This window comes from Hordeum vulgare, chromosome 7H (genome assembly GCF_904849725.1).
Source record: "Hordeum vulgare subsp. vulgare chromosome 7H, MorexV3_pseudomolecules_assembly, whole genome shotgun sequence".
Lineage (NCBI taxonomy): Eukaryota > Viridiplantae > Streptophyta > Magnoliopsida > Poales > Poaceae > Hordeum > Hordeum vulgare.
Window position 1 is genome coordinate 498596025 of NC_058524.1, and position 72089 is coordinate 498668113.

Here is a 72089-nt window from a genome sequence, read left to right on the forward strand (position 1 = left end):
AACTTAGCCCACACTAAAGCTCAAAAGATGGGGCTATACATGATTAACTAGTGCAACTTTCACACCTTAAAGCACACACTCACAAGAAGCAAAACAACTAGCACCAACTCCTATCAAGGGTAGCTTCACATCACAAAGGTGAAATCACCATAAGCTTCACAAGGCTAGCAACATCATCTATCACACACTAGTGTGCAAAACACACACACAATTAAATCTGCCCTAACTATACTAGCAGAAACAGAACTGAAACACCACTATTTCTAAGAGTTAGCTAAACAGAAGAATTAGCAGAACTAAAAAAGCCACTTTGTATAAGAGTTAGAAAAACAGAATTAAAATAGGCAGAAAAGAAAAGACAACAAAAAAAAGAAACAGAGGCTCCTGGGAATCGAACCCAGAACCTCTGGTTCCAGCAATAGCAACAAACCACCACACCACTGTCATCTAGTCGACAGGATAGAGGAAAGAAACAGAGTAAACTGTCTCACTGGTCACTGTGCAATAAAAACTCCAGAACAAAAGAGGGCCGAGGGGGGGATCGAACCCGCGCCCTCTCATCAGGCACAAACACGCCCTACCACTGCACTACGGATCGATGTCTGAACATATACACGCTATAAATCAGAAGAGGACACCCCCTGCTCGTCTGCTACCGACGACTGGCCGGAACAAGGGAGGTGCCTCGCCGGTGCTGCGAGTCGAATTCATCTCCGGCTCGTGGAGGGAGGAAGCCCTCATCCACATGGATCCATCCCCGCAATTAACTATGCCCAAGGGGCTCTACTGCGATGTGGCCATGGCGACTTGCGGCTCCGGTGACAGAAACATCTCGCCGACGAACTCTACTGCTACGGCGCCCGATCTAAGGCAGGGAGGAAGAAGGGGGGTGCACTACCTCGTGTACGAGTCAAGGAGGGAGCGACCATAGAGGAAGTAGCGGGAAGAAGAGCGCGGTGCGGCGGAGCTCGTCGGAGAAGAAGGGGCTCCGGGAGGAAGAGGATGAAGTGTCGGGGACGTCGATCTAGCGGCGGGAACGAGCCCGTGGTGAGGCTCGCGTGCTCCTGGACCCCTCGACGTGGAGGAGAAGGTACCACGGCGACGACGGTGATCTTCATCCGTCGGCCATGGCGGAACCGGCGGCTTACCTCACCGCGACGAGAGAGAAAGGAGGGAGAAGGGATCTGGTGGAGCGGCGGCGGCAGGGAAACCCTAGCCGAGGCACGGACGCCAAGGGCTTTTATAGGGCGAGAGGGGAACGAGGGACGCGTCGCGGTGCCATGTGCGGGGAGCTTCAGCTCGTGGAGGGGGCGAGGTGAGAGACTGACTAGTGGGGCCGCCTGCCTCGCTCGAAAGAGGAGGATGACGACGCCCGTGCGCGTGACTGGGGAAGAAGTGGGTTGGGCCGCGAGGGTTGATTGCCACAGGCATCAGATAGAGGAAAAGACTGAGAGGGATTTGAATTCTTTTAAAAATAAACTCAGCTAGGATTTAAATCCACTAGCAGTTCTGATGGGGTAAAAATCAAAGCAAAAATGCCCCTAGCCATAAGGAATTATGGCCTATTAGAATAAAATAGGAAAACAATATTTGGAGCCATTTGGAATAAATGCAAAACAGTAATTAATTTACTGTTTTGGGTTTATTTGCACCTTTAAAATCAAAGAACAAAACAACAAATTCACACATTATCATAACCACAATTTACTCTAACCACACGACATTTTAGAATAACTTTTGGGAAGATAGAATTTTGACATGAGACAATAGGAGGGAAAAGGATTATAAATAGCAGAGAGCTTTGAAATTACCTAGCACTCACTCCTACCCATCACACACTAACATCACATGCATCACACAAGATAATACAATACCACAACATCACACCTAGCAAGATCACATGCAATCATAACATGACATAGAATCATAAGGTATGGCAAGGATGGCATGGCACGGATGCATGCATGCAAAAGCAAAATAGAAGGTGGCACATGAATTCATACATGCATAGAAACTCTCATGACAAAGTCAAGGTGGTCCCACATGGAAGGTTACAAAAAGGGAAAGACCTACACTTGGGGCATTACAAACTCTCCCACACCACAAAGAAGATCTCGACCTCGAGATCTAAGACTGAAAGAAATCGGGAAATTCGGAACGGAGGTGATCCTCGCGTTCCCATGTAGCCTCTTTATCGGAATGGTGTGACCACTGCACTTTGAGAAACTTGATAGACTTGTTACGGGTCTTGCGCTCAGTCGCCTCGAGAACCGCAACTGGATGCTCACGATAAGAAATATCAGGCTGAAGGTCGATATCTTGAAGATGCACAGTGCGCTCGGGGTTCTTGAAACACCTCCAAAGCTGAGAAACATGGAACACATCATGGACATTTGCAAAGGTTGACGGAAGCTCGAGCTGGTACGCGAGGTCGCCCCTCTTGCCAACCACTCTGAACGGACCAACAAAACGAGGCGCAAGCTTGCCTTTGATGCCAAAACCCTGCATACCCTTCATAGGCGACACCTTGAGATAGACAAAATCATCAAGCTCATACGACATGTCACGGTGCTTGCTATCATAATAGCTCTTCTGACGGGACTGAGCTGCTCTGAGGTTGTCGCGAATGATCTGACACATCTCCTCAGCTTCTTCTATCATATCATTGCCAAGGATCCGACGCTCGCCTGTCTGGGACCAGTTGAGCGGAGTACAACACTTCCTGCCATAGAGAATTTCAAACGGAGCCTTTCCAGAATTAGCTTGATAACTGTTGTTATACGAGAACTCCGCGAAAGGCAGACAATCCTCCCACTTCATGCCAAAAGAGATAACACAGGCTCTCAGCATGTCCTCAAGAACTTGATTCACTCTCTCCACTTGACCACTAGTCTGAGGATGGAACGCTGTGCTGAAGCGGATCTTCGTGCCCATAGCAGACTGAAAGGAGTCCCGGAACTTGGAAGTGAAGATACTCCCGCGATCTGATGAAATCAACATAGGTACACCGTGCAACGAGACAATCCTCGAGGTGTACAACTCTGCCAGCTGAGCTGCTGAAATGGACTCCTTGACTGGAAGGAAATGCGCCACTTTACTCAATTTGTCGATGACGACGAAGATAGCGTCATTGCCCTTCTTGGACTTCGGAAACCCTGTGACGAAGTCCATCTCAATGTGATCGAACTTCCACTCGGGAATCGGCAAAGGCTGCAAGAGGCCCGCTGGTCTTTGATGTTCTGCTTTCACCCTTCGACATACATCACACTCATTAACGAATTGCGCAATTTCCCTCTTCATACGGGTCCACCAGAAAGTCTACTTCAAGTCATGGTACATCTTGGAACTTCCAGGATGAATAGAAAGCAGAGAATTATGAGCTTCTTCCATGATCACCTTCCTGAGATCACCTTTCGGGACGACAAGACGGTCCTCGAAAAACAAAGTGTCCCTGGCATCAACAGTGAAACACTTATACTTGGGAAGACTCTTTCCCACGCCAATCTTGACCTTCTTCACCATAGTATCAAGTAGCTGAGATGCTCTGACCTGATCTTCCAAGGTAGGAGAGATCTGAAGGTTCGCAAGAAAACCCTGAGGAACCAGCTGAAGATTGAGCTTCCTGAAAGACTCAGAAAGACCCGGCTGGAGAGGTTGCAGAATCAGACTGTTGCAATATGCTTTCCTGCTCAATGCATCTGCCACAACATTTCCCTTGCCTGGCGTGTACTCAACACTCGGATTAAAATCCTGGAGCATTTCCACCCAACGTGTTTGCCGAAGATTCAAGTTAGGCTGAGTGAAGATATACTTGAGGCTCTTGTGATCGGTGAAAACTTCAACCTTACGTTCCAACAAGAGATGTCTCCAAGTCATCAAGGCGTGCACCACAGCTGCTAGCTCGAGATCGTGCACAGGATAGTTCTTCTCCGCAGGCTTCAGCTGCCTGGAGGTATAAGCAACCACCTTCCTATCTTGCATCAAGACTGCACCGAAACCCTGGAGAGAAGCATCGCAAAAGACCTGGTACGGCTTGGAATCATCCGGAGGAGCCAATACCGGAGTGGAGGTAAGCTTCTCTTTGAGTGTATCGAAAGCCAGTTGACACTCTGGAGACCAAACATACTTGACACCCTTCTGAAGAAGACTAGAGAGCGACTTGGCGATTTTGGAGAAGTTCTCAACGAATCTTCTGCAATATCCGGCAAGACCGAGAAAGCTTCGAAGCTGCTTCACATTCTGCGGAGGTTCCCATTCAACAATGGCTTGAACCTTGGACGGGTCAACCTTAATGCCCTCGGCAGAGATAATATGCCCAAGATAAGCCACTTCTTTCAGCCAGAACTCGCATTTGGATAACTTGGCATACACCTTGTATTCTCTCAGTTTATCAAGCACCAACCTAAGATGTTTCTCATGTTCTTCCTCATCCCTAGAAAAGACCAGAATGTCGTCGAGATAGAGCAAGACAAACTCATTCTTGAATGGCGAGAAAATATAGTTCATCAATCGGCAAAAAGTCGGAGGAGCATTAGCCAGACCAAAAAACATGACCGTATACTCATACGAGCCAAAACTGGTCCGGAATGCCGTCTTCGGTATGTCTTCCTCGCGAATGCGAATCTGATGATAGCCCATTCTGAGATCAAGCTTAGAGAATACTTTAGCACCTTTCAGCTGCTCGAACAACTCATTTATGTTCGGAAGTGGGTATTTGTTCTTGATTGTCTTCTTGTTCAATGGGCGGTAATCGACACACAGTCGGTCCGTACCATCCTTCTTCTTGACAAACAGAACACCACATCCCCATGGAGACGAGCTTGGTCTGATCAAACCCAAACGCTCCTGCTCATCGAGTTGCTTCTTGAGTTCCTTCAACTCTTCTGGACCCAGCTTTTACGGCCGCTTGCACACTGGCTCTGTGCCTGGCTCAAGCTCAATGACGAACTCCACTTCTCGGTGCGGAGGCATCCCTGGCAGCTCTTCAGGAAACACATCTTGATATTCGCAGACTACTGGAACTTGCTCAATGGGATTGATCTCACCCTTTTCATTCAAGGAGAACAAGCGGATTGTGTCATCGTGCGCCGCGAATATAATCACATCCTCCGAAGAGTGGGTAAGTTTCACTTCTTTAGCTTCACAATCAATTGATGCCTTGTTCATGGCCAACCAGTCCATACCAAGGATCAAATCAATGTCGGACTTGCCCAAAACAATAGGAGACGCCAGGAAAGCATAATTGTCCATTTTGATAGAAACATCCGGAACCCTCATGAACGAACTCATGCGCATGCCCGGAGAAACCACACGGAAGGGACTATCCAAATGAATTGCAGGAATATCATGCTTAGCTAGGAAAGGCTTGGAGATGAAGCAATGCGAAGCACCATAATCAAACAAGACTTTAGCAGGAAAATCATTGACTAGGAGATTACCCATGATCACATCTGATGAATTTTCTGCCTCAGCTGCATTCACCATGTTGACTCAAGCTGATCTGGGATTGAACTTCACAAGAGTGTTGCTAGGAGGTTTGCCTGGAGGAGGAGGCGGCAGACGGAACTGAGAAGTGCATTTGTTGGCATAGTGACCCTTCTGCCCTCATTTGTGACAAGTGACATCTGCTGGCTGCCGGAACTGAATCTGAGGAGGCCCTTGCTTCTGATGCTGATATCTCTGCTGGAAGCCAGGGTTGGGTGGGTGGGAAGAACCACGTCCACCTGAGTGCTTCGGCTGCTGAGAGTGCCGAGGAGGAGGAGGAGAAACCCAAAACCTTTGTTGCTTCTGAACCACCTGAGTCGAGGAAGAGCTGGAATCTCTGAAACGTTTCTTGGAGTTCTCCACCCTGAGCAAGGCTGCCTCTGCTCTGAGAGCTAAGTTATAGAATTTGTCAAACTCCTCAGGATCGTGCAAAGCGAGTGCTAACTGCAAATCCTCCTTCAAGCCACCTCTGAACTGGTATATCTTGCTCTTCTGATCCGGAACATCCTGCAATGCGTAACGGGCCAGCTCGTGGAACTCAACATTGTACTTGTAGACAGAATTGCTGCCCTGCTTCAAGCGCCTGAACTTCTCACGCATCTCCTCAACAAAGCTGGAAGGGATGTAGTGGGACCTGAAGTCACGACAAAACTCGTCCCAAGTCATCACCCTGCCACCTCTGGAGTCCTTAAGCTGCTGCCACCAAATAGAAGCCTGCCCCTTCAACTAGAATGTTGCAAACTTGACATAATCCTCTGGACGCACATTGCTACACTCAAAATGCTTGTTCATATCACAGATCCAATCTTCCGCATCAAACGGCTGGTCGCAAGAAGTGAACGTCTTAGGCTGGTTTGACAGGAACTGACTCAGACTGGCGAAGTAATTGCCACCCTGCTGGAAATTGCCCTGCTGATGATTGGCTCTCTCCTGGATCAACTGCAACAGCATCTGCGTGTTTGCATTGGTAGCTGCCATCATCGCCTGCCAGGCCTCTGCAGGAGGAGGCGGCGGCGGAGGAGGAGGAGGTGGAGGCGGCATAACCTCACGCGCTGGGGTCTAACGAGTTGGTGGAGCCATCCTGAAGACGGACAACATATTAGTCCACAGAATAATTGAAGATATTGCTGAATCAAAAGACAGAATATCTGAATAGAATTTAGCATAGCACTCGAACAACATAGCAAGAGTGCATCCTCAAAGTAACAGTCGACAAAATTCCGATAAGGGCCACTGCAAACAAGTGTGAGCTAGAACTGCTCGGAACAAACATATGACCGAGATTTCCCAAACCTCAATCAAGCGTCTGTAGGAAGATAGTCCTATAAGATACTACTAGATACCCCACCTATGAATTCCCGAAATAACTGGTCATGCAATCAGGCACACGGATACAAGGAGTATTTCACACAACTCCTACACTAACCCGTCACCTGTATCACATCCTTCAACACACAACCAGCATCTCGGACCTTCGTCTACAATAGATCCTCATGATCACAACGATACACAGTGTGGTAGTACCCCCGAACAATCTACACCAGTACTGGGGACGTCGGGGTTATCTCACCACTACCCGTATTGAAGCAATAACGAACACCCTCCGTTCTTAGATACCTAGAAATCTGAATGATGGCGATGTGCGCGATAATCCCTAGAGCTCAACTCCCGTGATACTTAGAGCAGATAGGAGGCACCAGGACATGATTCCGTCACATCGAAATCATATAGATTTCACAAATACCCGCGTGATCCTAAAAAAATTTGAGCGAGAAAAGGAGTAGAGTTAAAGATTTCCTAAGACGGGAACCTCACCAGAGCATAGAAGAGGAGAAAAAGGAAACCTACTCTCCCATATAACTAAGACTCAAAACATTTTCTAGACTCGACTCGGCCAGATACAATCACACAAAGGCTCCTATGGTCGTAAGGCTCTGATTACCAACTTGTAACGACCAAGATGCGGTCCTTTCCGATCTGGGGGTCGAGGCCCCGAATAGGAAAGAAGCGCATCTAAGCGTTTCGCAAGCAAGTAACATAGCACAAAATAGTAATACAAGTAGACAATTCGGGATTCAACTGTCTTCTTATTAATAACTCAGAGTACAACACAGATACAAACAAGGTAGTTCCAGTACGGACTACAAAACATGGAAAATGCTATGCTACCCTGCTGCAGGCCCACGATCACAACCACGGCTCAGTCCTCTGGATAGTTCACATAAAGGCGGTGTGTCTCCTCGTCGTACTGCCACACCAGCTGGGTGCCGTCGGGATCATCTGCCTCTGGGGTACCTGTACCTGCTGGGAGTTTCGGAGGAATCCGTGAGCCACGGGGACTCAGCAATCTAAGACCTTGGTGCCAGAACTAGTCATGTTATTGGGTAAGGTAGGGGTGAAGTGTATCCGGCTGCAGCATCCTATGATTGAATAAGTGGCTAACTTACGCAACAGAGAGGTGAAGGTGGTCTATGCTAACGGTCGGATTTACTTGATCACTAAGTGATCCTGAACACCTACCTACGGCATTCATAACCCCACCGTGTTCCCGATCGGAGAGAGATCTTCGAAGGGACAGTCACGGTTACGCACACAGTTGGCAGTTTTATTAGTTTATGTTTCAGTTCTCTAAAACCGGATGTTAACAAAATATTCCAAGTTGCCACATAACCGCGGGCACGGCTTTCCGAAAGATTAAACCCTGCAGGGGTGCTCCAACTAGTCCATCACAAACGAACACAGGCCGCAAAGGCATCCTCTATCACGAATCTCGTGATCTCATCGGATTCCTTAGAGGAAAACCTCAACTCTGAGTGAAACCAAAGCTTCACTGGGATTCCTATATGCAAGATATACCGCTAAGGTAAGGCACGACTAGCAGGACCTCCCGACGTGTCGACGACCCTGATAAGAGCCGCGTATCTCAGTCTTAGGACACGCCGGATGAGCGATGGTTACCACGCCAAAACACCTAGTTGCCCCGGGGAGCGTAATAAGCTGCTCTGGTTTGGACCAACACTCATGAGGAGCACTGGCCCGGGTTGTTGATTAAATTCCTCGGGGTAGCTATTCCCTATGCAGTTTATTATTAAGTGATTAGCAAATAGTACCAATGTTGGGTCCTGCCGGACAAGCCTTAACACTACGCGATTTATCGAGGGGGTCCCCATAACAACCCCGAACGTTTTAGGAGCGATCATTATGGAATCAAACACCGGTAACCGGTAACTAAGGCGGCAATAACGGAACAAACCACCCGGCAAAAGGCTAGGCCTCCCGTCATTTACCAAGTATATAGGTGTATTAATTAAATAACAGAATTTAATATCATGATATCAAGCTCATGTCATCACATGAGTTTAAAACACCTGCAACTAACAATGCTAACATTAGTAGCTGAGCACGCCTACTTAGCCACACAAGTTTGCTAGGAAAGAGTACAAAATTTGGGCTCATGGCATATGAAGAGGCAATTTAATTTCAGTGGTAGGCAGCGAGCAATATGACATGGAATCGAAACTAACATAACAAGTCTAGAGATGGAATCAAGGTCATATCATCTTGCCTGTGATATCCTCAGCTCGGAATGGTTCTGGATCGTCCTGCACGTACTCTCCTGACTCCCCGTATTCGTTCTCCGCTCCCGGTGCTACCCAACATAAGAATAACAGCCAATGAACAGCAGCACCACAAGATGCAACAATCACATGATGCATGAGATGAAAATTGAGCATGCTCCACTATTTCTATCACTAGCACAAGCAAAATAAACTACAGCAAGTTTCTGGACAGAACTTTGCACTAAGCTATTTTTACATGCATGAGAATGTCATGAACAGATGCGGCTCATAAAAACGGTGCAAAAACATATAAAGAACATTGCAAACGGAGCTACGGATCAACGGGAATGAACGAAACAAGATATGAAGCTCTACGTGAAAGATTCAGCACCACGCTCCCAATTGGCACAATTCTGGTATTCCCAGGTAGCCAAGACATGTAATAACCCAACATGAATGAAATGGAGCAAGGTAGAACACTACAACATCAATTAAGCACAAACTTTGAACAAAATGGCAAAACTACATAATCTGCCAGTTTCTGCATCTTAGCTGTTTGGGAGCAACATGCAACATAGCTACAGGTCTTCAAACATGACAAATAATATATGTGGCTGTTGCCAACCAAGAACACTACAAGCCCAGCAAGAATCACAGCAAAAGGAATTAAACTCTAGGAGATACAAGGACACAAACTTTCCCAAAACCATCAGATCTCAGGGACTTAGTGAAAATTCCTGCACCTGAGTTTCTGTTTCTGTTCTGAAGCTTTTTGACAGCAATCAAAACACAAGCTACTGGACTCCAAATAACTTGAAAATTGACAGGAAGATTCACAAACATACCAGGTTCAAAATACTAGCACTGAACCAAGGCCAGTTCTCAACAGAATGACCAGCACATCCTCATCTACAGGGGAAGAAAATGTTCCCAGCATCCCAGACTTAGTGAAATTTTCAGAGTTCAAAAATCTGGAATTTTCCAGCCACATGCCCACTTTGTCTAGGCTTAGTTTGCACACACATGTCACCAAGAGGTAATTGACACCACTATGGTGTTGAGCACAAACCCCTACTATTAACACACAAAACCCCATGCCCTTGGGCTCCATCTATACCATGGAATCAAGGACCAAACTTTCAACAAAACTGCAAATGCAACTCCATAAGGTATTCTTCTAAGATGACAATTACATAGGTTGAGTTTCATGTGCACAATGACAAGGTGACATGGGGGTTTAAACCCCATGTTTGTGTCATGCACATCAACAACACCCACACATATATCACACTAACACTAGCATCAAGCACAACAAAATATAAATCATATGCTAACAAGAGAGTTTGCACACCCTCACATATGGGCATGTGATGGTACACACTCTCACATGCATCACTAGGATCACTCTAGGAATCATGTCATCCTCAAGGTGCAACCCCCACAACAATCTACCCTTGCTTAACTAGTAAGCTCCCCCTTCACATGCTATCATAGCTAGCCACCTAGTGCATCACATCACATCAAATACATGTGGTGAGGGGGAGGCATCCACACCCCACTAAACCTATACAAGCAATTCAAACTACAATAACAACTTAGCCCACACTAAAGCTCAAAAGATGGGGCTAAATATGATTAACTAGTGCAACTTTCACACCTTAAAGCACACACTCACAAGAAGCAAAACAACTAGCACCAACTCCTATCAAGGGTAGCTTCACATCACAAAGGTGCAATCACCATAAGCTTCACAAGGCTAGCAACATCATCTATCACACACTAGTGTGCAAAACACACACACAATTAAATCTGCCCTAACTATACTAGCAGAAACAGAACTGAAACACCACTATTTCTTAGAGTTAGCTAAACAGAAGAATTAGCAGAACTAAAAAAGCCACTTTGTATAAGAGTTAGAAAAACAGAATTAAAATAGGCAGAAAAGAAAAGACAACAAAAAAAAGAAACAAAGGCTCCTGGGAATCGAACCCAGAACCTCTGGTTCCAGCAACAGCAACAAACCACCACACCATTGTCATCTAGTCGACAGGATAGAGGAAAGAAACAGAGTAAACTGTCTCACTGGTCACTGTGCAATAAAAACTCCAGAACAAAAGAGGGCCGAGGGGGGGATCGAACCCGCGCCCTCTCATCAGGCACAAACACGCCCTACCACTGCACTACGGATCGATGTCTGAACATATACACGCTGCAAATCAGAAGAGGACACCCCCTGCTCGTCTGCTACCGACGACTGGCCGGAACAGGGGAGGTGCCTCGCCGGCGCTGCGAGTCGAATTCATCTCCGGCTCGTGGAGGGGAGGAAGCCCTCATCCACATGGATCCATCCCCGCAATTAACTATGCCCAAGGGGCTCTACTGCGATGTGGCAACGGCGACCTGCGGTTCCGGTGACAGAAACATCTCGCCGACGAACTCTACTGCTACGGCGCCCGATCTAAGGCAGGGAGGAAGGAGGGGGGTGCACTACCTCATGTACGAGTCAAGGAGGGAGCGACCGTAGAGGAAGTAGCGGGAAGAAGAGCGCGGTGCGGCGGAGCTCGTCGAAGAAGAAGGGGCTCCGGGAGGAAGAGGATGCAGTGTCTGTTCGGGAACGTCACATGGGAAACAAAAAATTTCCTACGCGCACGAAGACCTATCATGGCGATGTCCATCTACGAGAGGGGATGAGTGATCTACGTACCCTTGTAGACCGTACAGCAGAAGCGTTAGTGAACGCGGTTGATGTAGTGGAACGTCCTCACGTCCGTCGATCCGCCCCGCAAACAATCCCGCGATCAGTCCCACGATCTAGTACCGAACGGACGGCACCTCCGCGTTCAGCACACGTACAGCTCGACGATGATCTCGGCCTTCTTGATCCAGCAAGAGAGACGGAGAGGTAGAAGAGTTCTCCGGCAGCTTGACAGCGCTCCGGAGGTTGGTGATGACCTTGTCTCAGCAGGACTCCGCCCGAGCTCCGCAGAAACGCGATCTAGAGGAAAAACCGTGGAGGTATGTGGTCGGGCTGCCGTGGAAAAGTCGTCTCAAATCAGCCCTAAAACCTCCGTATATATAGGTGGGAGGGAGGGGACCTTGCCTTGGGGCTCAAGGAGCCCCAAGGGGGTCGGCCGAGTCCAAGGGGGAAGGCTCCCCCCCCCAAACCGAGTTGGACTTCGTTTGGTGGGTGGGAGTCCTTCCTTCCCTTCCCACCTCCTCCTTTTTTTCCTTTCTCTTTGATTTTCTTTCCTAGGCGCATAGGGCCCTTTTGGGCTGCCCCACCAGCCCACTAAGGGCTGGTGCGCCACCCTCAAGGCCTATGGGCTTCCCCGGGGTGGGTTGCCCCCCCGGTGAACTCCCGGAACCCATTCGTCATTCCCGGTACTTTCCCGGTAACTCCGAAAACCTTCCGGTAATCAAATGAGATCATCCTATATATCAATCTTCGTTTCCGGACCATTCCGGAAACCCTTGTGACGTCCGTGATCTCATCCGGGACTCCGAACAACATTTGGTAACCAACCATATAACTCAAATACGCATAAAACAACGTCAAACCTTAAGTGTGCAGACCCTGCGGGTTCGAGAACTATGTAGACATGACCCGAGAGACTCCTCGGTCAATATCCAATAGCGGGACCTGGATGCCCATATTGGATCCTACATATTCTACGAAGATCTTATCGTTTTAACCTCAGTGCCAAGGATTCATATAATCCCGTATGTCATTCCCTTTGTCCTTCGGTATGTTACTTGCCCGAGATTCGATCGTCAGTATCCGCATACCTATTTCAATCTCGTTTACCGGCAAGTCTCTTTACTCGTTCCGTAATACAAGATCCCGCAACTTACACTAAGTCACATTGCTTGCAAGGCTTGTGTGTGATGTTGTATTACCGAGTGGGCCCCGAGATACCTCTCCGTCACACGGAGTGACAAATCCCAGTCTTGATCCATACTAACTCAAATAACACCTTCGGAGATACCCGTAGAGCATCTTTATAGTCACCCAGTTACGTTGCGATGTTTGATACACACAAAGTATTCCTCCGGTGTCAGTGAGTTATATGATCTCATGGTCATAGGAACAAATACTTGACACACAGAAAACAGTAGCAACAAAATGACACGATCAACATGCTATGTCTATTAGTTTGGGTCTAGTCCATCACGTGATTCTCCTAATGACGTGATCCAGTTATCAAGCAACAACACCTTGTTTATAATCAGAAGACACTGACTATCTTTGATCAACTGGCTAGCCAACTAGAGGCTTGCTAGGGACAGTGTTTTGTCTATGTATCCACACATGTAAATGAGTCTTCATTCAATACAATTATAGCATGGATGATAAACGATTATCTTGATACAGGAATTATAATAATAACTGTATTTATTATTGCCTCTAGGGCATAATTCCAACAGTGTCGGGGACGTCGATCTAGCGGCGGGAACGAGCCCGTGGTGAGGCTCGCCTGCTCCTGGACCCCTCGACGTGGAGGAGAAGGTACCACGGCGACGACGGTGATCTCCTTCACCCGTCGGCCATGGCGGAACCGGCGGCTTACCTCACCGCGACGAGAGAGAAAGGAGGGAGAAGGGATCTGGTGGAGCGGCGGCGGCAGGGAAACCCTAGCCGAGGCACGGACGCCAAGGGCTTTTATAGGGCGAGAGGGGAACGAGGGACGCGCCGCGGTGCCATGTGCGGGGAGCTTCGGCTCGTGGAGGGGGCGAGGTGAGAGACTGACTAGTGGGGCCGCCTGCCTCGCTGGAAAGAGGAGGATGACGACGCCCGTGCGCGTGACTTGGGAAGAAGTGGGCTGGGCCGCGAGGGTTGATTGCCACAGGCGTCAGATAGAGGAAAAGACTGAGAGGGATTTGAATTCTTTTAAAAATAAACTCAGCTAGGATTTAAATCCACTAGCAGTTCTGATGGGGTAAAAATCAAAGCAAAAATGCCCCTGGCCATAAGGAATTATGGCCTATTAGAATAAAATAGGAAAACAATATTTGGAGCCATTTGGAATAAATGCAAAACTGTAATTAATTTACTGTTTTGGGTTTATTTGCACCTTTAAAATCAAAGAACAAAACAGCAAATTCACACATTATCATAACCACAATTTACTCTAACCACAAGACATTTTAGAATAACTTTTGGGAAGATAGAATTTTGACATGAGACAATAGGAGGCAAAAGGATTATAAATAGCAGAGAGCTTTGAAATTACCTAGCACTCACTCCTACCCATCACATACCAACATCACATGCATCACACAAGATAATACAATACCACAACATCACACCTAGCAAGATCACATGCAATCATAACATGACATAGAATCATAAGGTATGGCAAGGATGGTATGGCACGGATGCATGGATGCAAAAGCAAAATAGAAGGTGGCACATGAATTCGTACATGCATAGAAACTCTCGTGACAAAGTCAAGGTGGTCCCACATGGAAGGTTACAAAAAGGGAAAGACCTACACTTGGGGCATTACATGGGCCTTGCCAACCAAGGGGTTTCCCCCAATTCGAATCTCCTCCACCGGCTTCACCCGCAGGAAGGGCCCCGACAACCACGCCGACACCGTCAATCCGCAGGAGAGAGGCCCACAGATCAGGACCTGGGGGGCGTAGGTGGCGGTGCGGGCAGCGGCCGACGAAGGGGAACAACACACCTCCACAAAGACGCTTCCAAGAAAGATAGCGGCACCCGCGGGCGTCGCCGTCGCGACTCCGATGAAGACCGGAGCAAGGATTTCTCTCGGAGCTGCGCTGGATATCCACTGCCACCGACCGCTGAGCATGGCTGCCACGCACCATCACAACCCCCAGCCAAGGCCACTTCACCACGCGGCCTGGACACTACTCGTGCCCAACCGACCAGCGCAGTCGCACCCGGCTGCCGCTCCCTACCACCAAGGCCGAGTGCCCCGCCAGATCCGGCCATGGAGCCCCGGATCCGCCCTCCGCCGCCGCCGATTGGCGAGATCACACCGGATCCCGCAACCGTCGACGCGGGGCGCCGCCGTCAGAGCCCGAGGGCCGACGCAAGGGGCCCCGCCGCCGCCATCCCCGGGGCGCGCGCGGCTTCGCCGGCGTCCCCTCCGACGGCGGCGAAGCGGGAGTGGGGGCGGAGAGGGGGTCCGGTGACGACGCGGTGCGTGTCTCCAGATTCGTTGGATCCTGCTGCCGCGACACGACCCTCCCCTGACGGCGGCTAGGGTTTGGGCGGGGTGGCGCGGGGGCGCGGGTGGGCGAGCCACGAGATCCCAATGCCCGGCGCTGGACGGGAGGAGGAGGGGGCGGGCGAGCGGGCTCCCTCCGGCGTCGGGCGAGGTCTCCTGAAGCCGAGCAGGAGGGGGAGTCGTCTCTCAACAATATATGTGCCAATAAAATATTAATTAACTATACCATTGGCTTGGTATGTAAGTTAACATTTATGCCTTAAAAGGAGAGCGGCTTAGTAATATCTACTAATTGCAAGATATGCATCATTGATAGATCATCAATTGGTCGAGTAACTTAGCTTTCCCCCGGTAAGAGATTCTCCATAGGAGATAATAAGAAATTGAGAAAGAATGTGCCAATGCCGCATAAGTGTTTATTGGATATGTTTAAGTCCAGATGGAAGGCACATATCACATTAATAACATTATATGGTCTCAGACCGTCCTCATGTGTATTTCCACATATAGCTAATTAATTCAACTCTTCGATTGTGGTTGGGCTAGGTAATGGTAAATCTTCCTTGAGAAAACCATTAGTTGCTCCGTTTTGATTATTCTGATTTTAAATTATGACTTTTGTTTAGAATGTTTGAAGAGCTTAAGTTAGCGCCAGCGAAGGTACACAGTTCTACATCGACTATACATCGTACAAATATACAAAAAAGGGTATGGTTGCTCTGGTGCATGATTTAGGAAAGATATATGTGGTTGCTGCAGCTGTGAACTCTAAAGAAGAATGTGTGATGGAATCCGCCTTCAATTTGGAAGTTAATTTCTATCGTTCCATGGTAGTCTCTCCTTCTATACTATTAATAAAGGAGTAAACGAAAACTTTTCTAAGTACACACACCTATTAGACTCACAAAAAACAAACACCTATCACCATCACACAATTAATCAATAAATTGCAATCTAACGGTCTTTCACCATCCATGCACCACGACGGTGTGCAGTTACCAAATTTACCAAAGGCTGACCCTCCACCTTCACCATCCATCCTACAGCGAGCAAACAAAAATGGAAAATTATAAAGAGAAGCGCCGCATCACAGCTCTTCCATGCAGCAGCTTCCGCAGCTTCATGCGCATGCAAAAATCTTCCACCTCATGCTTACATCATCGCATTAAATGCTTTTTCAAATTTTAGAAATGATTTACCTCATAAATTAATAATTTTATTCAAGATTCGCTTTCACCGTTAGGTTCGTCTCGATGAGACCTTCAAAATAAGATCCCATGTTGATATGTTTCGTTGATTTTTTTTCGTCGTTCTAGTTGCCACATTTATGTCATCTTACGGATGTATAGTTGTCACAAAAGTTATACATAGTTATCAGGACAATATTTTTATACTTTTCTAGCATTGCAATGTTATGTGAAGCTAAAAAGTGGGTACTAAAATACTAATAACAAGCAAGTAAATGCATAAAGCAACACAAGTATAATGAATCAAGTTTTTTTAGTGGGGTATATCAACATTCATAAACCTGATAACCAAGTTGATTTAATGTGAGAACTATGTAACAAATAATATGACAAGTAAATGATAGTAATCTGGCAAGTAACGAAGAAAACGAAAGTTATCGAAACATATCGACATGGGAGCTAGTTTTGAAGATCTTGTCACGAAAAAGTCAGTGCTGAAAACGGATCATTAATTGAATTAACAGTTTTGTAGATAAAACTTTTTGAATTTCAAACATCGAAGGGAATCTTGATGACGTCATTGCATGCATGCATAATAAAAAAAAGGAGAATTTGCCGCTGCATGTCCGAGCTGTTTACAGTAATGAGTATGCATCTAGGGAGTACTAATTTTGCATGGGTACTAATGTTCCATTAGTTGGGCCGCCGCACCGAAATCCCCAAATACAGCGCTGCTCCGTTGCGTGTTCCAACAAAAATAGATCCAACGGTTGCACCTTCCTCGTAAAAAAGAAAATCAAACCAATCAACTACAGAAATTTAGCCAAACACGTCCTCCTCACACCATACGCGGCAGCCACCCGTCCTGTCCTGCACCATCGCCGTCGCCTCCGCCTCCCCCTCCCCGTCCGCCTCCGCCTTCGCCTCCGTCCCCGTCGTGAACTGTTGCCGCGAGCAGCGTCGCCATCGCCATGTAGAAGTATAGACAAGCACACCCTCCGCGCCGCCGGCCGCCGGCCGCCGTGTCCGTTTCAGCCTTCGAATCCCCCATCCCCCGTTGCCTCGCGTTCCAAAGCCACATGATATCCCCCAACCTCCCCCTCCGGCTCCACCACCTCCGCCGCCTTCTCGCCGCCGCGCACTTGTCCTCCCCCGCTGCCGCATACTACTCGCGCGCATATTCCCCGCCGTTAAACCGAGCTCAGGCCCCGCCCCCGCCCCCGCCTCCGCCCTCGCGCGCTATCTCCCGGACCTCCCGGCGCGACGGTTCTCCTCCGGGCACGTCCTCCTCCCCACCAACCTCCAGGAGGAGCACGTCGCGTCTCTGTCCGACAGGATCTACGACGCGGTGACAGAGACAGAGGAGGGCTCCAACGAGGGCACGGAGGCCGCCCTCGACGCGCTGGGCGCCGAGCTCACCACCCCGCTCGTGGCGGACGTGATGCATCGCCTGCGCTACGAGGAGAAGCTGGCCTTCCGCTTCTTCGCCTGGGCCTCCCAGCAGGACAACTACGAGCACGAGCACCGGACGTACTGTTGAAATTTGGAGGTGGGCCTTAGGCCCATTAGAGAATTTCAGAAAATCTACAAGGGCCCATGTAGGTGGTGGCATGGCAAGGTGGTGGGAGTTTAGTCCCACCCCGCTAGTGGAGGAGAGTTTGGACCCCTTTATAAGGGTCTCTCTTCCACATGCTATTGGAGAGTGAGAAGAGAAGGTGCCCTCGCGCACTCCTCCTCCGCCGCCCGCCTCGCCACGCCACGCCTCGCCTCGTCACGACGCGCCGCGGGTTGCGGGAATGAGCCGAGCCGAGCTCATACCTACGCGCTTATTTTTGCCGGTCAGGAACGGATCGTGATCGTTACCGACTCGGACTCTCCACCCAGCCGCCTTTATAAGCACGCGATCGCCTACCCTAGCCGTCACGAAATCAGATCACATCTGCCTCACGCGTTCGTTCCTTGAACTGCTGCTGCCGCCGGCGACTCCGTCCCGTTTACCGCGTACACGGTCGACGGGAGAGCAGGCCTCCGAAACCTCGCCTCTCCGGTTCCTGTACGGGAGAGGGGCGATTAGGTTTTTGGGGAGCGATCACGCGACTGCTCGCCTCCGTTCGTCTGCGTCGCCCTCGTCATCGCCATGTCTTCACCAAGAGAAGCTGATCGTCTCCGCGAGGAAGCCGAGAAGAAGACGGCAGAGGATACTGCCTCTGCCGCCGCTGCTGCTGCTACGGCCAACTGGCCGATTGGAGGGTATGACTCGTTTATCCTCTTGCTCGTATTTATTCTAGCAGTACTACTTGTTTGCATAGATGTATCCACTATATGCGTAGTATGTGCTAGGTTAGCTCAAGATCAGTATGTCATTAGTCTAGTCAATGCCATGCTAGTTATTATTTTGTGGATTAATCTACTCGGAAAATTGTATATTTACTCAACAATCCAAAAACCTAATGTCTGTAGGAATTTTTCGAGTAATGGTTTTGCTGCTGCACTGAAACCGGATAAGTTTACCGGTACTTTTTTCAAGCGTTGGCAAACGAGAACCACCTTATGGCTCACGGCTATGAACGTGTTCTGGGTAGCCGGTGTCACTCCTACGGAAACTATCACTCCTGAACAGGAGAAGATGTTTAAGGAGGCCACCGTCCTATTCCTTGGAGCAGTCATTAGCGTGATCGGAGATAAGCTGGTTGATGCATATTTACATATGCATGTTGCCAAGGACTTGTGGGAGGCGCTCGAATCTAAATTCGGGGCCACCGATGCTGGGAGTGAGATGTATGTTATGGAGCAGTTCCACGATTACAAGATGGTTGACAACCGTTCTGTATTGGAACAAGCTCATGAGATAATATGCATAGCTAAGGAACTTGAGGTTCTTAAGTGCAATTTGCCGGGCAAGTTTGTCGCGGGCTGTATAATTGCTAAGCTCCCTAATTCCTGGAGGAACTTTGCTACTACTCTGAAACATCAGAGGCGTGAGTTCTCAGTAGAGGACATCATCGGCCATCTGAGTGTTGAGCAGAACTCGAGAGCAAAGGACTCCAATGGAAAAGCGGTGGAAAGCTCTTCTGCTGCCAATATGGTACATCAGAGGAACTTCAATTCTCACAAGCCCAAGGGAAAGAACTCTGTCCAACAGAATACCGACTTCAAGAAGAAGGGGAAGAAGCCCTTCAAGAAGAATAAGAAGGGAGATGGCTGCTATACTTGTGGTTCAGAGGAACATTGGGCGAACAAATGTCCAAACAAGTACAAGAAGCCGGCGCAGGACTCCAAGTCTGCAAACATGATTGTGGGCAACAATGAAAGTGGTGCATCTGGGTACGGTAATTTACTTACTGTATTTACAGTTTGTCAGTCCACCGATTGGTGGGTGGACACGGGTGCAAATATTCATGTGTGTGCTGACTTGTCATTGTTCTCTTCTTATCAGGCCACCGGTCGCGGGTCCGTATTGATGGGGAATGGCGCGAGTGCTTCTGTTCTTGGTGTTGGCACGGTCGATCTGAAGTTTACTTCGGGAAGGATCGTGCAGCTGAAGAACGTGCAGCATGTCCCCGCCATCAAGAAGAATCTCGTTAGTGGCTCCCTTCTGTGTAGAGAAGGGTTTAAGTTGGTGTTCGAGTCTAATAAAGTAGTAGTTACGAAATATGGACTTTTCGTTGGAAAAGGTTATGAATGCGGAGGTCTGTTCCGCCTTTCTCTAGCAGATTTTTGTAATAAAGTCGTGAACAATATTCATTCGAGCGTTAATGAATCTGAAGTTTGGCATTCACGTCTTTGTCACATAAGTTTCGGTGTTATGTCGCGGCTAGCAAAACTGAATTTAATCCCAACTTTCACTTTAGCCAAAGGTTCTAAGTGCCACTCGTGTGTGCAAGCAAAGCAACCTCGCAAGCCTCACAAGGCTGCAGAGGAGAGACACTTGGCACCATTAGAACTCATACATTCTGATCTTTGTGAGATGAATGGTGTGTTGACTAAAGGTGGAAAGAAATACTTCATGACATTGATAGATGATTCCACTAGATTTTGCTATGTGTATCTGTTAAATACTAAAGATGAGGCTCTACACTACTTTAAAATCTATAAGGCAGAAGTTGAGAATCAACTTGAAAAGAAAATTAAACGAGTCCGGTCTGATCGTGGTGGAGAGTACTTCTCAAACGAATTTGATTCATTTTGTGCGGAACACGGCATTATTCATGAGAGGACGCCTCCCTATTCACCCCAGTCAAACGGGGTTGCCGAGCGGAAAAACCGTACTCTAACTGATTTGGTTAACGCCATGTTAGATACATCGGGTTTATCCAAGGCATGGTGGGGGGAGGCTATATTGACCGCGTGTCATGTCCTGAATAAAGTTCCTACAAAAGATAATGAGGTCACTCCCTACGAGGAGTGGTCAAAGAGAAGGACGACACTCTCGTACTTACGTACTTGGGGCTGCTTGGCGAAAGTCAATGTACCGATTCCCAAGAAGCGTAAGCTTGGACCAAAGACTGTGGATTGCGTTAATTTGGGATACGCTAAGAATAGCGTAGGCTATAGATTTCTAGTAGTGAAATCTGAGGTACCTGACGTGAAGGTCGGTACAATAATGGAGTCGAGGGATGCTACATTCTTTGAGGATATATTTCCCATGAGAGATATGCAAAGCACTTCTAGACAGGAATCTGAGATAACTCCTGAGCCTGCCATTCCTATGGAATATTATGAACAAACACATGATGAAAATCCTGAGGAGGATGACGAGGAAGCCCGTGGTAGGGGCAAGAGACAAAGGACTGCAAAAACCTTTGGTGATGATTTCTTCGTATACCTCGTGGATGATAATCCCACTTCTATTTCAGAAGCGTATGCTTCTCCAGATGCTGATTACTGGAAAGCTGCGGTCCGTAGCGAGATGGATTCCATCATGGCTAACGGGACATGGGAAATCACTGATCGTCCCTATGGTTGCAAACCATTGGGATGCAAGTGGGTGTTCAAAAAGAAGCTTAGGCCCGATGGTACGATTGAAAAGTACAAGGCTAGGCTTGTGGCCAAGGGCTATGCCCAGAAAGAAGAGGAAGATTTCTTCGATACTTATTCACCTGTGGCTAGACTGACCACCATTAGAGTACTTCTCTCATTGGCGGCCTCTCATGGTCTTCTCGTTCATCAAATGGACGTTAAGACGGCTTTCCTGAATGGAGAGCTAAATGAGGAAATCTATATGCAACAGCCAGATGGCTTTGTGATAGAAGGTCAGGAAGGAAAGGTGTGTAAGTTGCTGAAATCTTTATATGGTCTGAGACAAGCACCTAAGCAATGGCATGAGAAGTTTAATACAACTCTGACATCTGTTGGCTTCGTTGTTAATGAAGCTGACAAATGTGTATACTATCGCCATGGTGGGGGCGAAGGAGTTATATTGTGCTTGTATGTTGATGACATACTGATATTTGGAACCAACCTCAAAGTAATTGAGGAGGTTAAGTCTTTTCTGTCTCAAAACTTTGAGATGAAGGACCTTGGGGTGGCTGATGTTATCTTGAACATCAAGCTGTTGAGAGATGATGAGGGTGGGATTACACTTCTGCAATCCCACTATGTTGACAAGATTTTGAGTCGCTTTGGATATTCAGACTGCAAGATTTGTCAAACACCATATGATCCTAGTGTGCTTATTCGAAAGTTTAAAGGCACAGCTATAGATCAATTGAGATTCTCTCAAATTATCGGTTCACTTATGTACCTAGCTAGCGCAACGAGGCCTGACATCGCGTTTGCTGTGAGCAAACTTAGCCGGTTTGTTGCAAACCCGGGCGATGTTCATTGGCGTGCTGTTGAAAGAATTATGCGCTACTTGAAAGGTACTGTCAACCACGGGCTTCACTATACGGGATTCCCATCGGTACTTGAAGGGTATAGTGACGCGAATTGGATCTCTGATGCTGATGAGATGAAGGCCACTACTGGGTATATGTTTACTCTTGGGGGTGGTGCTGTTTCCTGGAAGTCTTGCAAGCAAACGATCTTAACAAGATCGACAATGGAAGCAGAATTAACAGCATTAGACACATCTGGTGTCGAAGCAGAATTTCTTCGAGATCTTTTGATGGACTTACCTGTGGTTGAGAAGCCGGTTCCGGCTATCCTTATGAACTGCGATAATCAGACGGTTATTGTTAAAGTGAAGAGTTCAAAGGACAATATGAAGTCCAACAAACATATAAGAATGAGATTGAAGTCTGTCAGACGTTTGAGAAACTCCGGAGTGATAGCGTTGGATTATATCCAAACGGCTAAGAATCTGGCAGATCCCTTTACTAAAGGGCTATCACGTGTTGTGATAGATAGTGCATCGAGGGAGATGGGTATGAGACCCACATGAGTTGCCATGGTAGTAACCTAACCTATATGATCGGAGATCCCGTGAAGTAGGACCTGGGGAAACAAGCCAGTGGTGAACTGAGGAGAGTAACTTTACTAACTCACTCCGTTGGAGATGCAATACTCTCGGATACTGTATGGTAGGATGACTACTGTCTTAATGTGTTCTAAAGCTTATATGTAAGCAAGATGCTGTCCTACAGAGCGATCTTTGGAGGAACACACCTATATGAGCTTGACTGCTGGTCACAGTCTATGAGATTTGGGTGATCTCTAGTAAACTCATGAATAGGCCAGGAGTGTGACTAATATGCTCCACCCGAGGGGTCACCTTCGGCAGCCTAGTACTAGTAAGACTTGTGGTGAAGCTCCTTTACGCCAAACTGACAATTCAAGGCATAGTCCATTGTTCAGTTGTGAAGGGGTGTAGCTACTTGTTCTAGGTGAAGCTCAACCTTAACAGGTCTTCACTGAAATGCTGGTATATTAAAACAGTGATTGGAACGAGGGAACATGATGTGCCCTTGAGATCTGGTGGGGGATTGTTGAAATTTGGAGGTGGGCCTTAGGCCCATTAGAGAATTTCAGAAAATCTACAAGGGCCCATGTAGGTGGTGGCATGGCAAGGTGGTGGGAGTTTAGTCCCACCCCGCTAGTGGAGGAGAGTTTGGACCCCTTTATAAGGGTCTCTCTTCCACATGCTATTGGAGAGTGAGAAGAGAAGGTGCCCTCGCGCACTCCTCCTCCGCCGCCCGCCTCGTCCCGACGCGACGCGACGCGGATTGCGGGAATGAGCCGAGCCGAGCTCATACCTACGCGCTTATTTTTGCCGGTCAGGAACGGAGAATACGTAACGGACAAGGAAACGATCCGAGACGTCGGATCGTGATCGTTACCGACTCGGACTCTCCACCCAGCCGCCTTTATAAGCACGCGATCGCCTACCCTAGCCGTCACGAAATCAGATCACATCTGCCTCACGCGTTCGTTCCTTGAACTGCTGCTGCCGCCGGCGACTCCGTCCCGTTTACCGCGTACACGGTCGACGGGAGAGCAGGCCTCCGAAACCTCGCCTCTCCGGTTCCTGTACGGGAGAGGGGCGATTAGGTTTTTGGGGAGCGATCACGCGACTGCTCGCCTCCGTCCGTCTGCTTCGTCTACGTCTGCGTCGCCCTCGTCATCGCCATGTCTTCACCAAGCGAAGCTGATCGTCTCCGCGAGGAAGCCGAGAAGAAGACGGCAGAGGATACTGCCTCTGCCGCCGCTGCTGCTGCTACGGCCAACTGGCCGATTGGAGGGTATGACTCGTTTATCCTCTTGCTCGTATTTATTCTAGCAGTACTACTTGTTTGCATAGATGTATCCACTATATGCGTAGTATGTGCTAGGTTAGCTCAAGATCAGTATGTCATTAGTCTAGTCAATGCCATGCTAGTTATTATTTTGTGGATTAATCTACTCGGAAAATTGTATATTTACTCAACACGTACAACGACATGATCGACATCCTCTCCGGCACGAGGTACAAGTCCCGCCAGTTCGGCGTCCTCTCCGACGTGCTCGACCACATGAAGCGCCACGGCACCAGGTCGGTGCCCGTCGAGGACCTGCTGGGCATCCTGCGCGCCTACACCGAGAAGCACCTCGCCAACCTCAGGAAGCTGGCCAAGAAGCGGCGGGTGCGGATGCGCACGCCGCCGGAGACCGACGCGCTCAACATCCTCCTGGACGCTTTCTGCAAATGCGGGATGGTCAGGGAGGCGGAGACGGTGTTTGGTCGCGTAAGGAAGAAGCTGCAGGGAAATGCCGAGACGTACAACATCCTGTTCTTTGGGTGGTGCCGCGCCAGGGACCCCAAGAAGGCCATGAAGGTGCTCGAGGAAATGATTCAGATGAAGCACACCCCAGAGAACTTCACGTACATTGCTGCTATTGACTCGTTCTGCAGCGCTGGTTTGATCTCGGAGGCAAGAGAGTTGTTTGAGTTCATGAGGACCGAGGGATCGAAGATATCCTCGCCCACTGCTAAGGTATATGCTATTATGATTGTTGCGCTAGGGAAAGCTGATCGGATGGACGAGTGCTTTGAGCTGATTGCAGATATGATTAAACGAGGCTGCATGCCTGATGTATCAACATTTAAAGATTTGATTGAAGGCATGTGCTTGGTGGATAAACTTGATTCTGCTTACTGCATTCTGGAGGAGATGGGGAAGGCTGGGTTTCCTCCTGACATTGTCACTTACAATTGCTTTCTTGAGGTGCTTTGTAGTCTTCAGAAGGCTGATGATGCGCTCAAACTCTGCGAGAGGATGATAGAAGCACACTGTGAGCCCAGTGTTCATACTTACAATATGCTGATGGTGATGTTTTTTGCGATGAGAGAGCCACACAGGGCACTCGATATTTGGATTGAAATGGACAAGAGATGATGTCGGCGTGCTGTTGATACCTATGAAATAATGATTGATGGCCTGTTTGATTGCGGAAGAACGGAAGATGCGACCACTCTTCTAGATGAAGTAATAAACCATGACATGAAACTGTCGTACAAGAAGTTTGATTCTATCATGCTGCAATTATCAGCTGTTGGCAACCTTGGCGCAATACATCGGCTGTCAGAGCATATGAGAAAATTTTACAATGTCGCAATGTCAAGACGTTTTTTGATCACACAGAAGAAGAAGATCATTGGTATTAGAAGGAGATGAGTTCTGCAAGATTAATTGTTAGCACGAATGTCAAGAGCTTATATGAGGTAAACACTTCCCTGGTTTTACTGCCAAGTGCCAGTCGCCAACTATTAGTTGCCGTATTAGACATGTGCTGCATTACAGTTTTGGTCATGCCTACTTTTCTCTGAGCGTAAACCTAAGTTACATATGGAATGCTAATCACATGGACATCGTTTTACCAAATGGTAGCTAATAGTGACACAATAATACTCTAATGTGTAGTTGTAATATTTCAAACTTAACTTTAGAATCTCAATGGTTGCTACAACAATACATTAGTAGTGGCAGGCAATCACCTTTTTGGTGGCTACCACTTCCGTTTTGTATATTGTTTCAATGGAATTTCTCTCATATATCTTAGCACTTGTTGGCTACCCACCCCTTTTCTACAAATCAGTTTGCTGCCTGACATAAATTCAGTTTAACCTATGCAACAATACATTGTAGATGGACCAGTCTAAATGACAAAGCAGCATGTTTCAGTTGACTAAAGTTTTCTCTTTATATCGTACCTTACCCCACTACAAAAACCAGTTCACTGACTGACAGAAATGCAGAGAAACCTACGTGGCAGTAGAGATATACTAATACTAATGGCTGGTTTTTCTCGCTATATTAATCTAAACATGCTATGATGTAAATACTCTGGAACCTGGACCAATTTTTTATTTTACCTACGGAAATATGAAAATCCCTTGCTTGTTTGCTTCTATTAAATTAAACACTTTCTGTTGTAAAGCCCTGAGGTTTTCTTTTACTTGACCAAAATGAATTGGCTGAATGGAAACTCAGTTTAAAACTTAATGTGTGTGTTATGTAAGTAGCTAGCTAAATCCAATCTACTGCCCTTTGCATGTCGCGAACTCTTGCCGCGAGGAGCGTCGCCATCGCCATATTGTTTGTTTTCTCTTATTAGGACTTCTACTCATGTATAAAAGGATAGATGAACAATTGAGATTGACTTCAGAAAATAGAAAGATCTCTTTCATTTCTTGAGTCAATGCATCATAAGTGCAAGCACACATGACCAGTAATAACTGTGTTTTCTAATCATGAGAGAAAGAAAGATCTCTTCTGGTTCTAGAGCAACATCCAAACTCAAGTGCCATTGAAACAAATAACTACTTGATACTCAATTTTCCCACTTGATACTCAGTGGGAAGATACAAATTCAATTTCCCACTTGATACTCAGTTGTAAGATGCAAATCTATTTTTTCCCGTATATTCTTGTAAATAATTTTGAACATTGTTTTCCTTTTCTATTTCCCAATGTCAGTGAGGAGTTGCATGTGATAGCTCAGAAAGTGTACCATGTTTTTAGCATTTCCATATATTTTAGCAAGGTAACCTAGGCAATTAAATGTTTTTAGCATTTTCATATAGTTGCATGTGACGCGAGTAATGGGTTGAGGCCAGTAGTTTACTTCACGAAATGTTTGACCAAGAGTTCGTTTAAAATACCAACTGGCCAGATCACCAGCCGTCCTCCAGCCGAGGCGCCTCATATCTGCCGCCGTAGCCGCCCTCGAAGCCGTCGGCGTCACCGTAGAACCCTAGCCGCCGCCCAGTGCTGTGTTGCGGAAGCTGCTGTGCGAGTGTGTGTGTGGTGTGATGGTGTGATGTGTGTGTGGTGTGATGTGACAGCGGAGTGTGCTGGTGTGATGACGAAAACGGGACTGAAGGTTCGAGGTAATTACGGGCGTGCATGTAGTGGAGGGTATTGGAGGTGGGGGTGGTTTGGAGGGTGGGTGTCGGCCTGCCTTGGCTTGATGTATGGGCCTGAAGAGTTGATGATTATGGAAATGCAATTTCTATTTTTTATTTGCATTAGAAAAAATAAACATTATGGAAATGATTCTATATTGACTACTCCCTTCATTCCTAATTATAAGTGTTTTTAAAATTTCTAATATAAATCACATATAGGTCAAAGTGAGTGAATCTACACTCTAAAACATGTGTATATGCATCCGTATGTAGTGCATAGAATTCTTTAAAAAGACTTATATTTAGGAATGGAGGGAATATACAGACAATAAATATCTCATATGTTCTTTACGGAGAAATTCACCATGTTGATTGCCTTGGATGTATGATTTTTTGCTAATTATGAACAAGGAATTTTTTATGTACGGTTATTCGTGCGTTGCACGTGCATGCTTACTAGTTAATAATAAAGCGCCGACTACTTCTGTCGCCCGTCATGCTACTTTTATAAAAAAAGCCTTCGACGTTTCCTGAAATCAACCCGAGTCCGGATTTAAGTCAGAAAACAAATCGTTTTTTCATTTTTCAAAAAACCTCTTGATGTTTCAGATAATCAACCCGCAGTCCAGATTTAATCTCTCCCTAATAATAGAGCATCGAAAAACCCTAACTTTCCAGTTAATCAATCCACATTTTATTTAAAACAAAATTATCCATATTTCTTAAACCATAACTCCGATTTTAACATGTTATATATGAAATTTGATTAAAAAATGTGTAGAATCTAAATAGGATGTTATTTTTAGCTGTTGAATACTTCTTAAATATTATTTTTGGTGCAAACTTAATCTGTAGTGCACGGTCCTTTTTTTCTCTCTTTCCGGCGACGATACGAATTGCAATAAACATCCATTAAATAAAAACCAAAATGAGAGGAAAGAAAACATCGTTAACAACACATGCACACCTTTGAAAAACCTCGTGGGGAGAAACAACATATTTCTCATCTTATTTCGAGTGACTGTACATTCAAACGTGTTTTCGTTGTGTGAGCACTAAAGCCATCGTCGACAACACAAATATGATGCCATGTGAAAATATATTGCGTTCAGAGCGTGTATTATTTTCTCTTCCATTGCAACGCACGGGCTCTTTTGCTAGTGATTACTTAATTCCTTATTGATGCTTATTTATAGATGAATAATTATATTATCTAAGAATTTCTTGAAAAAATACATTAATAAAAACGAATTAAATGCAAAGATATCTAGATAGATTATATATGTTTTGTCTTACATATGTAGCATGTACATTCAACAGTATAAGAAGTTGTTCGTGTAGAAACACTTTTACCTATTTCTGAAGAAAAGAATCATATTTCTTTCATACACATCACAATATAATCATAGCTCAGAGCTTCACAAAGTGAATCCACCCTCTAACCTTAATTTAGCTCAAGAAATATATTTCTCCTACATGGAAACAGAGGAAAACATTACAAGGTTAAAATGTGATCTTTGAAATGCAATTCTTACGTTTACCTATAATCTAATAAAAAAGAATTCATAAACCAAAAAGTACTATTACATAGACCCTCCTATAATATATTTTTAGAAGGAATATATTTTCCTACGTGGAGACAGAGCAAACTAATATATGATTATTATACAATAATCTCTCAAATGCAGTTTATTTTTTCCTTATAATAATATAATAGAAAAAAAATCAAAAACCAAAAACTACTATTAGATAGACCCACATATAATCTATGTTTACTTCCAAAAATTTCCTAGCCCGTGCAGTGGCACGGGTTGCTGACTAGTTATTTTAATTCATTATGCTCTCTTATTTCATTTTGCTATTAGATTATGTTCATGATTTTAACTAGGTCAACAATTTTTCAAATCAAGTGGAAACAACCGGCCTATAAAAACTTATCAATCCTATGCATCCTCTTATCACCTAGAAAAAAAGAGTGTCAATATGTGTTACTGTAGCACAAATATAATACATGCAACCACCGATGCAGAAACTTTTCTCGTGTAAATATGAGTTGATTAGCATATCCAAAATCACATCATGAAAGCCCACTAGAACCCCGCATTATATGAATAAAAAAGAGAAGACACTCCATCATCTTCCCCACTACCCAAACCTAATGCTCACTCCATCCTAAAACTAAAGTGTATTAGTCTATTAAAAAGTCAACTTTTTAAAAAAATTGATCAACTTCAGATGCAAAAATATCGACATTCACAATACTAAATAAAAAAATAAAAAAAATTCATTTCATGACGAGTCTCGGAATCCTATTTGCTATTATGGGTACTGATATATTTCTATAAAAATCTGGTCAAATTTCAATTTTGACTTTTCAAAAAACAAATACACCTTATATTTTAAGATAGATTGAGGACAAAAATTATGAAAAATCCAAAAACATTAACAACGCAACAAAGCATGCCCAACCCTTATAGTAATAATACACTAAGGTTCCTAGTTTTAGAGGCCTCACAATCAATTGAGGTCTCCAAAATGGATTTGGGTCACTCGATTTTGACCGGGTCAACAATTTCTCAAGGAACTCTCTCATTCTATTTTTAAGCTCCCTAATTTTAGAGGTCTCACAATAAATTAAGGAGTCCAATTTAAAATTGGGTAACTCAATTTTGATAGTCAATAATTTTTTAAAGAACTCTGTCATTCCATTCTTTTAAGTCACCATGCTCCTCAATTTTGAGCTCCCCCATTTCATTGAGGTATTAAATTTATTTGGTTCATACTATGATGGGTCCAATGATTTATTTCCAAATAAATCACATCAACCAATTTATAAAAATATATCAATCTCACACACCACCTCACCACATAGAAAAAAGAAGTACAAACATGTGCAACCATTGACGTAGATTTTTTTTCCCTAGAATCACACCACGAAAGGCCCCCATAACACCGTATTGTAAATAAATATAAAGCACACTCCATCATCTCTCGAACTCGCCAAACTAAATACTCCATCGGTTCGAAAATATAAGGTGTATTAATTTTTGAAAAGTCAATTTCTTTAAATTTGACTAAATTCATTTCATGATAAAATAATGACACTGTTTTGATATATTTCTTTACAAATTTGCTGAAACTTAGGGTTTGAATTTCTAAAAAACAAATATATTTAATATTTTGAATAGGGGAGTAATTTTCTTCTGAAAATATAATAACACCAACGCGCAGCAAAGCGTGCCCAAACCCTTCTAGTAGGAGATTAAAGTGAAAGGATAATTGTTAATCATGGTAAAAGCAGCATGTGAGCATGGACTAATACAAAATATACTTTGTTGTTATGAAAACTTGTGACGCATCTTGAATCCAAATTGTAGTGACTAACTATTAATGACGATTGAGGTGTTTGGGTGTATTATTTGAATGAATGGTTAGGCATAATATATTGGTAAATTAAGTGAATAAAATAGGAAAAACATTATCATGTGGCGGTGGTAGATAGTATTACCGGCTAGTGTTTCACCTAATTTTGCAACAAATGTATCATAGTTAATATCCACTCAAGATTACACCAAGTTGGGGGAAAACACAATTATCATGTTGTACACTTGTACTTAGGTTTCATGTGTGTTAATTCATATGCCTTATTATGTAGATAGTAAGCTGGTTGAAGTAAAAATTCAAAATATTTGTGATGTATCTTAAATCAAACCTCACACAAAACGGTAGTGAATGCTTGAATTGGGAGATATTTGAACATTTTTTCCAAATATATCTGAAAATCCAGCAAATAAAGTGAAAAGAAGTTTTTTATTGTTGTTGGCAAATAAACATGTGTGCATGGAAAGGATACATGTTGGTCTAATTAAACTTGTGATTTATCTCGAACCCAAACAATAATGACCCTCTATGGTGTGTTTGGATTGGAGCCTGCTACAGCTGAACCAAAAAATTGATCGTTGAGAGCAAGTACAATAAGGTGACATAAGCAGGTTATAAGGATTAAAATATTATATCCTTGCTTAGTTGGAGGAGAAAGAGGAGGAGAGAGAAGAGAAGTGAGTTCTAGGTGAGTAGCCAGCTGCAGCATGAGACCCAAGCCACTTTGTGAGATTGTAAGGTTGGTCAACTACTACTAAAGTAGTACACATGTAAAACTTACTATTGTATATGCCGGCTATTAGGTTGGCTCTATATGACATGACAACTCTTTATAATCGATTGTTTGCTGTATTATTAACCATGCTCTGATAGGGTGTGGGCGTATGTTTGGATGAGTGCCAATAATATGGCCATCCATGCCGGCACTGCCATTGGTAGTTCTGTTTTACGTTAATTCATTGGTGAGACTATGCCAATTTTTATTGAAAAAGTGTTAAAAACATTCGACCGATTTTTAGACAAATCAACCGCCTTGCTCACCCGCCACGCGTCCATGAGACCATGCACCCTCACACTGCCTATCAAGTTCTCCCTTATCTTCTTTCTAGGATAACGTTCTCTCTCACCTCCGACCGGTCACGCGCAACCACTCATTCTCTTCCATTGTTCATCTCCTACCTCTTCTTCTCCTATTCGGTCCTTTTCTTTTGCAGGGTGGCCGGCAACCACTCGTCGCACGCTGCTGCTGCTACTGCAAGAACGCCACCATCGCACCGCTACTGCTACAAGTGTCTTTTCTCACTTCCTCTCACTTCTCTCCTCCGCAGCATCTCAAGGCATGTTCGTGCTGCTGCAAATCCGCGGTCGACGTTGCAACCGCAGAGTTCTTCGTCCTCGTCGGTAGTGGATGTTACAATGCAACGAGAGTGGAATTGCAATGAAGCTTCGTCGGGTGTCCGTCGTTGTTGCGATTGAGTTTTGCCTCGCCGCATGGTGCCGCCATGGAGCTGCAATGGAGCTTTGTCACTCCACGCGTTGCTTTCATGGAGCTACAATGAATCATCATCGGGGGGCCCGTTGTTGCTGCCATGAAGCTTTGTCGTGCCACGACGTGTTGCCATGGAGCTACAATGAAGCATCGCCGTGGAGTTCGTTGGTGTTACGATGAAGTTTTGGCGTGCCGCGCCATGCTGCCTGGAGCTTCGCTGGGGGCCGTCGTCGCTGCCATGGAGTGTTGCGTTGTAGCTTGCTCGAGAGAGAGCCCATGCTTGAAGTAGCCTGATGTGAACTTGTCGTTGGCGACACATCGGTGTCAGCAAAATATACGTAGCCCTGTATGCATATACTATATATTGTATTGTATCCCTTGGATACCCTTATATAATGAGATAGCCACACCCCGTTTAGGGTGTTGAGCACTTCCCAAAACATTACGTCTTACATGGTATCAGATTAGGTTACGATGTCTTCCGTTGCACCGCCGCCGTCACCACCGCCGCCGACCCCTGGCGCCGCGCCAGCCTCTGGCGCCGCCCCGACTGCCGTGGCGCCGACCCTCGCCCCCGCGTCGCCGTTTCTCGCCTCCCGGCCCCTGGCGACAGCCTATGGGGCCCCGGCATCGCCTCGCCATCCGAGTGGTTCGGATCTCCCCACCCAGCCTGGGGTTGCTGCCTCGTCCGGTGCACCTCACCCCGACCATGGCACCCCGCCGCCGTCGTCCTCCTGGACGGTCCCCTACGGCGCGTCCTCGGTGCCACAGCACTATGCCGCGCCTCCTCCGCCCTACTATGGCGCGCCGCTGCCGCCGCACCAGTCCGTGCCGCCGCCGCCGATGACCTGCGGGTCGTCTACCCCGCACCACTACTCGCCATCGACGGTCTACCCTGCGCCGCTTCAGTCGTACCAGGGAGCTGCAGCCGCGTCACACTACGGGGCCCCTGCCATGGAACCCTATGCCCCCCCCCCCCCGGATCGGCTCCTCTGGAGCCCCGCCCTACTCGGTGGCCGCTGGTCATCCCGGGGCGGCCCCGTCGATGGGTTTCTATGCCCCGCTACCGGTGCATGCTGACCCGGCCACGCTGCCGTCGCCGTTCTACTTCTCGCATCTCCTGCCGGTCAAGCTTGCGCCGGACAACTACTTGTCCTGGCGTGCCCAGGTGCTGCCTCTTCTGCGGAGTCGCTACCTCGAGGGCTACGTCGACGGCTCTATCCCGTGTCCGCCGCCTCATCACCCGGCGTATCACACGTGGGTGGCTCGGGATCAAGCCATCCTCTCCGCAATCCAGTCCTCGCTCACCCCGAGCGTCTCCTCGCTAGTCATCTTCGCCCCTACATCCCGGGAGGCGTGGGTGGCGCTTTACACAAGCTTTTCCTCCCAGTCTCAGGCACGTGCTCATTCTATACGCACCGAGCTGGGTGAGACTAAGCTTGGTGACCTCAGCATCACGGACTACTTCAACAAGATGCGGGGTCTAGCCGACATGTTGGCCTCTGTTGGCCAGCCGCTACAGGATGAGGAGGTCACCACCTTTGTGCTTAACGGGCTTGATGATGATTATGACAATCTCATTGAGAATGTCCACGGCCGTGATGATCCGCTCCCGTCTCATGAGCTCTATGCACGGCTCCTTGGCCGTGAATAGCACATCAAGGCGCGCCGCGTCTCCCCTGGCTTTGCCGCTGCCAATGCCGCGACTCGTGGCAAGCCCCCGCGGTCTTCTTCCTCCAACACCAGATCGGCGTCGTCACCACAACAGACTTCACGGGGCAATGCTCCGACCATCACGGGCGGCAATCGGCCGGTGGCGTGCTGCTCCTCTTGTGGCGCCCCGCAGGCCTGCCAGCTCTGTGAAATTGAGCGGCACATTGCCTCTCGCTGCCATCGTCTGAAAAGACCTCGATGACGCCTAGAGGGGGGGTGAATAGGCTATTTAAAAACTTCTTCGGATTTGGCTTGAACCTAATGCGGAAATAAACTAAGAGGGTACTTGTCAAGCACAAATCCTAAATGCACTAGGCACTGCAACGTGTATCAACAACACGATCTACCAAGATGGACACAATACAGTTACTAACAAGCACAAGTAAGTTACACAAACTTACTTGAGCTATATCACACGACAAGTAGGTGAACAACACAAGATACTAGAGCACACTATATCAACACGATATATCAAGGGCTGCAAGTATGAACGTGTGGATATAGAGGGTATGCTTGAATGATTAATCATGTACAAGAAATAGCCAACACAATATAATGAGCACAACCAATATGCAATGTATGTATGCTCAAATAACACAAGTAAACCACAAGTAAGGAGTTAGGGTTAAGGATAACCAAGGTCACTGAGACGAAGATGTATCCCGATGTTCACTTCCTTGGAGGAAAGCTAGTCACCGTTAGAGAGGTGGATGTTACCACGAAGGCACACCAACGCCACGAAGGCTCACCCTATTCTCCCTTTGAGACAACACCACGAAGGCGTTTCTCAACCACTAGTGGTAAGCCTTTGAGGTGGCTTCCAAACCCTCACAAACTTTTCCGGGGGAAATCACACGGATTGATTCCTCTCCGAAGAACTCCTACCGCCTAGGAGTCTCCAACCTCCAAGAGTAACAAGATCACGGGGAATGCTCAAAACTTGCTCAAATCACAAATATCTTGGGTTGAGAGAAGGAGAGGGAGACGATCTATCTTTTGATTGGAACAACTCTCAAAGGGGCTCACAAATGCTCTTGGGATCTAAGATTTGGAGTGAGCAAATGTGTGTGAGGTGGAAATGTGTTCTTATGAGGATAAGGCTGTGTTGGGCAACCCTCTCATGAAGTGGGAGGGGGGGTATTTATAGTGGGGAGAGAAAAAGAGCCGTTGGGGACACTTTAAGTCACACAGGGTCCGGACGTCCGACAGTTGTCGGAAGTCCGGGCGTCCGCGAGGGGTCGGACGTCCGAGGCCTGTAGATACGACTAAAACTATTTTGAATTAAACAGCGACCGAACGTCCGACAGGGGTCGGTCGTCCGAGGCCTGTAGATACGACTGAACCTATGTTGAATTTATCAGCCACCGGACGTCCACAGAGGACCGGAAATCCGAGTTATACAGCTCAACTTCTACTGGTGGTAGGTTCCGGATTTCCGACGGGTGTCGGACGTCCGGTGCTCAGAAGTCCGGAGGGAGCCGGATTTCCGAGATATAGAACTCAACTTCTACTGGTGCAGGCTTCCGGATTTCCGAACCTGGTCGGATATCCGGGCCTCGGACGTCCGGAGGAGGCCGGATGTCCGGGCCTCGGACGTCTGGAGGAGGCCGGATGTCCGAGGCACTGGTCCTGTTTTCTGATAACAGCAGAGCAGTGGAGATGTGGTATGAGCAGAACAATGGAGATGTAGTTTGAGCAAGTTCATCGCAAAACCTGTGATCCCCTCTTAATAGTGCGGGATCCCTAAAGACTCAAGAATCATAAAAGGGGTACTGATGATCCATACTCGAGTGTATACTTTTATTCGCTGATCATCACTCCGCACAACTAACGTCAAAGGAACTGATACCTTTGAGTTAGCCCTTTCACTTGAGCTTGATGTTGTTGTTCCTTCTTGGCTCAAGTTGAAAGCACGACATGATGAAGTCTTCAAGTAGCTCTCCCATACTCAATGTGGCCAGCCTAGCTTATGTATTCATCTTCATTTGTCCACCATGTGAACATCCACAAGAATCAAGCATGTAGTGCTCAGGAATTCTTATCTTGATCTTGTCCTTGTTAGCACATGAGGTTGTCCTTATCAACACAAGATCATTGACAATAGTTTCAATGATATATTCGTGCTGATCCGCTTGAACTTGCACACCACAATCTTGATGACGATCACCACTTGACGTCATCCTTCATGGGTTGTATGAGATCTTCCTTTTGACGCAAGCCCAATGGAAGCACACCTAACCCCCACATAGGAGTCTCACAAAGACCATGGGTTAGTACACAAACACGTAATGGACAATGCTTATCATACCATGGGATCACTTGATCCCTCTCGGTACATCTTATACGCTTTGTGTGTTGATCATCTTGATTTACTCTTTGTCTGAGATCTTGATCAACCTAGTGTTTCTATGACCATTCTTTGGATAATACCTTGAATAACGTCTTGGTTATCATATAAACTCCTTGAACCCAACAGATGGATTTCAAGAAGTGCCTATGGACAAATCCTATAAATATAACTTAAGGCAACCATTAGTCCATAGGAATTGTCATCAATTTCCAAAACCACATATGGAGATATATGCTCTAACATCGTCTCTACAAGCAAGACTTCCTTGGCCTTGGCAACAATGGCAAAGGGAATGATAAGCAGGCTGCTGTTGCGGTGACGGGTCATGATTCTGGACGCACGCCATCCTACTCCATTGATCCTGCTTGGTACATGGACACTGGCGCCACCAACCACCTCACAAGCGAGATGAGCAAGCTCTCTACTCAGGAGCCATATCGCGGTCATGATCGGGTTCACACCGCAAACGGAGCAGGTATGCGCATCTCACATGTTGGTCAGGCCTCTCTCCTTACACATAATTTTCGCCCATTGCATCTCTCTAATGTCCTTCGAGTTCCCTCCGCTACGCGCAGTTTGCTGTCCATTCCTCAACTTACTCGTGATAATAATGTCCTTGCTGAGTTTCACCCTTTTCGTTTCTTTATCAAGGACCGGGACATGAGGGCCATTCTGCTTAGTGGTCGCCTTCGGCATGGCCTATATGCTCTTGATGCGCCGCCACCACCTTCCACGCCGTCTTCTCCCCAGGTGTTCACTAGTGTACGTGTGCCGTCTACACACTGGCATGCACGCCTTGGTCACTCGGCGAACCCCATAGTTCGACATATATTGCATCGTCATGATCTACCAGTTGTGTCCAATAAAAATGCTGAAACTATTTGTGATGCCTGTCAGCAGGGCAAGAGTCATCAACTTCCGTTTTCAGATTCTAGTCGTGTTGTGACACATCCTCTTGAGCTTGTATTTTCCGATGTATGGGGTCATGCCCAGACATCCGTGAGTGGTCACAATTATTATGTCAGTTTTATTGATGCTTACAGTCGATTTACTTGGCTATATCTTATTAAGCGCAAGTCTGATGTATTTGATGTCTTTGTTCAGTTTCATGCCCACGTTGAGCGTCTCCTTAAGCACAAAATCATTCATGTGCAATCCGACTGGGGGGGGGGGTGAATACCACCACCTCAACTTGTTCTTTAACAAGCTTGGGATCTCACATCGTGTGTCATGTCCTCATACACATCAGCAAAATGGAACTCCCGAACGTAAGCATCGTCATCTTGTCGAAACAGGACTAACCCTACTAGCTCATGCTTCTGTCCTATTTCGTTTTTGGAGTGATGCCTTCTCCACAACCTGTTTTCTTATAAATAGGCTTCCATCACGACTTCTAAAAATGAAAAATGAAAACCCCACTTGAACTCCTACTTAATGAAATTCCAGACTACACCTTTTTCAAAGTGTTCGACTGTGCATGTTGGCCTCATCTACGCCCGTATAACAAACATAAGCTTGAGTTTTGGTCCAAGAAGTGTGTTTTTCTAGGGTATAGTTCTCTTCACAAAGGGTACAAATGCTTACATGTCCCTACCAATCGCGTCTACATCTCTCGTGACGTTGTGTTTGATGAAAACGTGTTCCCCTTCCGCACACTTCTGACTCTTCCTACTGGTCAGCCATTACAAGTGCCCATGTCTATACCTTCGCCTAACCAATTTGTCGATGTTGCATATACCCATGCGTTGCTTCCTAATCATGCTGCAGGTATTGGACGTGGCGCTTGCCTGGAACTACTTGAGGAGAGGATTCCGGACGTTGCTTCTCAGGACGTGCATGGGCCATGCATAGCGGGTGGAGCCTGCAACGCCCGCCCGCCCGTTCCTGCCGCGCCCGTGCTGGCGCCCCTGCGCGACGTGCATGGGCCATGCATCGCGGGCGACGTTCGCCCCGCCCGCCCGCCCGACTACGCCCCGCACGTGGCCTCCGTCTCGTGCGACGTCGCTGGGCCCTGCACAGCGGGTGGAGCCCACCCGCCTGTCACGCCGACGCGTGGCTCCACGCTGCTGGTCCCGCCGGCGCCAGCTGAGCCTGCCCCGCCCGATGCTCAGCTGGCCTCTCCTGTGTCGGCCGCTGCCACGCCCGGCTCTCCGCCGGCCTCGCCTGGGCTGGCTACTGCTTTGCCGGATCCCGGGTTGCCGACCAGCCCTGCGTCGGCGGTCTCGGCTCCATCATCTCCTGCGCCAACACCGCCTGTCCTGCCCGATGTCATGCATCGTCCTCGCACACGTAGCCAATCCGGTGTTCTTTGTCCCAAGCAACGCACGGATGGTACGATTGCGTGGCTGGCTGCGTGTATGGCTCATGTTGCTGCTGATCCCACTGCCGAGCCTCGTCACTTTCAGGCTGCACTCAGTATCCCACACTGGCGTATGGCAATGGAACAGGAAGTTCAGGCTCTCCATAAGAATAATACTTGGCGCCTTGTTCCTTCAGTTTCTGGTGTCAATGTTATTGATTCCAAGTGGGTTTTTAAAGTCAAACGGCATGCTGATGGCTCCATTGAACGCTACAAGGCACGGTTGGTTGCCAAGGGCTTCAAACAGAGGTATGGTCTTGATTATGAAGACACGTTCAGTCGAGTCATCAAACCCACTACCATTCGATTGCTACTGTCTCTTGTTGTTACTCGAGGATGGTTCCTTCGTCAGCTTGATGTGCAGAATGCTTTTCTCCATGGAGTTCTGGAGGAGGAGGTTTATATGCGTCAGCCACCTGGTTTTGTTGATCCGGCTCGCCCTCATCATCTCTGCCGTCTGGTTAAGGCATTGTATGGACTCAAGCAGGCCCCTCGTGCATGGCATGCTCGCCTTGGATCTGTTCTTCGGGCTCTTGGGTTTACTCCCTCCACTGCTGATACGTCGCTCTTTCTCCTACATCGCCCTGAGGTTACGATGTATCTTTTGGTATATGTTGATGACATCATTCTCATCAGTTCCTCTGACTCTGCTGCTGATCGTCTGGTGAGTGCCCTCAGTGCTGATTTTGCTGTCAAGGATTTAGGTGCTCTCGTTTTTTCCTTGGTCTGGAGGTTTCACGTTCTTTTGCTGGGCTGACTCTCTCTCAGAAGAAGTACTCCTTGGACTTGTTGCGACGTGCTGGTATGCTCAAATGCAAACACGTTGTCACCCCGATGTCTGCCACTGATCGGTTGTCTGCTCTTGATGGTGATTCTCTATCCTCTGATGATGCTACTGAGTATCGTAGCCTTGTTGGTGGTCTACAATACCTCACCATTACTCGGCCTGATATTTCCTATGCAGTCAACCGTGTGTGTCAATTTCTGCATGCACCCAGGACATCTCATTGGTTAGCAGTGAAACGCATTTTGCGCTATGTCAGCCTTACTGCTTCCTATGGCTTGCTTCTACAGCCGGCACCTTCGTTGGAGTTGTCTTCTTTTTCTGATGCGGACTGGGCTGATAGTCCCGACGACAGGCGATCCACGGGGGGATATGCGGTATTTCTGGGTTCTAACTTGATTGCTTGGAATGCTCGTAAGCAAGCAACAGTGTCTCGCAGTAGTACTGAAGCTGAGTACAAAGCTGTTGCTGACGCAACTGCTGAGATTATATGGGTACAGTCTCTATTGAGAGAGTTGCATGTTACTCAAGCTCATCCTCCAGTTCTGTGGTGCGACAACATTGGTGCTACCTATCTTTCATCCAACCGAGTGTTTCATGCCAGGACTAAACACATTGAAGTGGACTATCACTTTGTTCGGGAACGTGTTGCACAGAAGCTACTTTCCATCAAGTTCATCTCATCAAAGGATCAACTTGCTGGCATCTTCACGAAGCCTCTTCCACAACCACAGTTTGTAGGCTGTAGGCGCAATCTTAACTTGCTTTGTACTTCAGGCCACAGTTAAGATTGAGGGAGGGTGTTAGACTGTATATACGTAGCCCTGTATGCATATACTGTATATTGTATTGTACCCCTTGGGTACCCTTATATAATGAGATAGCCACACCCCGTTTAAGGTGTTGAGCACTTCCCAAAACATTACGTCTACAACGCAGCTCCCCAAAAGAGTCACCAGAGAGAGTGTCGATGCCGTCCCAACATGTGCCGGTGCGGGAAGGGAAGAGGTTAAGGGTGTTGCTGGTTTGTGGCTGCAATTAGTGGTCAGGGCGCTGCTATGCTATGATGAAGCTGCGTGGACATGATGAAGGACGAGGCGATACCGTGGAATCGAATAATTACGGGTTTGAAATCCAACAGCAGGCTAGGCGGATGATTTTCCTAAGAAATCATCCGATAGATCTATAGCAACCGTCATTTTTATTAGCCTAGGTAGGGCGAGCAGGGACAACATCCAAACACATCCTTAGTTGTTGATTGAATTGTTTGAAAGCATGAACTGAATAAATCCTCAAACAAGGTACTCCCTCGGTCCTAAACTAACCGTCTCAACTTTGTACTAGCTCTGATACAAAATTATACTAAACTTAAGACACTTATTTTGGGATGGAGGGAGTATGATTAAAGTCACGTAAAGACTAAATAAAGTAAATAAGCTGAAAACCTAACATCGTTTAGTCTTCACAATAGCATTATACTGAATAAAGTAAATAAGCTGAAAACCTACCATCGTTTAGTCTTCACAATAACATTGTACTGAATAAAGTAAATAAGCCGAAAACCTACCATCGTTTAGTCTTCACAATAACATTGTACTGAATAAAGTAAATAAGCTGAAAACCTATCATTGTTTAGTCTTCACAATAACGAGATTAGGGAGACAAAAAAGTAATTGCGGTGAGCGTGGATCGAACACGCGACCTTCAGATCTTCAGTCTGACGCTCTCCCAACTGAGCTATCCCCGCTATGTCAATTTCTTTCTAGATTACGCTATTTATTAATATCAGGTACTCACTTCATATCTTGTTTGAGTAACGCTAGCTCTTCAAGTTTTGTTCTTCATGCAGGCCCCAGAATATCAACGTAGCAGCGATCAGTCAATGTACATCAGTATTACGCATCCGTTGGGACTGTAGCATAGACTTCTCGCTGTATATTTGTATGTATACATAACAATGTATTTTTACACGGGAGAAAGGAAATATCTATGACCTGTGGTAATCTAAAATCCAGAATAGACACAGTTTAGGCAGTACTACATACTACAGCGCAACAATTTTAATTATATCTACACTAAACAGTAGTACATACTACAGAATAGTCCCGTTGGCTCATTAGCAAATTGTTTAATTAACCTTCAAATTTTATTTTGGGAGAAAAACTTTGCAGCATCAACCTCCAAGAACCAGCTCGAGAATTACGCGCTCCAACTCGCTCTCGTCCTTCTTTGCGCGGTAGATCTGCAGCGCGGATTCCTTAACGGAAGCGAATGGATCGATACTCGAGCCGACCCCGGCGCCACGGCTCCGGCGAGCAATCTCTTTGACGCAGGCGACGTGCAGGTACACGGTCTTGCAGGTGGAACGGTAGAACCAGGTCCTGCTCCTGCTCCTGCTCCTGTCTCTTTCCCGGCAGCTGCTGCACCGGTGAGACGCCTCCTTCCGAAGCTCGAGCGTGAGCTCCTCCTGAGGGATCACCAGCGGCAGCGCCGCGCAGCACGGGTGGAGGTCCAAGCCCTTCTTGGCGGCGCAATGGTAGTGCAGCCCGAGCACCTTCCCGCCGCAGGCGCCGCATGTCCTGCCGCCGCCGTCGCTGTGGCGCGGGTGCTCGTGGCGGAGCTGGAACTCTCTGCCCTTGAGCAACGGGTGCACCAGCGTGGCCTCTGCGAGGGCACAGTCGCTGTGGAGGTCGAAGTCACAGGGTCGGCACGTGTACCGGTCCCCGGCGCCGAGCTCCTTGCAGACGTCGCACTGGAACTCCGCCGCGCCGGTGGCCATCAGCTTCAGCTTGTGCTCGGGGTGGGCGGGGTGGGAGATCTCCGGAGGAGCATCCTTGGAGAGAATAGTCATGGTATTATCCCCGGACGCTCGGCTTCTGGTTTTTAGAGGATGATTGGAGATTTGGAGTTCCTTGCAGTTGCACCAATGCAAAATGAAACAAGAGATAAGTTATTTATAGCCAAATAAGCACGCTGGACCTAGTGTATAGACAAGTGCATGTGTCTCTGTCTTTGTGAAAACAAATAATCCGTTTGAATATTACTCCTAATTAAAACATAAAGATCGTACGTGTACGTTTGAACCTGAACAAGGCATGACATATATTTGAACCGTCTACGTGGAAACAAATATGAATATTTATTCAGTGCTCGATAGTGTAATAAGCCTAAACATTATACAGTTCAACCTGAACCAGGTATGTCATAGTTGACTCGTCCACTTTCCTAATTGCTAGGTCTGGTTTGAATAGCTACTACTGGTGTGGGAGATAAGCTGATTTCGAATAAATAAATGAAGGGGATTTCTATCTGTCGAAGTAAGCGCGTTCCTCACTGGGAAAAGAAAAGTAAACGCGTTCCTAACTGTCAGTCTGAAGAAGTTAATTTATCATTATATTCTTACGTGTTTTAGTTGGTCTAACAAGCAAGACGACGCCCTAAACAGAACACCATAATCGATGACGATAGATGTTCTCCTTTTTCAGAATATCTACCGGTTTCTTCTTTTTCTTAAAGAACACCTCGTAATTGATAGGGGCTCCATACACCACTAAAAGAGAGTGCCAAAAAATCTGAAAGAGATCAGAAAATATGCGAGCACAACAAGGAACATATAGTAATCTAAACTATGCTTAGTTGGCACAAAACGGCATACAGTTCAACCTAAACCATAAATATGTTTTTTATGAACCATGTAAGAGAACTGCATGTAAATAAATAGATACTCCCTCCGTTCCTAAGTATAAGATTTTTTAGGAATTCCACTATGAACTACATATGAATGTATGTAGTCATATTTTAAGATGTAGATTCACTCATTTTGCTCCGTATCTAGTCCATAGTGTAATCTCTAAAAGTTATTATATTTAGGAATGGAGGGAGTAGATAGAAAGGGAAAAGAAACCGCATAGTCTGAGCACTAATCAGGATGGGAATGGGCCAGTCAGGACCTGAGGGCGCCCCTATGTCTCGCCCGAGAACAGGGGCAAGCCTCGTGTTGGGGCAAGCCCAGATTGCCTGGCCCAGCCGGGCAGGAGTCCGCGGTCTTTTTTCTTTTTCTTTTTTTTATTTTGTTCTTGTTTTTTTGCTTTATTTTTGTAATTTTTCTTTATATTTAAAATATTCTACATATATACAAAAAACACTCTTCAAAAACACATTCCCAAAAATACTGAAAAATATTTGAAAAATGTTGAACAAATATTAAAAAATGGTAAATAAGTATTTGAAAAATCTTAAACAAGTATTTAATTTTTAGTGATAAGTATTAACATTTTTGAACAAGTGTTTGACAAATGTTGAGTAGGTATTAAAAATTGTTAAACAAGTATTTGGAAAATGTTGAACAAGTATTTGAAAATGTTGAATAAATATTCAAATGTACACCAAGTATTAAAAATGTTGAATAAGTATTTTAAAAATGTTGAACAAGTATTAAAAATGTTCAATAAATACTAAGATATTGAGAAAGAAATAAAAAATTTAAATAAACATTCAAACAATTTTGAACATGTATACAAGAAATGTTAATGATTTACTAAAAAATGTTTTTGACACATAAAAAATATAGAGGGAAAACAAAAACAAACATAATAAAAACAAAACAAAAACAAAAAATAAGAAGGAAAAAGAAAATCAAATAAAGGGCAAAAAACCAATTACGAAGAAAAAAATGCAAGAAATAATAGAAAAAATGTAGAAGAATAAATAAAAAGAAACAAAAGGAAGAACGAAAAAAGGGTTAAAAAAGCGTCAAATAAGACGCGCATGAGTACTTTGACATGAAATTGGCATTATCGTAGTGGCTAGGTGTGCCACGCAACAACGAGAAGACCAAGGATCCCTTCTTGGCTTATCCCATTTTTTCTCCCTTTTAAGACTGCATGCGTGCGTAACGTAACGGGCTGGCTCAACGCTGTAGCTCTCGGCGCGATCGACTCATCTCACGTCGCTTAAGGCAAAAAAATAGTTGATGCATGAGATGTCTGTTATGTATCTATAATTTTTAATTCTTACATGGTATTATATTATTTTTTACGACTAAACTATTAACCTAGTGTCGAGTGCAAGTTCTTGTTTTTTTGCGTGTTTTTGACTTTTGCAAAAAATTAATACGAGACAGAGTCCAAACACGATGAAATATTTTGGTGATTCTTTTTGGAAGCTTTTGGCCCCGCAAAGCTTTGGGAGGAAGCGAGACGCCGCACAAGGAAGCAACAAGTCTGCAGGGCGCGTCCTGGGTGGGTAGGGCCTGCCCAACAGTCTTGTAGACCCCTCGCGAGCCCTTCTGACCTAATTTCACTTCTATAAATCCCAAAATATTTCGACAACATGACAGAGCCCCCGAAACACTTTTTTTGCCGTCGCAAGTCTCCGTTCTGCCGTGATCTCATCTAGAGACCTTTTTCAGTGCCCCGCTGGAGGGGGAATTGATCACGGAGACATTCTATATCAACATTGTCGCCTCCATGATAATGTGTGAGTAGTCCATCACATACCTATGGGTCCATAGCTAGTACCTACATGACTTATTTTCTCTCTATGATCTTCCATACAATGTTTGTCGAGATTCCTGCGGTGATCTATTCGATGTAATCCTATTTTCCGGTGTATTTGTTGGATCCGATGAATTGTGGGTTTATGATTAGATTAGTCATTGAAAGTAATTGAGTCTCCTCTGAATTCTATTATGCGTGATTATTATATCTTCGTATTATTCTCCCATCCATCAGTTTGGTTTGGCTAACTAGATTGGTTTATCTTCACTGGAACTCAGGTTCAATCATGGAGTGCTTTATATCCGAGTAACAGTAGGGGACAGGACACATATTTTTATTGTTTTTACTAAGGATAAAACGACGGGGTCTAAACATATTGCTTGTCTTACTTTGTCTATATCACGTCATCTTGCTTAAAGCATTACTCTGTTTGTCATGAACTTAATATCTAGAGAGACAAGCATAGAAGCGCTCTCCAAATGGAGTAATAGTAGTAGATGCAGAATCGTTTTGGTCTACTTGTTTGTGGACTTGATGACTATATACACGTAATCATTTCGTTAATAAGATGTCATAACTATGAGCTACCGTGTCAATTACCCAACAATAATTTGTTTACCCACCGTGTGCTATGTTCGAGAGAGAAGCCTCTAGTGAAAACTATGCCCCCCCGGGTCTAGTTAATCTTATTCTTAAAAACACAACTTACCTTGCTGCAATTTATTTACTCTTTTTTATTTATATCATCTATCTATCAAAATTAATCCTTGCAAGTAACGAGTTCAAGGGGCTTGACAATCCTTTGACACGTCTTCAATGTATCGATAATTTTGAAGTATTCATGTCAAATTTACCTATGTTTACAATATTTTTATATGATTTTGATGCACTTTATATGATTTAATTAGAACTAATCCGCACTGATGTTGTTTTCAGCAGAATTACCGCAATGCCGTTTTTTGTGCAGAGAATAAAAGTTCTCGAAATCGCCCGAGACTTTTTGACGATTATATTTGGAGAAAATAAGAAATATCAGAGCGAACAACCACTGGAGGGGGCACTTGTTGGTGCCAAGCCAACAGGGCATGCACACCCCCTGGGTGCACCCTGATAGCTTGGGACCACTTCGTGGCTCCGTTTGACATGATTCCAACGCTTAAAACTCCTATAAATCGAGAAACCTCCAAAAGTTAACCTAGAACTTCTGCTCCGCCACTGCAAGCATTTGTACCAAAGAAAAGTTATCCAAAGCGCTGTGCTGGCACCCTGCTGGAGGGAGCAATCATCACCAGAGTCCATCTTCACCATCTCGGTGGTGACCATGACGAGGAGGTAGTAGTTCATCCTCGGGGCTAAGGGTATGTACCAGTACCTATGTGATTGGTCTCTCTCTCTCTCTCTCTCTCTCTCTCTCTCTTTCTTTCTCGTGTTCTTGAGATGTCACGATCTTGATGTATCATGAGCTTTGTTAATATAGTTGGATCATATGGTTTTCTTCCCTTGCTATCTTGATGTGATGAATTGAATGTTTCCCTTTGAGATCTTGTTATGTTGGATTGAATACTTTGGGTTTGAGAACACTTGATGTATGTCTTGCATGTGGATAACCATTGTGAAAATGGGGTATTCTATTGATTCATTTGATATATGTTATGGCCTCAACTTGCGGATTCCGATCACCTTGGAGGATCTAGGACATGGGTTGATGCATGTTTTCATCCTACTTTCTTCGATAGAAATCTTAGGGTACTCTTCGAAGTTCTTTGTGTTGGATTGAATATGATGAACCTGAAATTGTTTGATGCATGTTGAATAATTAACCCATGAATACTTGTGCTGACATTGGAGTGCCTAAGTGACATTAGGGTTGATTGATGTGCATCATATTGTGTTATTTTAGTATGAACTCTAGGGCTGTTTTCTAGACCTATAGGAATATCTCAAAAGATTGATTGGAAAGGATAACTTTGAGGTGGTTCTACAACCTATAATAATTTCATCTTATGTTGTCTACCACTTATGAACTTTGGTGTGATTCTTTATCGCACGTTGAGGGATGATAATATGATTCTATTATGTTAGCATTGTTGAGAGATTGCACTAGTGAAAGTATGAACCCTAGGCGTTATTTCCAAGCATTTATACAACATTTTGCTCGCTATTTTCCACTTGCTACCTTGCTATTTTGATATTTTCAGAACCTATATCTACTATCCATATTGCACTTGTATCACCATCTCTTCGTGGAACTAGTGCACATATACAAATTGTCATTGTATTGGGTGTGTTGGGTACACAAGAGATTTCTTGTATTTGATTGCAGAGTTGTTTGAGAGAGACCATCTTCATCCTACCCTCCCACTGGTTAATAAACCTTAAGTCATCCACTTGAGAGAAAATTGATACCGTCCTACAAAACTCCGCGCTTGGAGGCCTAACGGAGTCTACAAGAATAAAGTTGTGTAGTTGATGTCAAGCTCTTTTTTAGCACCGTTGCTGGGGAGGTGAGTTTATGAAGGTATATCTTTAGATCTTGCAACTAAATCTTCTCGTTTCTTGTTTATCACTAGTTTGGTTTTATTAAAAAAATACAAAAAATGGAATTGAGATGGCCTCAAATGCTTCGTCTTTATAATGTCTTTCGTGAAAATGATGGTTTGGAAAATTGTGTGAGATTGCTAGAATAAGAATTTAATAAAATATTTGGCACTAAATCCTTGCATGAAAAGCATGATTGCAATGTTGTTAGTATGAATTCTATGAATATCCATGATTCAAGTGATATTCAAAGCCACAAGCTTGGGGATGCTATGTTTGATGAAGAGGATATTTTTTGTCCCCCAAGATTGGATGAGCAAATTTACTAGGATGATGACATGCCTCCTATCTATGATGATTATGGTGATGACATGTATGCTATAAAAATTAACGATAACCATGAAACTTGTCATCATGATTTTAACATTCTATGTGGTTATGTCAATCAAGTGTCTCATGATAGTTATTTTGTTGAGTTTGCTCCCACTATTATGTATGAGAAGTTTACTTATGGGGAGAGTAATAAATTTTTCTATGCTTCCAAAGCATGAAGATAATGCTTTATGTGATAGTTATATTGTTTAATTACTTCATGATGCTACTGAAAATTATTATGAGGGAGGAACATATGGTTGTAGGTATTGCAATAATATCAAGTTTCCTCCTATGTGTTTAAAGTCTTGAAGTCATGCTTGTTTTGCCTTCCTATGCTAGTTCATTCTTGGTACAATAAAATGTTTGCTTGCAAAATCCCTATGCATAGGAAGTGGGTTATACTTAAATTTTCTTGTCATATAATTCATGATGCTCTTCTGCATGTTTCATTTACTATTGTTATGTGAGCATCATTGAAATCATCATGCCTAGCTAAAAGGCATTAAAGAAAATCGTTTGTAGGGAGACAACCCAACACTTTCCTTTCCGTTTTTGTGTGCTCACATGATTAAGCTACTATATTAATCATATTTTGTGTCTTTTATTTCAATATAATGTTTCAAGTAAAGCCTTTAGGATAGTGTGGATACTTGTTGATTTGATTCTGTGCAAAAACAGAATTTTTTGCGTCTAGTATATGAATTATGTGATTTTACTGGAATGTCACAAAATTCTGAATTTTTTACAAGGATTTTCTTTCCAAATTCTATGCGTATTACTAATTGTGTAGAATTTTTAGAGCTAAGGAAGTACGGTATAAGTTCATATCTTTACAAATTGTTCTGTTTTTGACAGATTCTATTTTGCATGCAAAGTTTGCTTGTTTAGTGTTATAGCTTATATTTAGTGATATGAATTATGAGAATAATATAATGCAGTAGGTATTATGTTAGAGAAATTATGAATCTTGTCTTGGCAATACCTTAGTGAATGATCTATCTTTATCATACTAACCCATCTCATGAAGTTCCGTTAAGTTTTGTGTGATTGAAGTTTTCAAGTTTTGGGTGAGATATCGATATGAGGAGAATAAGGGGCAGCAAGAACCTAAGATTGGGTATGCCCAAGGCACCCTACGCTAATATCGAAGGAAGACTCAAGCGTCTAAGATTGGGGATGCCCCGGAAGGCATCCCCTCTTTTATCTTCAACACTATCGGTATATCTTACTGTTGGGGACCGTTGCGTGGGAAACAAAAAAAAATTCCTACGCACACGAAGACCTATCATGGTGATGTCCATCTACGAGAGGGAGATTTGATCCACATACCCTTGTAGATCGCTCAGCAGGAAGCGTTAAGAAACACAGTTGATGTAGTGGTAAAACTTCGTGATTTAAATCACCGTTGTCCCACGATCCGTTCCGATCTAGCGCCGAACGGACGGCACCTGTGGTTCAGCACACGTACAACTCGATGATGATCTCGGCCTTTTTGATCCAGCAAGAGAGACGGAGAAGTAGATAAGTTTTCCGGCAGCGTGACGGCGCGCCGGTGTTGGTGATGATCTATTCCTGCACGGCTCCGCCCGAGCTCCGCTGAAATCTAATCTAGAGGAAGAACTACGAGGTGTAGGTTTGAGTTGCACGTGGCAATGTTGTTTCTCAAACAGCCCTAAACCTCTAGTATATATAGGAGGAGGGGAGAGGCAGCCTTGGGCAGCCTTGGCGCACTAAGGAAACCCTCCTTGGGTCGGCCGAAGTGGGAGGGAGCAGTCCTTCTCCAATCCCACTTGGATTAGGACTCCTTCCTTATTTTCCCACCTCTTTTGGTTTTTCCACTTTTTCCTCATGGGCTTTCCTTGGATGACTTTGTCAGCCCATTATACCTTATTGTACATCCAATAAACCCACGTGGACCCCTTGGGGCGTGGTGGACCCACCCAGTGGGCCCCCGGAATCCATTCGTCACTCCCGGTACACTGTCGGCAATGCCCGAAAACTTTCCGGAATTCAAAGACCAACTTCCTATATATCAATCTTCGTTTCTGGACCATTCTGGAAACCCTCGTGACGTCCGTGATCTCATTCGGGACTCCTAACAATGTTCGGTCACCAACACATATAACTCAACTAAACTAAAACGTCACCGAACCTTAAGTGTGCAGACCCTGCGGGTTCGAGAACTATGTAGACATGACCCAGGACACTCCTCGGTCAATATCCAATAGCGGGACCTGGATGTCCATATTGGATCCTACATATTCTACGAAGATCTTATCGGTTGAACCTCTGTGCCAAGGATTCATATAATCACGTATAACATTCCCTTTGTCCTTCAGTATGTTACTTGCCCGAGATTTGATCGTCGGTATCCCTATACCTATTTCAATTTCGTTACCAGCAAGTCTCTTTACTCATTCTGTAATACAAGATCCCGTGACTCACACTTGAGTCACATTGCTTGCAAGGCTTGTGTGTTTGTATTACCGGGTGGGCCCCGAGATACCTCTCCGTCACACGGAGTGAAAAATCCCAGCCTTGATCCATGCTAACTAAACGGACACCTTCGGAGATACGTGTAGAGCACCTTTATAGTCACCCAGTAACGTTGTGACGTTTGATACACACAAGGTATTCCTCCGGTGTCAGTGAGTTACATGATCTCATCGTCATAGGAATGAATACTTGACACACAGAAAACAGTAGCAACAAAATGACACGATCACATGCTACGTTCATAATTTGTGTCTTGTCCATCACATGATTCTCCTAATGATGTGATCCCGTTATCAAGTGACAACACTTGTCTATGGTCACGAAACCTTGACCATCTTTGATCAACGAGCTAGTCAACTAGAGGCTTACTAGGGACAGTGTTTTGTCTATGTATCCACACATGTATTTGAGTTTCCAATCAATACAATTATAGCATGGATAATAAACGATTAGCATGAACAAAGAAATATAATAATAACTAATTTATTATTGCCTCTAGGGCATATTTCCAACAGTCTCCGACTTGCACTAGAGTCAATAATCTAGTTTACATCACTATGTGATTTTAACGAATCCAACACCCATACAGTTTTGGGGTTTGATCACGTCTTGCTTGTGAGAGAGGTTTTAGTCAACGGTTCTGAACCTTTCAGATCCGTGGGCGCTTTACAAATCTTTATGTCATATTATAGATGCTGCTACTATGTGCTATTCAGAAATATTCCAAATATCTAATCTACTATACGAATCCGTTTTACTACTCAGAGTTATTCGGATTAGTGTCAAACCTTGCATTGACGTAACCCTTTACGACGAACTCTTTAACCACCTCCCTAATCGATAAAAATTCCTTAGTCCATTAGTTACTAAGGATAACTTTGACCGCTGTTTAGTGATTCAATCCTCGATCACTCTTTGTACCCCTTGATAGACTCATGGCAAGGCACACATCAGGTGCGGTACACAACATGGAATACTTTAGAGTCTATGGCTAAGGCATAGAAGATGACCTTCGTCCATTCTCTTTATTCTGCCGTGGTCGGGCTTTGAGTCTTACTCAAATTCACACCTTACAACATAGCCAAGAACTCCTTCTTTGCTGATCTATTTTGAACTCCTTCAAAAACCTATCAAGGCATGCATTTCATTGAAAGTTCTATTTAGCGTTTTGATCTATCTCTATAGATCTTGATGCTCAATGTTTCAAGTAGCTCTATCCAGGTCTTCCTTTGAAAAACTCCTTTCAAATAACCTTTTATGCTTCACAGAAATTCTACATTACTTCCGATCAACAATATGCCAACCACATATACTTATCAGAAATTCTATAGTGCTCCCACTCACTTCTTTGGAAATACAAGTTTCTCATAAACCTTGTATAAACCCAAAAAGCTTTGATCATCTCATCAAAGCGTATATTCCAACTCCGAGATGCTTGCACCAGTCCATAGAAGGATCGCTGGAGCTTGCATACTTGTTAGCATCCTTAGGTTTGACAAAACCTTATGGTTGTATCATATACAACCTTTACTCAAGGAAACCATCGAGGATACAAATTTTTGACATCCTATGTGCAATATTTCACAAACAATGCAACAATTGCTAACATAATTCCAACAGATTTTTAGCATCGCTACGAGTGAGAAAGTCTCATCACAGTCAACTCTTTAAACTTGTCGGAAACATCTTTGTGATAAGTCGAGCTTTTCTTAATGGTGACTTTTCACCATCATCGTGTGTCTTCCCTTTAAAGATCCATCTTTACTTAATAGTCCTACGACCATCAAGTAGTTCTTCCAAAGTCTACACTTTGTTTTCATACATGGATCCTCTCTCGGATTTCATGGCCTCCAGCCATTTGTCGGAATCCGGGCCCACCATCGCTTCTCCATAGCTCGTAGGTTCATTGTTGTTCAACAACATGACCTCCAAGACAGGGTTACCGTACCACTCTGTAGTAGTACGCGACCTTGTCGACCTACGAGGTTTGTAGTAACTTGATACGAAGCTCAATGATCACCATCATCAGTTTCCACTTCAATTGGTGTAGGCGCCACAGGAACAACTTCCTGCGCCCTGCTAGACACTGGTTGAACTGACGGTTCACTAACCTCATCAAGTTCCACCACCCTCCCACTCAATTCTTTTGAGAGAAACCTTTCCTCGAGAAAGGACCCATTTCTAGAAACAAACACTTTGCTTCAGGATCTGAGATAGGAGATGTATCCAACTGTTTCGGATATCCTATGAAGATGCATTTATCCGCTTTGGGTTCGAGCTTATTAGACTGGAACTTTTTCACATAAGCGTCGCAGTCCCAAACTTTCAAGAAACGACAGCTTAGGTTTCTGCAAACCATAGTCTATACTGTGTCATCTCAACGGAAATACGCGGTGCCCTATTTAAAGTGAATGCGGTTGTCTCTAATGCATAACCCATAAACGATAGTGGTAATTCGATAAGAGATATCATAGCATGTACCATATCAAATAGGGCGCGACTATGACGTTCGGACACACCATCACACTATGGTGTTCTAGGTGGCATGATCTGCGAAACAATTTCCACATCGTCTAAACCGTGTACCAAAACTCGCAACTCACATATTAATTTCTATGATCACATCGTAGATAGTTTATCCTCTTGTCACGACGATCTTCATTCTGAAATAGCTTTGAACTTTTCAATATCTCACACTTGTGATTGATCAAGTAAATACTCCTGTATCTACTCAAATCGTCAGTGAAGTAAGAACATAACGATATCCACTGCGTGCCTCGGCACTCATTGGACTGCACACATCAAAATGCATTGCTTCCAACAAGTTACTTTCTTGTTCCATGTGGTATGATTTTGCATGTCTCAAGTGATTCAAAATCAAGTGAATCCAAACGATCCATCCGCATGGAGTTTCTTCATGCGTTTATACCAACAGGTATGGTTTGCATGTGTCAAACGTTTCAAAAATGAGTGAGTACAAAGATCCATCAGCATGGAGCTTCTTCATGCATTTTACACCAACATGACTCAAGTGGCAGTGCCACAAGTAAGTGGTACTATTATTTTTACTTTGTATCTTTTGGCACCAATATTATGAACATGTGTAACACTACGATCGAGATTCAATAATCCATTTAGGGTAATTATTCAAGCAAATAGAATAACTATTATTCTCTTTAAATGAATAATCGTATTTCAATAAACATGCTCCAATCATGTTCATGCTCAACGCAAATACCAAATAACAATTATTTAGGTGTAAGACCAATCCCGATGGTAGAGGGAGCGTGCGATGTTTTGATCACATCAACCTTGGAAACACTTCCAACACGTATTGTCACCTCGCCTTTAGCTAGTCTCCGTTTATTCCATACCTTTCATTTCGAATTACTAATCACTCAGCAACCGAACCTGTATCTAATACCCTCGTGCTACTAGGAGTACTAGTAAAGTACACATCAATATTATATATATCAAATATACTTGTTTCGACTTTGCCAGCCTTCTTATCTACCAAGTATGTAGGGTAGCTCCGCCTCAGTGACCGTTCCTCTCATAACAGAAGCACTTAGTCTCGGGTTTGGGTTCAATCTTAGGTTTCTTCATTAGAGCAACAACTGGTTTGCCGTTTCATGAAGTATCTCTTCTAGCCCTTGCCCTTCTTGAAACTAGTGGTTTTACTAACCATCAACAATTGATGCTCCTTCTTGATTTCTACTTTCCCAGTGTCAAACATTGGGAATCCCTCAAGGATCATCATATCTATCCTTGATATGTTATAGTTCATCACGAAGCTCTAGCAGCTTGGTGGCAGTGACTTTGGAGAACCATCACTATCTCATCTGGAAGATTAACTCCCACTTGATTCAAGCGATTGTTGTACTCAGACAATCTGAGCATATGCTCAATGATTGAGCTTTTATCCTTTACTTTATAGACAAAGAATCTTATCGGAGGTCTCACACCTCTCAAGAAGGGCATGAGCATGAAATCTCAATTTCATCTCTCAGAACATCTCTTATGATCCGTGATGTTTCTAAAACGTCTTCGGCGCCTTGCTTCTAAGCCATTAAGTATTACGCACTGAACTATCACGTAGTCATCAAAAACGTGTATGTCAGATGTTCGCAACATCCACAAACGGCGCTCGAGGTAGAGCACACCGAGTGGTGCATTAAGGACATAAGCCTTCTGCGCAGCAATGAGGACAATCCACAGTATTACGAACTTAGTCTGCAAAGTTGCTACTATCATCTTTCTACTAAATTTTCTCTAGGAACAGATAAAAACAGTAGAGCTATAGCGCAAGCTACATCATAATTCGTAAAGACCTTTTAACTATGTTCATGATAATTAGTTCAATTAATCATATTACTTAAGAACTACCACTCAAAAAGTACACCCCTCTAGTCATTTGAGTGGTGCATGATCCAAATCCACTAACTCAAGTCCGATCATCACGTGAGTTGAGTATAGCTTCAGTGGTAAACATCTCTATGCTAATCTTATCAACTATACTATTCATGCTCGACCTTTTGGTCTCTTGTGTTCGGAGGCCATGTCTGCACATGCTAGGCTCGTCAAGTTTAACCTGAGTGTTCCGCGTGTGCAACTATTTTGCACCCGTTGTATATGAACGTTGAGTCTATCACACCCGATCATCACGTGGTTTCTTGAAACGATGAACTGTCGCAATGGTGCACAATCGGGGAGAACACAATTTCATCTTGAAATTTTAGTGAGAGATCACCTTATAATGCTACCGTCGTTCTAAGCAATATAAGATGCATAAATGGATTAACATCACATGCAATTCATAAGTGACATGATATGGCCATGATCTTGTGCTTATTGATCTCCATCACCAAAGCACCAACATGATCTTCATCGTCACCGGTGCCATACCATTATCTCCATCGTCGTGCCGCTATGGAGGTTGTCGTGCTATCTATGCTATTACTACTAAAGCTACCACCTAGCAATATAGTAAACACATGTGCAAACACAAACGTTAGTTTAAAGACAACCCTATGGCTCCCGCCGGTTGCCGTAGCATCGACGTGCAAGTCGATATTAACTATTAAAACATGATCATCTCATACATCCAATATATCACATCATGTCTTTGGCCATATCACATCACAAGCATACCCTGCAAAAACAAGTTAGACGTCCTCTAATTTGTTGTTTGCATGTTTTATGTGGCTGCTATGGGTATCTAGTATGATCGCATCTTACTTATGCAAACACGACAACGGCGATGTGCAAACTGCTATTTAACCTCTCTCCAAGGACCGCCTTGGTCAAATCCAATTCAACTAAAGTTGAAGAAACAGGCACCCGTCAGTCATCTTTATGCAACGAGTTGCATGTTAGTCGATGAAACCAGTCTCTCGTAAGCGTACGAGTAATGTCGGTCCGGGCCGCTTCAATGCAAAAATACCGCCGAATCGAGAAAAGACTAAGGGAAGAAAATCTAACATCAACGCCCACAAAACCTTTTGTGTTCTGCTCGAGATAACATCTACGCATGAACCTATCTCATGATGCCATTGTTGGGGAACGTTGCATGGGAAACAAAACAATTTCCTACGCACACGAAGACCTATCTGGTGATGTCCATCTACGAGAGGAAGATTTGAGCCACATACCCTTGTAGATCGCTCAGCGGGAAGCGTTAAGAAACGCGGTTGATGTAGTGGTACGTCTTCGTGATTCAAATCACCATCGTCCACGATCCGTCTCACGATCCGTTCCGATCTAGCGCCGAACGGATGGCACCTCCGCGTTCGGCACACGTACAACTCGATGATGATCTCTGCCTTCTTGATCCAGAAAGAGAGACGGAGAAGTAGATGAGTTCTCCGGCTGTGTGACGGCGCGCCGGTGTTGGTGATGATCTATTCCTACAGGGCTTCGCCCGAGCTCCGCTGAAATCTAATCTAGAGTAAAAACTATGAGGTGTAGGTTTGAGTTGCACGTGGCAATGTTGTTTCTCAAACATCCCTAAACCTCTAGTATATATAGGAGGAGGGGAGAGGCAGCCTTGGGCAGCCTTGGCGCACCAAGGAAACCCTCCTTGGGTCGGCCGAAGTGGGAGGGAGGAGTCCTTCTCCAATCCCACTTAGATTAGGACTCCTTCCTTATTTTCCCACCTCTTTTGGTTTTTCCCCTTTTTTCTCATGGGCTTTCCTTGGATGACTTTGTCAGCCCATTATACCTTATTGTACATCCAATAAACGCACGTGGACTCCTTGGGGCGTGGTGGACCCACCTAGTGGGCCCCCGGAACCCATTCGTCACTCCCGGTACAGTGTCGGCAATGCCCGAAAACTTTCCGGAATTCAAACACCAACTTCCTATATATCAATCTTCATTTCCAGACCATTCCGGAAACCCTCGTGACATCCGTGATCTCGTCCAGGACTCTGAAAAACGTTCGGTCACCAACACATATAACTCAACTAAACTAAAACGTCACCGAACCTTAAGTGTGCACACCTTGCGGGTTCGAGAACTATGTAGACATGACCCGGGACACTCCTCGATCAATATCCAATAGCGGGATCTGGATGTCCATATTGGATCCTACATATTCTACGAAGATCTTATCGGTTGAACCTCTGTGCCAAGGATTCATATAATCACGTATAACATTCCCTTTGTCCTTCGGTATGTTACTTGCCCGAGATTTGATCGTCGGTATCCCTATACCTATTTCCATTTCGTTACCAGCAAGTCTCTTTACTCGTTTTGTAATACAAGATCCCGTGACTCACACTTGAGTCACATTGCTTGCAAGGCTTGTGTGTGATGTTGTATTACCGGGTGGGCCCCGAGATACCTCTCCATCACACGGAGTGACAAATCCCATTCTTGATCCATGCTAACTAAACGGATACCTTCGGAGATACCTGTAGAACACCTTTATAGTCACCCAGTAACGTTGTGACGTTTGATACACACAAGGTATTCCTCCGGTGTCAGTGAGTTACATGATCTCATGGTCATAGGAATGAATACTTGGCACTCAGAAAACAATAGGAACAAAATGACACGATCACATGCTACATTCATAATTTGGGTCTTGTCCATCACATGATTCTCCTAATGATGTGATCGTGTTATCAAGTGACATCACTTGTCTATGGTCAGGAAACCTTGACCATCTTTGATCAACGAGCTAGTCAACTAGAGGCTTGCTAGGGACAGTGTTTTGTCTATGTATCCACACATGTATTTGAGTTTCCAATCAATACAACTATAGCATGGATAATAAACGATTATCATGAACAAAGAAATATAATAATAACTAATTTGTTATTGCCTCTAGGGCATATTTTCAACACTTACTTGGAGCTATATTTTCATTTGTCACATGATATATGTTTGCCTTGGAGCATCATTGTATTTCATTAGTATTTGATTTCTGTTATTTATAATCTTGTTTTTTCAATAAAAAGTTCCAAGAATTGCCTTTATAATGTGTAAATTGCACGAGCGATGTGTGATGTACAAATATATAAACTTTTGTTCTAGTATTTGAATTATGAGACTTTACTTGAAGGTGGAGAGTTTTTCAAAATTTTAAAAAGTACTTTCATACAAATTATTTATCGTTTCCTAAATTTTCATAATTATTGGATTTACATAAGTACACTTTTAAAGTTAATTGCTACATACTGCTCTATTTGGACAGATTGATGTCATAGTTTTGTTATCTAATCATCCTAGAGTTTTCATGGGTTATATTGATAGACATAAATTGTGAAAATGATAGTATATATTACCTAATGTTTGAAAATTATTATGCAACTTGTCTTGTCAGTGCATGAAGTGTTGATTTATTCTTAGGTGTACTAATCTATCTCACAAGTTCTTTTCGAGGTTTGTGTGGATGAAGTTTTTGAGACTTAGGTGAAACCGGATATGAGAGGATTGAATAAGACAGAGAAGCTCAAGCTTGGGAATGACCAAGGCACCCTAAGTAAATATTACAAGAAGTCTCAAGCATCTAATCTTGGGGATGCTTTGCACCCCACCTTTCTTCGTCAACGAATATCAGTTAGCCTATGTTGATCCTAAGTTTTTATTCATTCACACGATATGTTCTTTTTCTTGGAGTGTCGTTTGTTTTGTTTGATATTTTATACATTAATTATATCTTAAATTTTTTATTGAGAGACATTCATCACATAGCTAATTTATTGTTTGACTAATCATTGATCTTCACTTATATCTTTTGAGAGTAGTTTGATGTTTACTCTTGTGCTTCACCTATATCCTAAGAGTAAATTGTGAATCAATGAAATGTCATAAATTTGAAATTATCGATGTGCGTTAAGCTTAGTAGAAGTTTCACATTTGGTTTAGAAAGTAAAATCTAATGAACTTTGATAATCACAATATTGGTCATACAAGCACTTCATGAATGATTATTGCAACAAAAAAGACTTTCACATACATATATATTATCTTGGACATCGTTTATGATTGTGAATACCCATTAATTGTTTTCAACCTTGATCAAATTGTTGAATTTGTACAAGGAAGACAACATAATGGTTATTTTGGGTATATTTGCATAGAAGTTATATTATTATGGATCCTCCAACATGTGGTGCTTGTTTAGAACCTTTTGCTAGCCAAAACATCATACTAAGTAGAGATACTACTCGTGCATGCAAATCCTTGAGATAAGTTTCTTCCATGAGAGTCCACCATACATAACTATATATGGTATTCATTGGCATTCCACGTAAATTTGCATGTGGCACCTCTAAAACCTTCCAATAAACATCTATTTTGTGTGCCCATGGAAGGTGTTTGAATGGTTGAGGGGGAGTAAAATTTCTATTTTGTTCGGGAACCACCGATCATATGATTAGCATGGAATATATTGAAATCCCTTGTTGTAACATTGACAAGAAAGGCACACCGATGTCTACTACACAACTTTATTCTTGTAGACATTGTTGGGCCTCCAAGTGGAGAGTTTTGTAGGACAACGACAAATTTCCCTCAAGTGGATGACCTAAGGTTTATCAATCCATGGGAGGTGTAGGATGAAGATGGTCTCTCTCAAACAACCCTACAATCAAATATAAGAGATCTCTTGTGTCCCCAACACACCCAATACAATGGTAAATGCTATAGGTGCACTAGTTCAGCGAAGCGATGTTGATACAAGTGTAGTATGGATTGTAGAAATAGTTTTTTATAATCTAAATAAATGAAAACAGCGAGGTAAAAAATTGTAAACAATGAGTAAAATGGTATATTAATGTTTAGAAACAAGGCCTAAGGTTGATACTTTCACTAGTGCAATCTCACAACAATGCTAACATAGTAAAATCATATGATCATCCCTCAATGTGCGACAAAGAATCACTCCAAAGTTCCTATTAGCGGAGAACATAAGAAGAAGTTGTTGTGGGCAGCAAACCACCTCAAATTTATCTTTTTCGTACTTCCGCTAGTGCAATCTCTCAACAATGCTAACATAGTTAGATCATATAACAATACCTCAACGTGCAATGAAGAATCACTCTAAAGTTCCTATCAGCAGAGAACATAAGAAGAAATTGTTTGTAGGGTATGAAAACACCTCAAAGTTATTCTTTCCGATCAATATTTCCAAGTGTTCGTACTAAGATAACAAGTTATCCTTTCTGATCGATCTATCAAGAGTTCGTACTAAAATAACACCATAACAAATTCAGATTCATAATACTCAATCCAACACAAAGAACTTCAAGGAGCATACCAATATTTCTATCGGAGAACATAGTATGAAAACATGCAGTCAACCCCTATGCCTAGATTACCCCATTGTCACCTCGGGAATCTACGAGTTGATGCCACAACATATATCAAGTGAATCACTTGGATACCCCAATGTCATTACGGGCATTTGCATGCAAGACATATATTATGTGCTCTCAAACCTGAATGTTCGATCCAACATAATGAGATCTTAAAGTGAAAGATTCAATTCATCACAATAATAGCATGGGACAAACACCATATGATCCAACTATATTAACAAGGCCCGTGATATATGAAGATCATGACATCTCATGAACACGAGAGAGAGAGAGAGAGAGAGAGATTAAACACATAGCTACTAGTACAAACCCTCAACCCCGAGGGTGGACTACTCCCTCCTCATCATGTGCTCCGCCGGGATGATGAAGATGGCCACCGGAGAGGATTTCCCCTCTTTGGCAGGGTACTAGAACATCTCCAGATTGGTTTTCCTGGATATAGAGGCCCTGCGGCTGCGCAACTTCTCGTCTTGGGTTATTTCTCAAGGTTTCTGTATTTATAGGATTTTTGGGCACCGGTTTCACGCAAAGATGGGCCACAAGGAGAGCACAAGACACCAGGACGCGCCTAGGGCCTCTGGCGCACCCTGGTGGGTTATGCCCACCTCATGGCTCTAATGGGCCTCCAACGAACCTTCTAGTGCCTCTTTTATTCCAAAACAATTGTCAATTTTTTTTTGTCATTTCAAGAATTTTGATTTTTGCACAAAATACAACACCACGGTAGATATGGTGAAAACAACGTCAGTCCGGGTTAGTTCTAAATAAATCATGCAAAGTGCATGAAGACCATATACAAGTATTGTAAACATAGGTGAATAAGGCATGAATACTTCATAAATTATCGATACGTTGGAGACGTATCAGTAGGTATGGTGGACTCTCATGGAAGAAACTTGGCTCAAGGGTTTGGATGCATGATACGTCTCCAACGTATCTATAATTTTGGATGGTTCCATGCTGTTATCTTGTAAACTTTGGATGTTTTATATGCATGAATATGCTATTTTATATCTTTTCTGGGACTAACCTATTAACTCAGTGCCAAGTGCCAGTTTCTGTTTTTTTTCTGTGTTTTTGACCTTTTTCAGAAAAGAATATTAAACGGAGTCCAAACGGAATAAAACCTGCGGGATGATTTTTTCCATAACAGAAGATACCCAGGGGACTTGAGAACCAAGGCAGGAGACCTCGGGGGAGGTCACAAGCCCCCTAGCGGTGGCCGGGGTGGGGGGGGGGGCGCCTGGCAGGCTTGTGGGCCCCACGTGGCTCCTTTGCCCTACCTCTTTCGCCTATAAATTCTCTAAAATCCCAAAACCTCCGAAGAGAGCCACGAAAATACTTTTCCGCCGCCGCAAGCTTCTGTCTCAGCAAGATCCCATCCGGGGACCGTTTTGGTGCCCTGCCGGAGGGGGATTCGGACACGGAGTGCTTCTTCATCAACACCATTGCCTCTCCGATGATGCGTGAGTAGTTCACCACAGACCTTCGGGTCCATAGCTAGTAGCTAGATGGCTTCTTCTCTCTCTTGGATCTTCAATACAAAGTTCTCCATGATCTTCATGGAGATCTGTCCGATCTAATTTTCTTTTGCGGTGTGTTTGTCGAGATCCGATGAATTGTGGATTTATGATCACATTATCTATGAATATTATTTGAGTCTCCTCTTATCTCTTATATGCATGATTTAGTATCCTTGTAATTCTCTCCGAGTTGTGGGTTTCGTTTGGCCAACTTGATCTATAATTCTTGCAATGGGAGAAGTGCTTGGTTTTGGGTTCATACCGTGCGGTGCCCTCACCTAGTGACAGAAGGGGTAGCGAGGCACGCATCGTGTTGTTTCCATCAAGGGTAAAAAGATGGGGTTTATATCATATTGCATGAATCTATCCCTCTACATCATGTCATCTTGCTTAAGGCGTTACTCTGTTTGTTATGAACTCAATACACTAGATGCATGCTAGATAGCGGTCGATGTGTGGAGTAATAGTAGTAGATGCAGAACGTATCGGTCTACTTGTCTCGGACGTGATGCCTATATGTATGATCATTGCCTTAGATATCATCATGACTTTGCGCGATTCTATCAATTGCTCGACAGTAATCCGTTCACCCACCGTGATACTTGCTATCATGAGAGAAGCCTCTAGTGAACACTATGGTCCCCGGGTCTACTTCACATCCTATTTTTAGATCTACAAAATTACTTTGTTGCAGTTTTCACCTTCAGATCTCACCTTGCAAATAATCATGAAGGGATTGACAACCCCTTTATAGCGTTGGGTGCAAGTTTCTTTGTTTTTGCGCAGGAACATTGGTGCCTCATCTTGATACTCCTACTGTATTGATACCTTGGTTCTCAAACTAAGGGAAATACTTATCGCTACTTTGGTGCATCACCCTTTCCTCTTCAAGGTAAAAACCAACGCAAGCTCAAGAGGCAGCAAGAAGAATTTCTGGCGCCGTTGCCGGGGAGTATTCAAGTGAAGCTTATCCAAGTAACTTTCGCAAACTCATCTCTTGCATTTACATTATTTGCATTTTGCCTCTCATTTTCCTCTCCCCCACTTCTGAAAAAAAATTACAAAAATATTTGCCTTTTTTGTTTGCCCTTTCTTTCACTCGCTTTCTGTTCGCTTGTGTGCTTGTCTGCTTGCTAAGTCACCATGACTGAAAACAAAAAATTGTGTGACTTCTCGAATACTAGTAATAATGATTTTATTAGTACTCCGATTGCTCCCGCCACTAGTGCGGAATCATATGAAATCAATGCTGCCTTGTTGAATCTTGTTATGAAAGAGCAATTTTCCGGCCTTCTCAGTGAAGATGCCGCATCCCATCTTAATACCTTCATTGAGTTATGCGATATGCAAAAGAAGAAAGATGTGGATAATGATATGATTAAATTGAAGCTATTTCCGTTCTCATTACGAGATCGAGCAAAAACTTGGTTTTCATCTTTACCCAAAAATAGTATTGATTCTTGGAACAAGTGTAAAGATGCTTAAATTTCCAAGTATTTTCCACCGGCTAAGATTATCTCTCTCCGTAATGATATCATGAATTTTAAGCAACTAGATCATGAACATGTTGCACAATCTTGGGAGAGAATGAAATTGATGATTAGAAATTGTCCCGCTCATGGCTTGAGTGTTTGGATGATTATACAAATCTTCTATGCTGGTTTGAATTTTGCTTCTAGAAATATCTTGGATTCCGCCTCTGGTGGAACTTTCATGGAAATCACACTAGGAGAAGCCACAAAACTCCTAGATAATATCATGACAAACTATTCTCAATGGCACACTGAAAGGTCACCTACTAGTAAAAATGTGCATGCTATAGCAGAAATTAACTCTTTGAGTGCTAAGATGGATGAGTTAATGCAATTGTTTTCTAGTAAAAGTGCTCCTTTAGATCCAAATGATATGCCTTTGTATTCCTTGATTGAGAATAGCAATGAGATCTTGGATGTTAGTTTTGCTGGTAGGAATAATTTTGGCGACAACAATGCTTATAGAGGTAACTTTTATCCTAGGCCTTTTCCTAGTAATCCCTCTAATAACTTTGGCAATTCCTACAACAATGCTCATGGAAATTACAATAAATTACCCTCTTATCTTGAGAGTAATATTAAAGAGTTTATCAATTCACAAAAGATTTTCAGTGCGTCCATAGAAGAAAACTTGCTAAAAATTGATGACTTGGCTAGGACCGTTGATAGAATGTCTCTTGATATTGATGCTTTCGAATTGAGATGTGCTCCTCCCAAGATTAATATGGATGAAACTTTGAAAGCTATGCGTGTTTCCATGAATGAGAGTAAATAAAGAACCGCCCAAATTCGTGCTAGACATGAATGGCTTAAAAAGGCGTGTTCTCGTGATGAGAATCACGAAGATCTTAAAGTGCTTGGTGTGACGCCTATTGAATCCTTGTTTTCTAATGTCAATCCTAATGATGATGGGGCTGGATATGAATCCACTTTGGTTGAGAAACACGCCAATGATTCGGAGTCCACTTATCTTGATGCTAAAAACACTGAAGGTGGAGTAGAGGATATCAAAACTTTGAGTAGTGATGAAATTACTACTTTGGATTTCAAGGAATTTAATTATGATAGTTGATCTTTGATTGAATGTATTTACTTTATGCAATCCATGCTAAACTCTCTACATGGTTATAGCCAAAATAAGGCTTTTACCGATCATATCGTTGATGCTATGATGAAATCTCCTGAAGAGAAACTTGAGTTGGAAATATCTTTTCCTAGAAAACTTCATGATGAGTGGGAACCTACTATCAAAATCAAGATTAAAAACTATGAATGCAATGGTTTGTGTGATTTGGGTGCTAGTGTTTCCGCTATTCCAAAGTCCTTATGTGATGCTCTAGGCTTCAATGAGATTGATGAGTGCTCTCTTAATTTACATCTTGCGGATTCTACTATTAAGAAACCTATGTGAAGGATCAATGATGTTCTTATTATTTCAAATAGGAACTATGTGCCCGTAGATTCCATTGTGCTTGATATTGATTGCAATCCGACATGTCCCATCATTCTTGGTAGACCTTTCCTTAGGACTATTGGTGCTGTTATCGATATGAAGGAAGGGAATATTATATTTCAATTTCCATTAAAGAAGCACTAGTGGGGACGGGGCCTTTAGCCCCGGCCCGTAAGGGGCTTTAGTCCCGGTTCACCAACCGGGACTAAAGGCCTAACCTTTAGTCTCGGCCCTGTTCCAAGTCGGGACTAAAGGTGCTCCACGTGGCGCCTCGTAGCGCCCTCAGGGGCAGGCCCTTTAGTCCCGGTTCGTTACACGGACCGGGACTAAAGAGTTTCAGATTTTGTTTATTTTTGGGTTTTAGGGTTTTAGGGTTTAGGTGTTCGGGAGATTAACGTGATGCCTCGTTTGGTGTTCGGGAATTAGTTTTCATATAATTCTAAATAGAAATAATTATGCATATATATATAAGATTAACTTATCTTACAAGCGAGCATATATACAATTATATGGAGATCTGAATTATCGGGACTAGAGCCCGTCTATTCGATTACATGGACGAACATCACTAATGGCCCCTAGCTACACTAAATCGTCCTTTGTCATCTATAGTTTCCGTCCTCAGAAAGGTCGCAAGCTCCTCTGCAACAGCAATCGCGCGTTGCTCTGGTAGGACCTTCTCCCTCATGGCCGTGTACTATATAAGAAGAGGAGATGAATATGAATATCAATCATGATAACAAAGAATGACGGGTAAAAATAGAGGTGCGAATGTTCATTGCTTACGTCGAATCTGTGATCCTTGTGCTCAGAGGTAAACGTGCGAATGGTCTCGCAAACATAGTATCCGCATAGACGCGTCCCCCGTGGCTGCTGGTCGCACTTTACGAGAATAGAATATATATAATCAAAATAATAATCTAGCATCATAAATGTATTGAAAATAGAAGTATATCATACTACTACTTACCTGAGCCGCTCTAAAGGTCAGCTTCTCAGGCTCGATACCGGGAGTCACGCACTTGAACCGCTTCCAAACCCTGCCCGACAAGGATAATGATTTGCTAAGTTTTTCATTAATTGATATATAAGAAAATCATCGAAAGAGACCGATAGAGCGCAAGAATGATTGAAATTACCCTTGGAGCATGTCCTGCAGGCTTTGGAACTGTTCCAAGGGTCTCGATAATGGATCGAAGGCATCAACTCTTCCATTATCAATTTGAATGTCCAACAGAATCCAATGGAAGCTGCACATGTATATATATATATATATATATATATATATATATATATATATGTGTGTGTGTGTGTGTGTGTGTCAGTAACTTATCAATTACACTTATAAGTGAATGGACACAACAGAGTAAAGACCCTCACCTGAAGTTGTATGGAAACAGTATGTGGTCACAGAAATTTTGATCTGTTAGAAACCTTAGAAGGTTTTCCTCCATCTCCTTGGGTTTATCAGTTAGCGTCGCTATATGTATTTTATCTGGGTCAATAAACCCAATATTTAGGATGTTCTTACTTTTACAATCCAGAATCTTCATTCCGCATAATAGAGTACAAGTTATATATAGACAATGAATTGAAATAACTAAACAAGTTATATGTAGACAACGAATTGAAAAATTTACAGACAATAGCAACTCATAAGCGATTTGTCGAGGGCGTCGCCATTGTACATCTGGAAGAGTTCATCAAAGTCGATATGGATTTCTTCGGGGCGGCCGTAGTACTCCCGTGGGACACTCACCACGATCATCGTTCTCCCATTCTTTGGTTCACTTAAGTACCATGTATGCAAGTAACACATATTTGTTGGGAGATCATCTTTGCTGACCAAAGGCGCTCCCATGACAAACTGTGGCTTAGGGGCTACTACAGCCTTGGGTAACCTGTCGTCTTGGGAAGCTAGAATGTCTTCAACCGGGATACCCCATTCATCTGCCCACTTCTTTGCTAATTCCAAATCTTGCCCCTGCACCGGAGGGGGGACATTCTCGCGTAACACCCTGAGGGGTGGGATTGACTGTTTGGCCTGTTGTCCAAGCTGAGGAACGTCTGATTTTTTCTTGCTTGTAGTTGAACTTGATTTTCTCCCACTTGCACTTGCACGTGATCTGCTCTTTTTCACTTCCTTCTGCAATGTGCGTGTATAGTCATCAGGCTTATGGTGTAAGTCATACTGTGATGGAAGGTTCGTGAAGTATTTTGCAAATGCTATTTGCTTCTCGGTGTATTCCGGGCGGGGCTCGGGTTCCTTCTTTTTCATATGCGCATCATGATGTTCCTTTGCTATCCCGGCGTTTTCCTCGGGGGTATGATCATAAGGTCTGATAGGAAGATTAGCATGAGGTACCATTGGGAGGGGCGACAATTTGCGCTTTGGGGGGCTCCGTCGCTTAGAAATCGTCGGTGGAGCGTTCTTGCTGGCACGCTTCCGCTTAGTATCCGGAGTGGGCGGCGGCGGAGACGGACGACCCAAGTCCGGCGGCGGTGATCGAGATGGACTCGGGTTGTGCTGGCCGACGTCATGTGGCGGGCTTGGAGGTAATGGAGGTGTAGGTGACCTGCGACGACTCGGAGGCGGTGTTGTCCTTGGGGCCGAGCCTGGAAGCTTGATGTAGTTCTTGTCCCACAGGATGACTCCACCCAGTACTTCTCCGAGTGTCCTCTCATCTTCGAGTCCAGCTATGTCGAGCTCCATATCATGAAACCCCGCCATGATTTCATCCACCCCGACTTTAGCAAAGCCAGCTGGAATCTCATGGCCATGCCAGCGTGCATCAGGGCCAGAAGGTAAAGCTTGTCCGACGGCCACCTTCATGGATATGTTCTTGAATTTCTGATGGAGTTCACATGATGTTGACTCCTTGATTCCATCCACGGGGTAGCCGGGACCGCCCTCTATCATTCTTCGTGCATCGTCGGGCGGGGCCTCAGATTCAGCCATGCTGCTTTTCCGCTTAGATGGGGCGCCGGTAATATCAAATGCAGGATCTTCCTGGCGCGCTACTCCTCTAAGCTCATCAATCTGCTTCTGTTGCTCGTTAATCCTGGCAAGCAACTGGTTGAACTTGTCATTCTCCTCATCCTGCTGCCGCTTCTTTGCTCTCTCTCGGCTTCTGTAAGTGTCTTGGTCTCTGGAAAACCCAAGCCACCATGGGTAAGAAGGACCGAAGCCTCGCGTTCGTCCTCCATGTTCGTCATTGCCGAGGACCAGTGTGAGCAAATCTTTCTCTCTATCTGCAGTGAACTTTCTTTTTCCCTCCTTAATTTCTTTCACTATCCTTTTCCAATTCTCCCTTGGTATCCTAAGACCGTCACTTCAGATGAGGTCCCCTGTTTCTTCGTCGTATGAACCACCATGCGCAAGGAACCAATTTCTTGCTCTCAATTCCCACTCATCACGGAGTGGTTCAGGTATGATGCCTTTAGTTAGCAGATCTTGCTCTTTCTTATCCCACTTTGGGATGGCAGTCTCATAGCCCCCTGGCCCCAGCTTGTGGTGATATTTCTTCTTGTCGGCATTTATCTTGTTCTTTTATGATAATGCCTGGGCATCTTCTGACTCCTTGTACTCTTGAAATGCCTTCCAGTGATTCGCCTGCTTGGCTAGATACCCCTCGAATACTGGCACTTTCTTTGTCTTCAGATAGTTTTTCCATAGCTTCTTCTTCCAGCTACGGAACAGTTCGACCATCTTCTTTAGAGTCCACTGCTTGACTTTGGCCCTCAGTTTGTCTGCGGCGTCTTCATTCTCACATTCTGGCAGGTTGAAATGTGACATGAGATCATTCCAAAGATTATCTTTGTACCTTTCGGCGACATAGTCACTATTGGCTGCCCCTTTGCGCTTGTTCCACTCCCGAACGTTGATCGGGACGTGATCCCTAACGAGAACTCCGCATTGCTTCTTGAATGTGTCAGCAGCATTCTTAGGAAGCTTGGGTTCGCCCGTAGGCAATATCACCTCAAAGGTGTAATGCGTCTGTGCATCCAACTTTCTAGTCGGGCCTCATTTCGTAGCTTTGCTCGATGTGGAGGCCTAAGAGGGAGAAACATTCATCAAATGAATGTATGTGTATACAATATAGAGCTATCTCCAATAATTTTCACATATTACAAGTGATTGTCGAACTTCATATGTATACCTCGCCGGACATTATTATTTCTTCACCGGATTCTCCACCGGCTTCTCCATCAGTGGAGCTATCACCTTCTCCGTCATTGGACCTATCTCCTGCCCCATCGGCTTCATCTTCGTGTCGGTCGACCTCCATTCCATATCCGGAGGGGTTTAGATATGACGACGGAGATTCAGCTGGTTCAACGTCGGGGCCGTCTTTGCTTATATCTTCGAGAAGTTCTTCCTCTTCGAGGTTCCTGATATGTGGATCCATAGTTCTACAAAAAACAGACATTTGATTAACTAATAAACTAACAAACTATATAAGAGGGGTTGGAAACTTCGAAGTGTCATTTTATATAGGAGGACCTTTAGTCCCGGGTCTTGGCTAGAACCTAAACTCTAAAATATGTCTAACGGATTCTCTTAACCTTTAAGGATTTAACAAAATGGAGACATTCTAGATGTGTAGAAAATGATCCTATTTTTCCTGATCTCATCTACCCTTCTATATGTCACATTATTCTATCACGAACTCCGTTCCAAAACAACTTTAGTACCGGGTCGTGGCTCCACCCGGGACTCCTAGATTTCTGCATAGTATTCAAAGTAGGAGTACTTTTCCAATTTGAGCATTCAATAAGCAAAACCAAATCGTAAAATAAAGTAGTATTCAAATTAGCATGCATTCAATTATAAGCAAATACATCATCTCTTTTGCTCGTACATCGTCGAATATTATCACTAATACTCCTCGAATACTATCATACATATAGCATCACTGATACATCTAGAACCGTAGCGCCCGACGGGTATCGTCGTGGGCGGTGGACACCCAAAGAGAAGGAACCATCACATAATCATAGCTCCAGTGAGATCCCCGAAGAACCTGCCAGGTATGCTCGAACCTGCCCTCCAACACAACCATGTAGCGACGGACGTGCTCATCCTCCTCGCTGACACGGTGACGTACCACCTCCGCGGTGTCCGGAAGCCTCGGCACCATCACTGGCCCACGCGACCGCCACCAAACAAGGATTTGGTCAACAACGGGCTGGCTCCTCACCAACCTACGGCCCCGGAAGGTAGCACCTCCCAATACCAGCCGGGCGGAGCCTAGTCCCGGACAGGGCCCCTCTGATCAAGCAGGTGTCCTCCGCCGAGTCGACGACGAGGATGCGGGATAGGCATCGTAAAATGAACTAAAAAAAATAAACTAGTTCTATTAATTTTCTTGCTAAAAATAAACTATTAACACTTAAGCCTATACAATAGCAAAATTAAACTATTAACACTTAAGCATATACAATAGCAAAATTAAGCAATAATCTAAGAAACACTATTAACACTTAAGCATATACACTATACAATAGCAAAATTAAATGACAAAAAAATATATTTCTTCTTCTTGTAACCCTAACCTAATTTTTCCTCTTCTTCTATTTCTCCTCTTCTTCTACTTCTATTTCTCCTCTTCTTCTGCTACTTCTCCTCTCCTCTTCTTCTACTTCTCCTTTCCTCCACTTCTAATTTTTTCTCTTCTTCTACTTCTCCTCTTCTTCTATTTTTCCTCTTCTTCTCCTCTCCTCCTCTTCTTATTCTCCTTTTTCTTCTTTTCTTCTCCTCCTCTTCTTATTTTCCTTTTTCCTAATCTTATTTTCTTATTTTTGTTCATATTTCTTCTTCTTGTAACCCTAACCTAATTCTAAATATTACTAACCCAAATAATCTAGCACAAAACTAATAACATTTGGAATTAAATGACAAAAAAATCTTTTTCTTTTTCTTCTTTTCTTCCCTTTTTCTTCTTTTCTTCTCCTTTTTCTTCTTTTCTTCTCCTTTTTCTTCCTTTCTTCTCCTTTTTCTTCCTTTCTTCTCCTTTTTCTTCCTTTCTTCCCTTTTTCTTCTTTTCTTCTCCTTTTTCTTATTTTCTTCTCCTTTTTCTTCTTTTCTTCTCCTTCCCTTTTTCTTCTTTTCTTCTCCTTTTTCTTCCTTTCTTCTCCTTTTTCTTCCTTTCTTCTCCTTTTTATTCCTTTCTTCTCCTTTTTCTTCCTTTCTTCCCTTTTTCTTCTTTTCTTCTCCTTTTTCTTCTTTTCTTATTTTCTTCTACTGGCCGGAGTGTTGGGGAGGAGGGGGCGGGGGGCTTACCGACCGGAGGTGTCAACGGCGCGCGGCGAGGAGGACGGCGGCGCGCGGCAAGGAGGGAGGCGCGCGGCGAGGAGGACGGCGGTGGCAAGGAGGACGACAGCGACGGCGAGGAGGACGGCACGCGGGGGCGAGGAGGACGGCGGGCAGCCTGACGGTGCCGTCGAGGTCGTCGGTGTGCCGCGCCGGGCAGGAGAACAAGAAGAAGAAGAAGAGAAACGAACGATTTGGGTTGGAATTTTTCGAACTCCCGCTTATATAGGTGGATCTTTAGTCCCGGTTCGGGGCTCGAACCAGGACTAAAGACCCCCTTTAGTCCCGGGTGGAGCTACGACCCGGGACTAAAGGCCCTTTTTCGGCAGACCAAAAGGCGGGAAGCAGGGGCCTTTAGTCCCCGTGCGGGGCTCCAACCGGGACTAAAGGGGGTCTTTAGTCCCGGTTGGAGCCACGCACCGGGACTAAAGCCCCTCCTCGGCAGGCGGCAGGCAAGGGGCTTTAGTCCCGGGTCGTGGCTCCACCCGGGACTAAAGCCCCTCCTCGGCTGCACGATAAGTTTAGTCCCACCTCGCCCAGCGAGGGGTACTAACACTTGTTTATAAGCCCCGTCGCAGCTACTCCATCGAGCTCCTCTCTGAAGCAGGCTTACGGGCCTAAACTCACTCTAAATTTGAAAATTGAAACTATATTCGAAATTATGGAGAAAATTCAACCTGAATTCAAAGTGAGGTCACTTTGAATTTAGGCTGAATTTTCTCTATAAATTCTCATATAGTTTCAATTTTTTTCTATTTTTAAAATTAATTATTTTGACTATCCAAACTATTAACTATTTTGTTATTTTCAATTAAAAACTATGTTTATTAAAATTCTTTTTGCATATCTGAGAATTTGACAAAACTATGATAATGAAAAGTGTTTGAAATTGAATAAATAATTCAAAACTATTTTCTATTTTCAAAAGTAATTATTTTGACTATCCAAACTATTAACTATTTTGTTATTTTCAATTAAAAACTATGTTTATTACAATTCTTTTTGCATATTTGAGAATTTGACAAAACTATGATAATGAAAAGTGTTTGAAATTGAAAAGTGTTTGAAAAGTGTTTCAACAATTTCTCACTTCATTTGGTATTCTTCGTGCATTTACTTATTTTTTTTGAGCTAGTTGACCCTGAAATTGAAAAGCACTACAAATGAACTCTGAAAATGTTGAAAGTTGGCATGCTATCATCATT

At 44.2% G+C, this 72089-nt stretch overlaps 1 protein-coding gene, 1 non-coding gene and 1 pseudogene across 2 annotated transcripts; 1 reads left to right on the plus strand and 2 right to left on the minus strand.

Annotated features, from left to right (window-relative positions):
• The first annotated feature begins 17507 nt into the window (after nucleotides 1-17507).
• LOC123412305 lies at nucleotides 17508-25661 on the plus strand (annotated as a pseudogene).
• Nucleotides 25662-41003: 15342 nt separating this feature from the next.
• Nucleotides 41004-41076, minus strand: TRNAF-GAA. Its single transcript has one exon. It is a non-coding gene; the product is annotated as a tRNA-Phe (tRNA).
• A 301-nt stretch (nucleotides 41077-41377) lies between these two features.
• LOC123412231 lies at nucleotides 41378-42253 on the minus strand. The gene has a single exon (XM_045105172.1). The coding sequence runs from the start codon at nucleotides 42178-42180 to the stop codon at nucleotides 41503-41505; it is 678 nt and encodes a 225-aa protein (XP_044961107.1). The 5' UTR covers nucleotides 42181-42253; the 3' UTR covers nucleotides 41378-41502.
• Nucleotides 42254-72089: the final 29836 nt, after the last annotated feature.

Coding starts and splice junctions, on each gene's coding strand:
- LOC123412231 (XM_045105172.1), bottom strand. CDS start 42,180: ATGACTATTCTCTCCAAGGATGCTCCTCCGGAGATCTCCCACCCCGCC.